Raw genomic sequence first — 70,209 nt, 5'->3', positions numbered from 1 at the left:
TCCCAGAGTTTTGCCCCAGACCCACGCTTCTAGCCCCGCTCCCCAGGCCCTCCCTCGGGGCCCACCACCTTTCCCCAGCCCGGCCTGTCCTTAAAGCTTTTCTTTCCACACACAGCCCTTTCCACTCACCTCTCTCCGGGGCCTCCTCTCTCACAGACACCTCACAGCCCTGCAAACCTCCCTCTCACGAAAACCCATTCCCCCCTCGCTCCCCCCTCACGCAACACCTCTTCCCCTCACACACTCGCTCCCACCCCCCCCACCATCCTCTCTTCCTCTCTCCTCCCCCTCCCCCCATCTTTCGCCCCCCCTTCCCCTCTCCTCCCATTCAAAATGGCCCTTCCCTCCCCCTCTCGCCTTTTCCTGCCTCAGCCCCCGCCCCCCGCTCAGGTGACACCGCACACAGCCGCCATGAGGCGCGGCGGGGAGGGCCGGGGCTGTGAGAGGCGATGGCGGTGAGGGAATTTTTTTTCCTCTTCTTTTCATCTCCTCAGGCTTCGGGCAGCCCCGCGTGGGCGGCTGGAGATCCCCCCCTCCCCTTCCAGGAGTGGCCCCGGCCCTGGGGCGGCCCCCGCCTCCCTCCTCCCCACAGGCTCTCCTCAGGGAGAGCCCTCAGATCTGTCCCCCGGGCGGCCCCACAGCCTCCTGTGTGTCCGGGAATGGGGTTTCCCTCAGGGAGAGCCCCCAAATCCATCTCTGTCATTGCCCTACAGCCTCCTGCATGGCTGGGAGCAGTGATTCCCTCAGGGATAGATCCCCCCTCATCCCCAAACCTATCCCCAGGGTGGTCCCACAGCCTCCTGCATGGCTGGGAGCAGTGTTTCCCTCAGGGAGAGCCCCCAAATCCATCCCCAGGGTGGTCCCACAGCCGCCTGTGTGGCCAGGAACGGCGTTTCCCCCATGGATGGAGCCCTCTCCTTCCCCCTACCCCACTCCTGGGCAGCCTTTTCCTCCCTCCCACCTTCTCCCCACAGCTCTTCCAGGGCTGGGAAAACACTCCTGCCCTTTCTCTTCCTGCGGGTTTTGAGTAGAGCCCCCTGTCTTCCCAGCCCACACGTGGGGTCTGGGCAGCTCCACGCCTTGTGTTTGAAGCGGGAATTGGGATATTTCAGTTTTCTTCTGCGATCAGGCATGGTTGTGAAAGGGCCAGTTGTAGTGGTTAGGCTTTGGTGGGTGAGTAACAACAAATCTTATTTAACTTTTCCTTTTTTTCAGATTTTGTGTAGGGGGCTCGTTGTCCTCACACCCTTGAGTTCTGCTCCAGGTCAAGCGAAGCCCCATGGAACTGGCCCTAAGGGCGGCGGCGGCCATGGACCAGCGCCCCTTTGGCGTCGAGAACGTGGTTTATTTTGAGGTGAATCTCCCTGTTTTTCTTGAAAAGCGGGGGGCTGGTTTGTAGTGAGGCTTAAAACCCCGGGTTGTGCCTAAGTGTGGGGCTGATTTCAACCTCAGGGGCTGCGACTCCGTCCTCAGGGGCTCCGACTCACAGCCCTGGCAGCACCGTCAGCGCGCTGGGCTCAGCGTTCTCTTGTATTTTGAAGGGTTTCTTACGGATCGGCAGCAGCCGGGGATATTTAGCAGCTGTGTATTGGTGGTGGAATCCGTGTGGTGAAAAGATCTTTGGGGTAAAGAGGTGAATAGGTGGTTTGTTTTTTTTTCACCTCGAGAATGTTTCTTGTTGCCTTGTACCTGTAAAAAGATGTTCAAATCGTTAAGGTGTTCAAATCGTTTCATAAAATTACCCCCTAGACAGGAATATGTTTTGTGGTTGGTTTGAGGTTTTTTTATGAGTCCTTTCAGCCTGCTCTCCAGGTGGAAATGGGCAATGCAAAGGCATTACAATGATAGATTTGCTAAATATGTTGCCAAGGTCTATATTAGTGGCTTTCCCTGAAGCGGGGAAAAGACGTCCTGTTTAATTCTTGTTTGCATTTCAAATTCTCTGTGAAATGGATTAAGCAGAGAGGGCTTCTTTTTGTGGGTCTGCCCTTGGGAGGAGAACGCCTTTAGGAAAAGGCTTTTCTGGAGGGGATGGAGAACTTAATTGCTGATGTCTCTAAAAGCGCGCCCTGTTTGGGTGCTTTGAATTTTCCAGTGTGGGAAAAGCCGCAGAAGTGTGTATTTCTGTCCAGCTGCAGAGAAATGGGTAATACTGAGCCCTACAATAGCTTGGTTGTTTTTTTTCCCCTGTGTGATGACTGGTGTGGAGGGAGTTTGTACCAAAGAGTCAACTTCTGATTGTGGGCAGCCCCTGTTTTAGGAACTGTTGCGCAGATTGCTTATCGATGCAACTGCTGCCGCGACTCCCGCACTCCCTGCTGCTGTCAAGCTTTTATTACTTGTTCTGAAAAGCTCTCGAAATACGTGCAGAGCTGCGCGGCTCCCCCGAGCCAGGTGTCCACGGCCACTGCCTCCTCGGCTCCTGTTGGCCATGGCTGACTATTTTCAGCAGGATTCGAATATGTCTGTGTGCTCCTCCTTCCTTTTTAGCCATCTGTTATTTGAGTTTGGGACTCGGAGGCCTTACTGTCTTCCTGCGCTCTGTTTTTTATCACTGTTGACAGTTCTGGATTCACCAATAACAGTGCTCAGCGCTTACATCTGGAACTCCCTGAAAACAATGAACTCATTGATCCAGGGCCAAAGGTTTAGAAATAAATGGAACAAGGTCAAGCCTTGGGATCTTTAGTAACGTGATTCGGAGCCTCTCACCTGGCTTCTTGGTGGAGCTGGCGCAGAGGTCGGTGATAATCCAAAACTGCAGAGCGAGCTGGGTGCCCGTGGAAGGGGAACCGCACTCTCAAGTGGAAATACTTGGGGTCTCGTTGCCTGTGGGAGGGAAAGGGACGTCAAGAGTCAACCTAAAGGAACTTCTCACCTTCAGAGGTCGCGCTCTGGAGGTGATGGTTAATTGAGGGGAGTCGTGGAAGTGTGCCTTACTGAGCAACATGCTGCTGCTGGCCCGAGACTAAATGTCTCCAAAGTTTGGGATTGGTTTAAGTGCTTTTTGGTTATTAGCTGGATGTCACTCTTAGAAGCACCTCTTGCCCTGTCTGGAGGGGTTTGCTGCTGCCTCCTGCATTGGGCCAAGGGGACCGGCAGCCCTCAGGACAGGGACTTTCTCAGGCGCAGAGGTTAAACCTGGTGCGTGCTGCTTAAAAACTGCTCTGGGTGTTAGTGCGGCGGTCACGGTGAGAAATGTGTTGGCTTAGGGGAGCCTGAGATTTGCATTCCTCTTAAGTGCGGGGGATTTTGGGGAGCCTGTGTGGTACAATCCCCTTCCTGCTCCCAGATTCCTGTCACTGACCCGTCAGCGGGGTGTTAGCAGAGCTGATGCCCGCAGCGGCTGAGGGTCGGCATGATCCCGGCATCGCCGGAGCTCTGGAGCCAAGGAATGGGAGCGTGGCCCATTTCCATCACAGCTTGTGAGGGAAATAGTGCGGTTTGATATAGCCGGGGTGCGTAAACGGGGATTCCTCTTTGCACATGTGCTTACAGGGTGCACGCATGTGTGTTACGTGGAGTGTTTCTTAATGCCTGCGAAGATTTACGAGATTGGTTAATGAGCGTTGCTTTGCTGTGCAAGTGCAAAGTGTTATTTTCATGGAGAAACCAGCTCGGATGTTCCGTTTAGGCATTCTGCCTTTAAAAAAAGAAAAATATTTTAAAGCTTTCCTTGCAGGCAGAATAACATCTGCTTTTGAGGATTGTTTCTTTCCCTGCAGGGTGGGAAAATCTACAGCCTCGCTAAGGCCGCAGAGGAAGAAAACTTGTCAGTTTCCTGGAGCAAACTGCAGTTTGGAGAGGGGGGTGTTTTGCCAGAGCGCCTTTTAGCCCCTCGTCGGGCACATTTCTTTTCCCTGGGGGCTGAGGTTTAACACGGCCTTTTCATTTGGCTGGGTTTTGGTTGTATGAATTAATGGGTGTTTCAATGGGAACCACAAGACCTAATTTCTCAGTCGCCATCTTAAAAATTGTGCAGGGACGGAAGTGGGACAGGGAGGTGACCGGAGTGAAACGCTGAAGGCTGTTAAGGCTGGAATAAGGAATGGCGGGGCTTGTTCTGGTCACACACTATGACAATAAAAGGCCACGAGTTCCTCGTGGAGGTAAAGAACCGACAATCTGGGAGGGCGTTCAGGGATTTGCCTCATCGAAGGGTTTCCAGGGGAATATGGGGGTCACTCTCCATCTCATTCCTGGTGAGCTGCCTGCCTGTTAAGACCATTATTACTTTATAATCACGGAGGGAGGCCCTGAATTCAGGTTTGGGAAGCCATTAGCTAATTTTGTGGTTAATGCTTTTTTTTTTTCAGAGTGAGTCTGTGAATCGGTTCTCTGTGCTGAAGGTGAGACACGTCCTTCCCTCTGCTTTGGCAATGGCCGCTTTCCTTGGGCACAGGGACCACACAGCCCTCTGCACGTTTCTCGGTAAGTAAATTGTGGCTGTGCCGCCTTCCTGCCCGGCCTGGGGAGCTTGTCCTTTACTGAGTGAGAAAGCAAGTTTTTCCCTGGAAGAAATAAAGAGATTTAAAAATCTCTATCCTTCTGTGCAGCAGTGCCGTCCCAATGCGGCCTCGGGAGAGGCACCTTTCCTCCAGCGCTGGAACCATGGCAGGGAAGGGACCTGCTATATCGTTAGGTGGACGAATTTCATCGTTCTTTGGCAACAAACGAATGTGGTGACAATGGTGACCTGGTCCAGCCAGCCTTGGTGATCAGTCCGCTCCTCCCTTTCCCTGTGGGAAGGCTCCGAGGATCTCCTGGGCTGTAGGAAAGGGGAGGCAGTAAGGATGCTGTGCTGGGGAGCTTTGACTGCCTTTGCTGTCTTCCAGATGGAGAGATGGATCCGCAGCACTTGGGAGCTCACCTTCCCCAAACGCTGAGTTTGCCATTTGTTATCCACAAACGACGTGTTTTTCCGTGCAGGAAATGGATTTTTCAGAAATTCCAGCGTGTTATGGAAAGAAAACGCTCCTGGAGTTTTTAATGCAGGTCATTCTTTTTTGGTGTAGCGGTTAAAACGTGATGTCTGTAACTTTGAAATGAATATTTGTATGCATCTGTCAACGGGTACAATTCACATAGCCGCTCACAGGAGAAGGGATCTTAACCGCATTTCTGATTTTAGGCTGTATCGTGATAATGCCGGGGATTGATGTCGCGCTGGAGATTTTTCTCCAGTTCCCACCTTTTGCCACTAAATGAGCGGCAGAGATTTCCCAGCTAGACAGGCAGTGAGCTCTACGCAGGAATGTGAGCGCGGATCCAACGTTGACGGTAATTAAATTACGTTGTTCAGAGGTTCCTCCTTTTAATGAAAGTCTGGAAAAGTGAAAAAGGAGGTGCCTTTCTCCTTTGGGATTGCTGTTGTGGCAGAGGGGATGGAAACAACCCACGGGGGTTTTGCTCCGCTCCTGGCTTTGGCTTGGAAAAAGCCCTGAACGGTTTGATCCCTGTGGGGCCAACTCTGAGCAGGGTGAGGGGCAGCTGTGCCAGGAGATCCAGAGGGTCCATCTCCACAGCTTCCGTGTCCAGTGAGCAGTTTCCCCGAAAGGAGGGAAATTCTGGGAGAATGGGGAGCGGTGTGTGATGATGAGGGCGGTGAGGAAGGCTAAAGGATGATCTCAACGATTTTAACTTGTGCTGTTTTTTCTATACATCTTTTGGGCAGAATGGATGGGGACTTTGGGTTTAGCCGAAGAAGGATAACCCTAAAATCAGCGTTGGGCCGTGAGTTCCGGCCCAGCGGTCAGAATAACCGCAAACCCTGGGGAAAGGGGGCTGAGGAGCGGGTGCACAGTTGGTTCGGCACCGGGGCTCTGCCAGTCCTTGCTGTTGCTGTTGACCTGCTCCCCATGGCTTGGCCAGTTCTCCCACTGCCCCGCAGCGCTGCAGAGGGTAACAGAGGGGTTATTTTGGCTGGAGTATACCCCCGTGCTTGCCAGAAATGGCCAGTGCTAGCCCAGGCTGGGCTTGCCACTCAGGCTGACCTCATGATGCCGGTTGCCGGCCTCCCGCCTTCTACACAACATTCCAACGGTGGTCTTGGCCCACCGTCGCAGCTCTTCTGCTGCTGGCTGTCGGTCTCAGAGTGAACCTCGCCAGTTTGCTCAGCGTTTGAGGAAGGAAGTGGCAATTTTCTTGCCCGATGGGGCGCAAAAGGGCTCACGTGGTGGAACGGTAATGCTGTTGGTGGCGAGAAGGGGCTGTGGGAGTTGTTAGAGGGCAGTTGGTGACGCTGTGCTGGGAAATAACTGCCGTACCTGACACGTCCCCTCCTTCGAAGCGGGTGCGTGCTAGCGTGCTGTTCCCAGCTCTCCTTCCTCACCTCCTCTGCCTTAACAATTTCAGACACGTCAACGTCGGCAGTGAATTTCAGGCCGAGATCCCAGACCTCCAGGACAGATCCCGGTTGGAGGAGGAGGAGGAGGGAGCGTCGCTAGTGTGGAAGCCCTGGGGAGACATCGCAACGAACCCGGAAACACAGGACAGAGGTTTCTCTTAACGCTTTTCTTCCCAGGTCCCCCCCGAGATACTAAGGGTCGAAAACTGCACGTTTTCACAGCAGCTGTTTGTCCGTTGGGACCCTCTCCCTCTTTTCCTTGACAGCATTCGTGGCTGGTAGCACCCGAGGGTGGCTCAGATCTGGTGGGACAGTGAACAGATAACAACCGGTGGTGCTCTGAGTCGCGTCCTCTGGGAGAGACGGTCAGGGGCGTTTGTAGCTGTCCCACGTCAGCTGCAGCGACCTCGGGAGAGGGGAGATCTGTCTCTGGAGCTACCGGTCCCAAAGCTGCTCTGAAGGGAGAGAGAGCGATACCGGATAACCTGCCTTTTTTTCGGTGCCTTTTCTGGGTCTCCAGTCTGTCTGCTCTGTTTGCCCTCTGCCTTGTATCGCACTTTTTCTCCTTTCTTGACGAAAGCTGACTTTCTGTTGGTTTTTGTTGCATTTCTAGTGACAAATCTGCTCAACTTCGCCTGCTCCAATGTCATGCCGGGGGGAAGAGCCAACCTGGAGCACGCCTTGCACCGCCTGCATGAAGCTCTGGTAAGAAGCAGCTCTTTTCGAATTCCTACTGGACTAGGAAATATTCTCATCAACTGCCGTGGGCGGAGGTGACCCCGACACGCTGTTGCTGAGCGTCGACTGAGTACCATCTTCCCACAGTGGGCTGAAGAGTTGATCTTTTGGCCCCTGCTGTGGGGGAATCTAAGTCTTGTTCTCTGAACTCCCGCAGGAGGGTCTGGAGATGTTGCAGTCTGGGGCACCCCAGCGACCTGAATCCCATCCCCTGGCTGATTATCATTACGCAGGTAAAGTGGAAGCAGAGCTTGTTGCTTCTCCGGGAATGCGAGCGGGTACTGCCGTTCCCTTTGTTCTGATTGAAAGAAGTGATTTTTAGAAACGTGCGAGCAGTGGCTCGTGTTCTTTGGGGCAGGGAAGTAGTCTTTTTAATCTGTTCTGGGGGCCTTTTGGCACGGGGAATGCCTCGTCCCTGTGTTCTAGCCTGCTGCTGTCCCTTGCGGTGACACCCCACGCCGCCCAACGCTCCTCCTTTCCCTCGCGCCCCGGCTTTACTGCGTGCAGGGCTTGCTCTGCTGGCAGCCATAACTGCTCGTGCTAACAAACTGCCTGCGGTGTTGGCTAATTGCTTTGCGAAGGAGGAGACATGTGGACGCGTGACAAATACATCGTGCGCGTTTCCGTGAGGTTGCAAGGGGTCTAATCGTTTGCACGTGGCTGTTTCTTCCCAGGCTCAGACACTTGGACGCCCCTGGAGGAGCAGTTGTTTAAAGAGGCTTTTTATGTGCATAAGAAGAATTTCCACCTGATCCAGAAGAAGGTAAAGCCGTTAGACCGAGGCGGGTCACGGGTTGGTAGCGTGGAGGGGAGTTTTAACCCAGAAAAGTCGTCTTTTGAATGGTGCATTGTAATCCTGTCCTTGGGATGCCGCTTCATTCCAAAAAGATACCGGTACAAGACATAATTGGCTCTAATGTCTACCGAATTTGCCCGAATATCAAGCGAATATTTAATCTCTCCAGTACAAAATACAGGAAATACTAGAAGAATACTGACACGTTCCGCTGACCATCGGCACGAAACGTACAGTTCTGCCCTCCCAAGGCTTCTTTACGGCCCTTTCAGAAGAAGGGGGCTCGTTTTCGGCCTGATCTCACCCGTGCGTTGCGCTGTGGGAACCGCAGACACAGGGGAGGACAAACAGCGCTGGATAGATCCGTCCTGGGTCTGTGCCTTCATTGTTTTCCTGTGGTATTTCCCTCATCGATCGCTTCTGGTTTTCTCCCGACAGATTCAGACGAAGACCGTGGCCCAGTGCGTGGAATATTACTACACCTGGAAAAAACACGTCAGGTTTGGCGCCACCCGACCAGGATGGACAGCCAAAAGGCTGCAGCGAGGCACGGATGAGGTGGAGGAGGCCGAAGAGAAGGTAGGAAAACTGCCGGGGGTGGGTGCGAGATGCCGCTCCTCCATGAACCCTTCGTCCCAGGCTCTGGGAAACGATCCACTTCGTGTTAAACCTGATGATGATGATTTTTGGGGATGTTTCGTAACGTCCCAGTGCTCCGTCAAAGGAACTGTTGGTGACCCACCTCTGCGCGGGTGTTGCCAAAACCTTCCTTGCTAGGAAATGGGACTTTGGCTCACAGAAACACATATTATTTAGGTTTTTTTTTGGTGGTAGACACCGGGTAACCATGTCCCTTCAGTGCTCAGTAATTCTACGTTTTAAACCCATTTTACAGACTTTTGTGGAGGAAAGTGCTGTTCCGCTGAGGACGGTAGAAATAATACGGTTTTTCTTTCACCATCTGTCTTCGCACCCCATCCTCCCCGCCGAGTTTCAGCATTGTTTGGGCTGTTTTAGTGTTCGGAGGAGCTCACCGGGGCAGGCTGGGGCTGATAGAACACGTTCCACCCGGCACACAAATAGACCCCTCACTGCCTGGGCCATTTGGGGATGTTTCCAGCCAGTTTTTCGCTTTAGCTGTCCCCCTTGCTGAGGAGAAGGAGAAATGAGCACAGGCTGTCTGCTTTGCAGGCTGGTTGCAGCCCGAAGAAGAGGCGCCGGCTCGGGCCCAATGAAAAGCTCACCAAGAAGCAGAAGAGCAGCGAAAAGACGCCCCGTGGCACAGGCAGTCCCTCCCGCCATTCCGGGGACGCTCCGTGCGGGGCTGGAGGCGCAGGCGATGTGGCTGGGTTTCCCTGCGGGCAGTGTGGAAGGTGAGCCGCTCGTTTTTTCTTCTCAAAACCCGCTGCTTTGGGCTCAAACCGATGGAGACTCGGCATTTCCATCCTCTTCCCATCTCCTCCGCACTCGGGGCTCCTCCGTCTCCCGCTGACTGCAGCCATGAGGGTCTCTCTCTCTCTCTCTCCCTTTGAAGGCCCTTTCCTCCCATTACAGGCCTGGGGCGGTTCATCTCCTCGGGCGAGAATCCCAGCGTTTCTCGGGTTTTTTTGGCTGAGAAAAAGGTTCCACTGAAGTTCCTTCTTGCGGTTTGCGGCCCGAGGGCTCCCGCGCTACGGTCGCTTGTGCCACGCAGAGCCACTTGAGTTTCAGTCTGACCCGATTTTAAGCCGTCTCGCCGTTACTTCTCTTATTTTAATCCCTAATGATCTGCCGTGTTTAACCACCGAGGTCCCACCCACCCGGGGGTACTGGCACAAGCTGTATGGCACCACGCAGCAAAACAGACCAGAAGCTCACAAAAGTAGAAATAATGAAATGTCATCTAATGATTATTTTTTTTTAAAAAAAAAAAAAAAGGAATTCAAAATCCCTGTTTGTTTTCTCCCTTCCAGGGTGTTTGGGACAGTCAACGGGAGGAATGCGCACGTGAAATACCATCGCCTGCAGGAGGATCGGAAGGCCCCAGAGGAGTCTTTAAAGGGCGGCGAAGCCGGCAGAAGCCCAGAGGGTGACCGCCTCTAGTTGGCAACTGGGCAACTGCCGGTTCAGCCCGGCAACCAGGTCCCTTTCATGCTCTGGGAAAACCCACCCACCATCTCTCGCCTCCGGCAGCACCTGAGCTCTGCGGAGGGTCCACCACCATGAGGTCGCCCCCACTCACGAAAGACCCACAAGATGAGAATGGCAGAGAAAGAGTTATCATATTTAATAGTGTTTCCCCCTTAGGTAATAGTCCCGTGTAGGTTTTAGGTCTTAGCTAGCCATCCTTTAGGTCTTAGTTTTAGGCTTTAGTGTTCTTCTGATAGGAGTGAGGTTTGTTGTTCTGGTACGAGTCAGGATGTTTATCTTGTTATAGGAGTAAGTGGGGGGGGTTATGTGGTGTTGTCCTTAATTTATTACATTGGGTTGTTGAACGTTCCAGTCCTGGGGCTGCTCTTGCTGGGTTTGTGCTGTAAATAACTGAAGCCGTCAAAACCCGTTCCACACGGTTGGTGGTGCAAAGTGAAGGAGAACCTGGGTCCGCGCCGCGTGGTGCTGTTCCCTGGTTGGTTTTCCCACTGGAAAGCACTGTGGCACCACCGTGGCAGAGCCAGCAGCAGGATTGGGGTGGGTGAAGGCGTTGGATGGCCGCGAAGCCTCTCGGTTATCCGCCAGAGTCGGCGTTGGCCTTTCGTGCTGCACTGTAGCGCCCATCGGTGTTTGATTGCACAAATAACGCGGCTTTCGGCAGTGAAAATGGCAGTTGGATTAGTCCAGGGAATGACATTGGAGTTTTCCCTGACCGGATGGCTGCAAAGGTTTTTGTCATCATAGTGAGTTTTGTTCGAATGTCTTAAGAGTCTCGCTATCAAGCAATTATCTCAATCTTATGTATTAGTGATACGGGATAGAAAATGAGGCTCATCCAAGTACAGAAAGACTTGGATAAGTCTCAAAGGGGGGAATTGTTGTAGTAAAATGGACATCAACTAGGAAAATTAAATGTCATTGAAGCAACAAAGGAAACCTGCTGCTGCTCAAGTCCTCTCTACTGCCCCAACGCTATTTCTTGACCTCATCTTCACATAGAGAAATAGTTACTGGACCCGATTTATCTATGGTTCAGTTAAGGAACTACCCAGCAGGCGATGGAGCACTGTTGAGAAGCAGGGGGTTCCTGTCGAGAGAGCCATGAACTGTAGGCCTGGTCAGCAAACCCCGAAAACCACTCGGAAGTGCCAAGATGAGAGGAAAAGCAGGTAAAAGGGAGTTCCGGCAGGGGGAGATGGTGACCACCCACTCATTGACCACCTCCCCAAACGGTACCACCTACTCAAAAGAAGGAAAAAAAAGACAGAGTCTGCGCACTCCTTTACGTGGGAAGCAAAGAAATCTCGACCAGTCATTAGAGGGAATGACAGGGAATATGTATTAATTGTTCGAATATGTAATAATCAATGAATGAAAGTGGAGATTTTTGGAACTAAGGTGTGAGCGCTCCTGTTTTGGGACAAGCAGCCCATTTCTGCGCATTAATGGCATAAACTTAGAAATACCTCTGCTCTGTGTATGTGACAAAACGGGAAAAAGGGCTTCACTGAGAGGTTCAAATTCACAATTTCTTTGGACTTCTCTCACAGGTCCAATACGTCACTATTGCAAGTTCTGTGTGTGCGATGGCGATTACACTATTGCGGTTTAGAAGCAACTAGCGGGATCCACTATTGCGAGCTACAAATGCCCCCGACAAGTAGCAACACAAACCACGAGGGCGCTAGATATTAATGCCTTAGAAGAGTGCACCAGTCACAAACTCAATCGCATGCCCTATACCGTACGGATGTTTCTTAGTCACTTACCCTCTCTCTCTCAGGTGAGGTCGCTCCATCCCGGGGAAGTTACCCTGTACAGCGTCCTGGATGGGGGGGACAGATCTCCTAGGGGCCAGCTGTATCCTTGGAGGATTCCCCATTTGTCTCCCCAGACCCTGCGGTTTATATTTCCTGACTCGGTGAGGGTGCAGGATTATGCCCGAGTGGATTACACTGTCTGGGATATTTCCCTCTGGTGGTGCCATAGCGAAGTCTCTGTTGCCAGTTTGTGATGTCCGGCGCTCAACGTCACGGGAAGAGTGGTGGGATGGGACTCGGGGCATTTTGATTGTTAAGGGCCATTTGGTTTTGGTTGTTCTGCGGCATCTTGAGATAAGCCCGGGCTGAGCTGTTTTGCAGCTCCCCCCAAGTTCTCTCTGCACAGCCAAGGCACGGCGGGGATGGAGCTGAGTGGGATGGCAGCTCCCTGCCTCTCACCTCTGGTGCTCTGAAACCGGCTTGGCTGGCTGCTCCCACACAGGGAGGCGTGTGCATCACGAAGCCCGCACTAAAGCGGGGTGGGGGCAGTTGGTTAGCAAAGCCAAAGTGGTTATTAATGGTGGTTAATGGCACACTAATTACGCCCCTGTAATGGGGAAGCTCAGATGCCCCCTAACCACCCCACCCCCCTGGTGCTTCTCTAGCCAGGCGAGCGCTGGGCGTCCCCCCCCGCAGGAGAGGAGCGCAGCTCCGGGGTGGGTGGAAGGGCGTCACCCTCTTGTGGTTCGCTCCAGGTAAACGAACTGCAAAACTTAACCAGCGCGGCAGTCATTGTGCCACGAGACCAAACCCCAGACGAGAACGAGGAGGTCATCGTTAAAATCATTGGGCATTTCTTTGCCAGTCAGGTACGGTTTGGCCGTGGTGTTACCCGATATTCCCTGGCCGCTTTCATCCACCGAGGAAAGGTGTGGGGCTTGCTGAGCCCAGCAGCACCCGAGCGACCTGCTGCTCTTCTTTTGGGTGGTCTCTGTGCCCCCAAGAGGCACTGAAGGTGTTTCGGTAGCTTCCCCCCAGCTGTGCAAGTGCTGAAATTGAAGATTGGCTCGATTGAGCTAAAAATGGGTGTTCTGGAGGCCGTGCAGAGCAGCGCCCAGGGTGTGAATGGACTCCTCTGTGCAGGCAAAGCCACCCGCATCCCACCTGGGTGCATCTTCCATAACTGCACAGCGCAAGATGAGGGAAATGCTCCAGCAGGTGAAGCAGCAGGAGCAGAAACACGCTCCGGGAGCCCCGGCCTCGCAGCACAGCAAGGGAGGCTCCCGCCGTGCCGCCCAGCACCGCCCGATGAATGTAACCCCGCCGCTGGACATCCCCCCCTCCCAAATCCTCCTCCCCCACCCCCAGCAGGTCAGGGGAGCAAACCAAAGACCCCCCCAAACACACAGCCCCCCATTCCCCGCGGCGCTGCGAGTATGCACAGCCGAGGGGTACAGGGAGGGCTCTCTCCATCCCACAGCCTCCCCCTTCCTCCTCCCTCGCCTCCCGACGCTCTCCCTTTAGTTGGACTAACGTGGGCAGGTTTGGGTACCTCAGCACCTCACGCTTGTGTCTCCCTTTTAGAGATTTTGTGTGCCTTGGAAACCTGAGAGTTGGAGGGTTTTTTTATTAATTTTCTAATAAAAAAAGAAACGAGTTGGACAAAACGATGGGGATAGGCAGCACTGTGGTCATTCTCTCCGGGGCGTTGTGGAGGAAGGCTGCCAGTCTTCCTCCCAGTGTACTTTTCCCCGTTGGCTCCAGACTGCTGCTGGGGCTGAGCTCTGAGCCGCCAGAGCGGTTCTCAGCAGACGCTCACTCGGCGCAGACAATGAGGCCCTGAATAGCCCTTCCTGTGCTCTTGATGGCTCCGGACGGCTCTGCTCCTCTGCTGCTTCTAAGGTGGGGCTGCCCCAGTGCCCTCACTCAGGAGCCTTTTGTCTGTGCAGGTCTCACTTGTGACAGGGGGTGGGGGTGTTGCCAAACTAACTGCTGTGTTGCGATGTGTGAGTGGGTGTTCCTGCCCGTGTCAGTGCCAGAGCTCTTCCGTAGGCTCCTTCTGCCAACGGAGAGCCAGGGGCCGCTCCTTCGGGAGAGAGCTTGTTTAAAGAGAGGAAAAAAAAAAAGGGGGGGGGGGGGGAAGTGGGAAAAGAAAAAGGGGGAAAAAAGTGAAAAAAGAGAAAAAGAAAACCCGGGGGGGGGGGGGGAAGGGGAGACAGAAAAAGGGGGAAAAAGAAAAAAAAGGGAAAAAGAAAAAAGGGTATAAAGAGAAAAAGGAGGAAAAAGTGAAAAAAGAGAAAAATAAAAACGGGGTAAAGGGGAAACAAAAAAGGGGGAAAAAACCAAAAAAAAAGGGGGGGCAAAAAAAAGGGAAAAAGAGAGAAAAGGGGAAAAAAGTGAAAAAAGAGGAAAAAAGGGGAAAAAGACAAAAAAGGATGGGGAAGGGAAAACAAAAGGGAGTAAGAAGAAAAAGGGGAAAAGAAAAAAACCTCACATATTAAAAAAGAAAGGTAGAAAGGAAAAAAAACAAACAAACAAACCAAGGAAGGAAAGTGGGAACAGCCGCCGGGCAGGAGGAGGGACAGGAGCCGGGGGAGGGGGGGGAGGTGGCGGTGCCAGCGGCGGCCCCGGGGGCTGCGACACCACGTTTTTGTCCTCTACTGCAAAGTGTTCTGTGAAAAACAACCAACCAAATCCCACCCACCGACAACATCAAAACCCAAAGAGAAATCTCTCCAGCTCACACGAGCCTGAGCTCGCTCTCCGTTGCGCTCTTTCCAGTGTCTCGGGGGGGTCACGGCCGAGCTGAGATTGGGGGGTGGTGGTGGTGGTGGGAGTTTGCCCCATGGCTGTGATGGGGGGAGAAGGGGTGGGTGGGGAGTGGGGGATGTGGTGTGGGGGTTTTTTGGGGGGTGGGGTTTTTTTGCCAGGCGCAGCTTTACCCAGTGGCTCGAGGAGGTGTTGGCATCAGGAAGCCTGTGCTAAAGCGGGGTGGGGGCCTCGCCGCAGTTGGTTAGCAGAGCCAAAGTGGTTACTAATGGTTATTAATGGTGCACTAATTACGCCCGTGTAACTGGGAAGCTCAGATGCCCCCTAAGCACCCCCCCGGTGCTTCTCTAGCCAGGCGAGCGCTGGGCGTTCCCCCCGCAGGAGAGGAGCGCACCTCCAGGATGGGTAGAAGGGCGTCACCCAACGGGGAGAGGACCAAGATGGGGCTTAGGTGTCCCTTGGGGTGGCCGGGTGGTGGGGTAGGGCTGCTGGGGGCTGCCACGATGAGGGACACCCCTACGCCTTTCTCCATGGCTCCCACAGCTCTGCTCCCTCCCTCCCTCCCTCCCTCCCACCCATCCAGTGCCACCGGAGATGTGGTGTCCCCCCTCCCGGGGCGGGCAGGGGCTGTGCCACCCCATCTAACACCTCAACGCACCAAAGCACCTCACTGGGGGAGGGACCCTGTGCCTGGTAGCCCCGTGCTCCCCAGCACTGTAAGGATGGGGCTGAGCCCCCATCACGGCCACCCTGTGCAAACCAAAGACCCCCACACAGACCCCCCCCACCCCCATTCCCCACAGCGCTGCGAGGATGCACAGCCGAGGGGTACGGGGAGGGCTCTCTCCATCCCACAGCCTCCCCCTTCCTCCTCCCTCGCCTCCCGACACTATCCCTTTAGTTGGACTAACAGAGGCAGAGAGAGAGAGAAAGAGAGGTTTTATTATTCTTTTTTATTTATTTATTTTTTATTTCCTAAAAGCCACCGGTTTTTCATCCCAGGCATGGCCAGAGGAGCTCGCCCAGCATTGAGGGGGGGAGGTTGGGCTGCGGCGCACAGCGCAGCGGCTCATCAGTTTTTAGAATTAATGTAACCCTAACGAAACTAACGGCGATTTTTAAGTTTTGTAAGGATTTTAATTCTTTATTTATTTATTTAATTTCAGAGGGGCCCGGGGCGGGAGGGGGACATTTGTTTTTTAGCAAAAGCCGGCTTTTCTAGAGGTTAAAGGAAAGGCTGTGCTCGGCTGTAAATGCTCCCCTCCAGCGTCCTGGATGGGGGGGACGGATCTCCTAGGGGCCAGCTGTATCCTTGGAGGATTCCCCATTTGTCTCCCCAGACCCTGCGGTTTATATTTCCTGACTCGGTGAGGGTGCAGGATTATGCCCGAGTGGATTACACTGTCTGGGATATTTCCCTCTGGTGGTGCCATAGCGAAGTCTCTGTCGCCAATTTGTGATGTCCGGCGCTCAACAACAAGGGAAGAGTGGTGGGATGGGACTCGGGGCATTTTGTTTGTTAAGGGCCATTTGGTTTTGGTTGTTCTGTGCCATCTGGAGATAAGCCCGGGCTGAGCTGTTTTGCAGCTCCCCCAAGTTCTCTCTGCACAGCCAAGGCACGGCGGGGATGGAGCTGAGTGGGATGGCAGCTCCCTGCCTCTCACCTCTTGTGCTCTGAAACCGGCTTGGCTGGCTGCTCCCACACAGTGTGTTACTGGCTTGCCCAGCAGGTAAAGAACCCAGATTTGGGACACCACTGGGGTGTCCGTAAGGGGTCCTGGGCGGCCCTTATGGGGTCCTGGGGGGGAGTCTTGCAGGCCAGAGGGAGTCTGGGGCAGCCCTTCAAGGATCTGGGGGTCCCCTCTGGTGCCTCTGGGGAGGCTTTTGTGGCTGGAGAGGGCCGAGCTGGTTTCAAGAGGTGCTTCCTCCCTTTCTCCAGCCCACCCAGCTCCCCCGACACCACCCCCCCCAGGTTGGTGGGTGCCAGCAGTGCCAGCCTGTCCCACTGGGTCGGGCACTGAGGGGGCACAGCCCCAGCCGCGGGATGGGAGGATGAACCACAGCACCAGGGATAGAGACCAACATTTTATTTCTTTAACATTTCCCACGGCGGGCACCACAGGGTTGCGCGGCTGCACCCTGCAGCCTGTGCTCGCTGGCCACCTCGGAGGACTGCAGCAGCCTGTTGAGGAGCAGCTCCTCTTCCCAGAGCTCCCTCTACCACTTCCTGGAGCCCTGGCCCAGTGCAGCAACAGAGCCAGTGGTGCTCACACACTCAGGACACCCCCGCTCTCCCATGGCTGCTGGTGGAGCAGTGGGGAAACCGGGGCCGGTCCTGGGCCAGGAGCCTCCACAGGAGCTGCCAGCAGGGACCGAGAAAGAGGGGGTTCCCAGGCAGGGGACGGGACTGAGTGTGGAAGCATACGCTGTGGGGCTCTGAGCTGCTGCGTGGTGCCAGGTCTATCCAACGTCAGGCAGTACGTTCACAGGAGACGTCACCGCTGACAACTCTTCCGAGGAAGTGGGGCCGTTTCTGTAGTCGTAGCCTGCCTGGAGAAAGAGCCCCACGGAGCCAATAGTCTGCTGAGCAGCAAGGGAGCAGAGTCGCTGACTCTCAACCCAGGACTGAAATACAGCAACACACTCTATTGCCTTCCCCCTTCGCCTGCTGCCTCCCACAGTTTGGAAGAAAAGAACCAGGGAGCTCCAAAGGAGGGGACCCCTCCCCCACTCCCCCAAATTTGCTCAACATCCCCAAACCTCCCTCACGACACGGGACTCCTCCCACACACCTCCACTCCCAACACCGCAACCCTCCCCCTCCCCCAACGCTCCAAAAAGCAGCAGTCCTTAGGGCAGACTCCTTAAGCTGACTCCACAGCTACGGCTCCCCGTCGGCTCCGGGGGAGACAAGGGGGCCCCGGGGCTCTCCGTGGGCTTTAAGGGGGTCCCAGGGCTGCCCACGGGCTCCCAGCAATGCCCGTGCCCACCACCCACCCCCGCTTCAGGGGGCCCAGCGCTGACACCCCCCGACCCATCTCGGGGGTACCTGGGGGGACTCGGCCGTGGGCTGGAGGCGGGCGAAGGGGGCACGGCCGGGCTGACCTGCCGGGGGGGGCTGAGAGCGGAGCCCAGAGCGGAGCCAAGCGCCCGGCCAGGCCGGCCCCGGGCACCCTGCGCTGCGGCCGGGGCTGCCGCCACCTGCGGGGAGCGAGCGGGGGGTGAAGGGGCGGCAGCGGGGGACGGGGGGGGACGGGGGGACGGACGACGGGGGTCTGAATCGGCCCTGTTCTCCCCGGGGACCCCCCACTCGGCTCTGCCCCCCCCAAAAAGGCCCAGACCGCCCCCCGAGGCCCCCAGCCCGGTCCCGCCACCCTACAAACCCCCCCAACTGGCCCCGGAGACCTCCGCGCCGCCGCCGCCGCCGCCGCCGCCGCCGCCGCCGCCGCCCCACCCCGCTCCCGCTCCCGCTCCCGCCCCCGCTCCCGCCCCCCTCGGCCCCGGTCCCCCCATCTCTCCCGGTACCGAACGCCGCAGCTCCCGACCACCGCCGCACACCGGAAACATTCTCCTTCGCGTCCGCCCACCCGCGCATGCGCCGAGGGGCAGATCCGGGCCACGCCCCCCAACGTCGCCGCGGCAACGGCAGACGAGAGGGGCGGGGCCGCGCCGAGGAGGACGAGGCCCCCTCAGCCCCGCACCACCGCTTCTTTCCGCCCCGGGCACTGCGAGGCCGAAACCAGCGCAGCCCTCCCCCAAATGCGCCGGGACCCCCATAAACCAGCCCAATCCTCCGCAAAATGAGCCGGGACTCCCTGAAATCAGCTCAGCCCTCCCCAAAATGAGCCCCACATCCGCCTGCAGAGCTCCGCCAGCCCCCCCGACGGACATCACGGGGGTGGGGGGAAAGAAAACAACCAGAAAGGTACTGAAAATAACGTGGAGACGGTGCTTAGAGATCCTTCTGAGAGGCAAAACCCGGGCTTTATCCTCATTTTTGAACACGGGGTTTCGCAGTGCTTCGCGGGCAGTGGTTATCCAGGGGCATCGGCTATCCCGGGAAGCGAACGTTCCCATCCCGTGTGGCAAAAATCCACTCGCATGAATAACTCAGACAAAACCAGCCCACAAAGGGACAAGAGGCACCTTTGGTCACCCTTTGCTTGAAGCTTCCCTAAAACTGTATACTCAGATTGGCCCTGTCCTGCAGTTTCTTTCCCAGAGTTTTGCCCCAAACCCACGCTTCTAGCCCCGGTCCCCAAGCCCTCCCTCAGGGCCCACCACCTTTCCCCAGCCCAGCCTGTCCTTAAAGCTTTTCTTTCCACACACAGCCCTTTCCACTCACCTCCCTCCGGGGCCTCCTCTCTCACAGGCACCTCACAGCCCTGCAAACCTCCTCTCCTTCGCCTCTCCCACTCACGAAAACCCATTCCCCCCTCACAAACACCCATTCCCCTCACTCCCCCCTCACACGCTCACTCCCACACCCCCAACCCTTCCCCCCACCATTCTCCCCTCCCCCCTCGACCCACCTCTTCTCTTCTCCTTTTTTCTTCTCCTACCCCTCTCTCTGCCTGTGGGCAGCCCTGGGACCCCTTTAAAGCCCACGGAGACCCCCAGGGCCCCCTTGTCTCCCCCAGAGCCCACGGGGAGCCGTAGCTGTGGAGTCAGCTTAAGGAGTCTGCCCTAAGGACTGCTGCTTTTTGGAGCGTTGGGGGAGGGGGAGGGTTGGCAGTGTGGGGAGTGGAGGTGTGTGGGTCCCTTCTGCCAAAGTGCAGTGAGAACCACGTTCACTGAACCCCCATTCTACATGGACAGGGTCAGTTGGATGTATAGGACCAAGTTGTTGGAATAACCTCAGCTCTTTTATTAGCAATTCCAAGGCATTGGTATGTTGGTCAGTCCATTCCCAGGATTTTCCCTTCCTGAGCAAATCATCAAGGGGCGAGCAATGATGGAAAAGCCAGGGGTGTGTTTACGCCAACAGCTTAAAGTTCCTAGAACTTGCTGTAACTCCTTCACACTGGGTGGATTCTGCCCCTGTTCTGGTTTTTTTAGAGTATCTTGAGGGATCGAAGCAGCTCCTTTAATCCACCAGAGCCCCGGGAATTGCACTTCCTGCGCTGGTCCTTGGCACTTGGTGGGGAACGGCCCCAGTTTCAGATCTGACCTTGGGGGATGAAACCAGGCTTGGGTCTAGTGGGAGGTGTCCCTGCCCATGGTGGGGGGGTGGAACTGGATGACCTTCAAGGTCCCTTCCAGCCCAAACCGTTCCGTGAGTCTATGATGGTGTCTGTCCAGCTGATGAGCTCCCACCCGAGTTTCACTCAGCGGAAAGCAGCAGCCGGTGCTTGGGTACCCAAAGGCTTCTTTTACATTTTTCCTCTTTTTTGTATCTTAACTTTTTCAACTCAAACCAAAGGTGTTGGAAAGGGCGGCCCCGTGGGCAGAGAAATCATTCCTCCCTGCGAGATGGGCTGTGGCACCACAGGGCCATCTCACCTGAAAGGAGGAAACCCACAGGTCACTCCTTTTGGTCCAAAGAGTGGAAAAAAATAGAAAAGAGAACCACCACCACCACCCACCCACCCCTCCCCCACCCCCCACACCCCACCCCACCCCTCCCAAACACCAAACCAGCCCCTCGCTGAAGGCGTAAGGTGGGAAATACTGCAACAACTGTATTTTTTGCAACAGCCCCACTTAAAAAATGCTGTAATGATTCATAACGACCCATCCGACTAAAACCAGGAGTAGCGGTGACCTACCCGTCAGCTTTTAGCATCCTGCTAACCAGCTTAAAGGCACCGGTGAGGAGAAGAGTTTAGCCACAACCAGCTCGAAGGAGGAAAAGAGGATCTTGCTTTTAGGGGAACGGCTGTCTTTGCAGAAGGTAAGTGCCCCCGCGGCTCGACCGCCCCTTCAAACCTCGATTTCTCTGGCTGTTTTCTCTGTAACTGCTCCCACAGCACCGCGGATCCTGCAGCTTTCCCTGAATCGTAATAAAACCTTCCCTAAATCCGGCAGCAGGTTTCTGACGTCTCCAACGCCTCCGAGCATCCCACAGGGATCCCGCACGCTGCTGGTCCCCCGGGATTTCCAGGCTCTGACCCCTGGCTTGGCTCAGGTGCCCTCTTTTTTCACTCAATTCCTCAAATTTTAGGTAAAAGGGCACTGGGGATGCGCCTGCCTGACCCCACAGACCTGTGACAGAGGGGGGTTTGAAAGAAATGAATAAAAAAAATACTATATGAAAGATAACTAGAATCTCTTTGGATTTAATGTAATGCTAATTAACTGTATTGCAGATGGGCAAAAATATACCCCCAAGAATGTAGGGAGGAAGAAATGCTCAATTTCTGTTGTGCGCCGACCCCTCCCTCCCCCCAGTCCCCTTTCTGAGCTCCCTGAGCACCCCACGGTCTGGCAGAGGGGACACGTGTGACACTGCTGTCCCCTCCCTCCTGCAGCACAGAGCTCATCGCAATTACTTGCACAGAAAAACAACCACAATTAAAAAAAAAATATAAAACCCCAAATTAAAGAAACCCACAAAATTTAAACCCCCCAAATTTAATAACCCAAATTAAAAAAAAACCCAACAAAATTTAAAAAACAAAACACAGTTAAGTCATTCAATTTTTCAAACCCCCAAACCCACTAATTTCAGCCCTTTCCCCAGTCAGCTGGTTCCCCACCCCCACGCAAATGGGCTTTCCCCCAAAAATCAGTGCTGCCCACTCCCCCATCCCCTCCAGCCCCCCCCAAAAAAGCTCCACACCCCCCTCTGCCTCCTCCCCGCCCTCCCAAAGACACGGCAGCAGCGCAGTGAGACAAACGAGAGGTTTATTCCATTCTTTTTCCCATTACGTTCAATGGGCAACAAGAGAAAAAGGGCCGACAGTCCCGGCTCCGGCGGGGGGAACCCCTCAGTCCACAGTGACGCTCCACCGACGGGACCCACGCGACGGCGACAGGGATTTGTGTCATTTGTGTTCCACAGAATGAACCCAAAATAAATTAAAAAACCCCAATGAAACAAAAAAACTAAAACCAAACACAAAACCACACAAAGATTCAAAGTTATAACTAACACAGATTTGCTTGGGGGATTCCCCCCCCCCCCCCCGTTTTATTTACAACACGGAGCGTTTCCAAACTAGATCATCTCTTACAATAAAATAAATATATTTCAGCATCTGCGCAAGAAAAAGAATTGCTGCATTTCTACATGTAGTGCACTGGGGGGGGGAGTAAAATAATAACCCCACCCTTTTATATTACCTTTTTACATTACACCCCCCACCCCCCGCTTAAGGATCTCTTTTATGCGTATCATTTTAGGAAACTTCTTTCGAGGGGCCCCCGGGGGGTGTGAGGAGCTGTTTGAAGGCACCGAAGCGCACAGCAGCCCCCGTCCCGCCTCGCTGGGAAGGGGCTTTGCTGCCAACTAAAGCATTGCGGGTCACTGCAGGGATATCTCTTTTGATTCCTAAAGCGACTCCAGCAGCAGCTTTGAGAGAGATTTTTCCTCCCGCCTCCTCCCCGTAAAATTCTCCTCTGCACAGGGAAATATTAAATCCTCCCAAAATACATAGCCGGCCGTGGGATCACGGGGCACGAATTGGGGGACAGGCGCAGCACTGTGTCCCACAGTCAGCCCGGGGGGTTACAGCCGCCTTTTAGGTGGCTCAGAGTCACGTTGTTAACCAAGACCTCAGCTTTCATTTAATTCAAAATAAATACATAAATATATAAATAAATAAAAAGTCTCACCTTGTAAGCAGCAAAAACCCCCGAGCTTTGAATGCAGAAGAGGGCCACGCCGGGGAAATCTGCTTTGCTTTTTAAGTAAGGACTTTTGGAGGCAGCCGCCAAGGTTTTGTGGCCCCTGGGGAGGGGGGAGATGCAGAGCCGGACTCAGCCCGCTCTGCCCCAAAACCGGCCGCGTTTTCCCTCCAGGGTGATTTTCTTCCTTTCTGTCTCTGCCGGAGTGATGCCCGGCACGTGCTGAAAACAATCCCAGGCTCTGGCCCCTGTCCCGGCCAGGAGGGAGTGAAGCTCAGCCCCACTCCCTCCTTTTCCAGGGATGAAAACAAAATGGAAAAAAAAAAAAACCAAATTGTCCTATATTAGAAGTGTATAATTCCATTTTAGAAGTGTATAATTCCATTTTAAGGGCAGGGCAGCAATAGGGCTGGTACCACAGCCCCACAGCCACTGTGGGTCACCAGCGTAACGATTAAGTTAAAGTTTCTTTTGGGAAGGGGGGAGAGACGGGGACTCTCCTGCTCTGGGACCTTTCCCCTCCGGGGAGGCAGAGCCGGAGCAGTGAGCAGCGAGCACGGTCCTGCCCGGAGGGCAGCGTGGAGGGGACGTGCATGGCCATCCCTGAGGAACAGCAGCAAGGAAACCCCGGTGCTGCACCTTTCCCTTCCTCCGAGCCTTTTTCTTTTCCTCTTTTTAAGGGCTCAACCAGTTTCTTCCCCTCCGACCGTCACCGTGGGGCACTGGCACCAGCCGCTTTGCAAAACCCCATCCCGTAAAAGCCGTCTGATTTTGGCCCTGTTTGGGGATGCGCCGCTTCCATCCTTACAGAGCAAACTGATAGATGATTTGTTTTTCTCCCCCCTCCCCATTTAGCAAGAAGCACCAACGTGCCGTTGTCGCTTTGGGTCGGTTTGCTGCAGAAAAAGGCTCCCACAGGGGACGGGATAAGCCAATGGCAGGAGGGTCCCTGCACCCATCCCACCGCTGCTGGTGGAGGGCGGCAAGGGGACCTTTTCTTCGGGGTTGTCCTCTCCTCCCGGGCTCCGCGGCCCCACGCCGCAGCCCAACGACCCCACCGAGATGGGAAGAGAGCACAAGAACCATTTCTGCTCAACAGCTTCTTCCTGCAAAGGGGCAGGAAAAAGGAGGAAAAGGCACCTTCCCACTTGCCTCCGGGCTCATCCCACCCTGCGAGAGGCTTTGTGAGGAGAGGGGAGGAGGAAAAAACACCACAGAGAGAGAGCCAGGGAGGGAAAAGGAAGGAAAGCGGAGGGACAGCGGAGGGGCAGCCCGGGGACACAGAGCCCCAGGTCTCGCCTGGCTGCTCCTGCCACCACCCGGCGGATTGGAGGGGTTTGATCTGAAGCGCTGACTTATATTAATTTAACAGCCGGGGGAGGAGAAGGCGCCGTTTCTGCCTTTTGCAGCTTCCAGGCTGACGGCAGAGCCGAAACAAGAAAAATAATTATCATAAAACAAACAAACAAACAAAAATTCCAAAAAAACTCCAGTGTAAAACTGGAGTGCAGGGAGCAAATGCTTTTCCTTCGCCTCGGCCCAACCGCTCGGGCGCTCCGCGCTGCCCCGCCACGGAGGGCATCCCTCTCCTGCCAGGGAGAGACAGAAGGGCGAACTGAAGGCAGGACCCCAAACCAGACCCGAGAACCTGGTCGCGATGAAGAAGAAAGTGGAGAATGCGTCACATACAACAGAAACATTCAGAGTTTATTTTGGGGGAACAAAAAAAAAAGAGAAACAGAAGAGGAGGAGTGAGATATTAAAAAAATAGCACTGAACGATGAAGCGGCAGCAGTCCCTCTACCGCTACAAAACGGCAACAACCCACACACGAACACACGGAGGCGGAACACCACCGAACTCCCACTGACTGTGATGTGCACCTCAGTTTGCTGCTCTGCAGAGAGGGAATGCCTGAAGCACACCAAGGACAGCTGAAACCATCGCCGTGGCTTAAAGGGGAATCCGCCAACTGGAAAACAAAATAAAAGCGGTTTCTGCCCATGTCTGCGTGGGCACATCCCCGAGTCACGTTCTCACGCCTCTCCTTCAAAGTCAAGATTCCTAAACATGAAAACTGGAGTTGGGGGGAAGGAGGAGAGAGAAAAGGAGGGAGAGCGTCATCAGTGGGGCTGCTGCCCCGCTCGTGGGACCGTGCCGGCAGAGAGGAGCTGTTTCACGTGCCGCAGCCCTCGCCGCTTGCTCGGCATTGCCGGCAAAAAAAAAAAAGCCGTAGGCACGTGCCACCGCTCGCAAAGGAGCACGGCCACGTTCCCATGCGATCCTTTACCTCTTTCCTCCCCAGATTCAGACTGTTTCCATGCTCATAGTGAGAGCCTTCCACACGGGTGTTTTAGATATCTCTTCCGAGATATTAATCTCCGAAGGATCAGTCCTGCAATAAATATTTGGGACAGCAATCTGTGACTGTGGGAACTGACGCCACCCAGCGCATCAGCACCAGCAAGAGGAACGGGGGGGAGGAGAACCAAAGCTGCGCATAAGCACAGCGGGTTGGGCGGGAGGAGGAGGTTTGGAAGGCGAGCCGGAGAGCCGCAGAGCTACAGCTCTGTGCGAAGGCTCTGCACAGAATCCCAGACTGGTCAGGGCTGGAAGGGCCCTCTGGAGCTCACCCAGTCCCACCCCCGCCAGAGCAGGGGCACCTACAGCAGTGGCACAGGACACCTCCAGGCGGGTTTGGAATGGCTCCCGAGTAGGAGACTCCCCCACCTCTCTGGGCAGCCTGTGCCAGCGCTCTGCCGCCCGCCCTGCCCATAAATTTGCTCTTCCCGCCAAGCTGAGTGCATGGCGCTGGGATGCTCAGCAAAGAAACATGGAGAAAATTCTGCCAACCCACTTCAGGCTAATCTTGCCGGGGGTCCTGCTGCTTGGTGGGGCTTTACCTGTCGCTGCTTGGCTTTGGGATACCCGCGCTGCTGGTCTTGCCCAGCTGCAGCCGAACGGAGTTTGCAGCAGCAGCTTCCATCATCTCCTGGGACTCCTGACATAAAAAGGGACAAATCAAAGTTCTCTGTCTATGATCGAAGTGGAGATAAACTAAACACCCAGCAAAACCCAGGTGCTGCCCTCTCCTTCTGACCTTCTGTTAGCGCAGCAGGGGAAAGACCTTTCACTCCAAACATTTTGGGAGGGGGTTAAAACCACCCTTATGAGCAAATCTTTCCATCATAATTATAATGTTTATTATAAATGGCACCTTTAAAAATTATACCGCTATTCAAGTGTTAAGCTCACTGCTAATTTAAAAACAAGGTTATGATGCGGGATCCAGGCTGTCAGGATCTATTTCTATTGAGTTCGGATCTTCCCCCAACATTTCAAGAGAAGCTGTGACGGAAAGAGGCAATCTCAGAGCCCGAGGGAGACATCCAGCCCCGAGCACCCAGCAAGCATCACCTCTTCTTCTTTGGCTTCATTTTTGGCATCGGCCAACTTCTTCCTGCTTTCTGGCATAAGGTCATCCAAAAAGCTGAGCTCCCGCTTTGAGAAGCAGAAGTCCATCACTTTCCGGACAAACACGAGAGCCAAAACCTTCACAAAATAAGAAGGAAGAGGGGGTGAGGTCTGAGATGATGTTACATCTCCGACGCTGCAAACGTCCCGCTGCTGAGTGGCACCGGCTCTTACCATCATGGGAAAGATGATGGCAGCACGGGACACCTTGATGGCCCAGAGCAGGACGAGGCAGATGAGCTGGATCATGGTGAAGAAATGCACCTTCCGCAAGGGAACGTGCCGCAGGTAGATGAAATCCGGCTGGTGTTTTGCCGGCATCCAAAAGAGCTTCAAGCGGTCGAAGAACTGCAAAATAAAAGCGGAAAAGTTACCCCTTGGGGCTGCGGAAAGTTTCTGGCCCTGTTGGGACGTGGAAGGAGTTTTCAGGATCTCGTGTGCAGTGAGAAATCCTGGATCCCACTTTGTTCCTCCCGGGAGCAGCACCCGTTTTCCCTTTGCTCCATCTATAAACCAGTGTGTCCATGAGAGCTGCCCACCAAATTGCAATTATTCCACATCCTTCTATTATAGAATCACAGAAAGGTTTAGGTTGGAAGGGACCTCGAACACCAGCCAGTCTCACCCCCTGCCCTGGGCAGGGACACCTCCCACCAGCCCAGGTTGCTCCAAGCCCTGTCCAACCTGGCCTTGAACACCTCCAGGGATGGGGCAGCCACAGATTCTCAGGGCAACCTGCACTGGTGCCTCGCCACCCTCACAGGAAAAATTTCTCCCTGATATCTCACCTCAATCTGCCCTCTGTCAGTGTCAAACCATCCCCCCTCGTCCCATCGCTCCCCTCCCTCATCCAGAGTCCCTCCCCAGCTCTCCTGGAGCCCCTTTAGGCACTGGAAGGGGCTCTGAGGGCTCCCCGGAGACTTCTCTTCTCCGGGCTGAACACCCCCAACTCTCCCAGCCTGTCCTCCCAGCAGAGGGGCTCCAGCCCGCCCAGCAGCTCCGGGGCCTCCTCTGGCCCCGCTCCACCAGGTCCATGGCTCTCCTGTGCTGCAGCCCCCGAGCTGGAGGCAGCACTGCAGGGGGTCTCCCCAGAGCAGAGCACAGCAGAGGGCACAATCCCCCCTCGCCCTGCCGGCCACACTGCTGATGCAGCCCAGGATGCGGTCGGCCTTCTGGGCTGCGATCGCGCATTGCCGGCTCACAGTGAGCTTCCCATCAGTCCGCACCCCCAGGTCCTCCTCAGACCATCTCACCCCCCCTCCCTGTTCTTCTATAAAAATATATTTTTAATATATTCTATTCTTCTGTTTGTTATTTGGCATTTCTCAGCCCACTGAATCCCCCAGCGAGGATTCCCACCGGCAGTAGAAATCGCCTTCGCTTTGCACTGAATTCTCCCATTTTCACCACACCAAACACTGCCCTGTCCCAAACCGTGACGCAGAGCGCGCTGAACTTGCCTGGTCCTCCCGCCCTACGTACCTCCTGTGCCCCCACCAATCTTCTCCTTATACAAAATACTTTCACTGCCTGCTTTTGAGGAGGTTTTCTCCCACACCACTGCTTTTTTCCTGCTTCTCTGGAGATGACACAGCAGGGAGCTGCACGCTGTAAGAGTCCATACCTGAATCCCTCTGAGCGACGACACACCCATGTAGAGAAAGACACCGTACAGCACAGGCATGGGTATAAACTGGGAAATTAAAAAAAATGAATGAAATAATTTATTTTTTTAATTGCTTTTTCAGTATTACTGCTCTCTTCTAGAGGCACTGCCTAAAATTGCCTAAAGCTTTCCAGTTTCCACAGGGTTAGAGATGTTTCAGCTCTCAACACGTAGAGGTTTTGTGCGTGCGAGTGAGTGAGTGAATGCTCTGCTTTAGGCTGAGCTTCTGAGTTACGTTTCATTAGAATAATCCTATTTTCCTGAAAGGTTGGAGGAAAATAGGTCATTTCACCAATGAAACTGTACACCACGTTCTGTGATGGGAGAAGAACATTTCTACACATTTTTGTGGCAACACGCAAAAGCGAAGTGCCTCCTTTTAGCCTAGAGCTGTGGTGACTTTGTGGGAGGAGCACACAAGGAAGCCCATGGGGATGATTTTGGTGTGTTTAGCTACTGGGAAAGGCTGTTGGGAGGCATTTGGGGGAGCCAATTGCATCCCATAAGGTGCTGCCTGCTTGAAAGAGAGCAGTGTACTGGTCTGAATCCGCTTCATCGTAACCCATAAACACAGGTGGGCCTGAGAGACACCTGGGAATTAAAGCAGTTGTCCTGCTCGCTTGCCTCGAGGACACCAAACTGGGGTGTGAAGGGCTGGAAAGGGTAACTGAGGCTGGTTCCCACTGTGGGCCAAGCCTCAAGGTTTGGGATCGCCTCCTCCTCTGCTCCACACCTACTCAGGCCTGGAGGGAGGGGATGGTTTTTGTCAAACCTCCAAAAAGCTCACGCTTGTTGGGCGTTTTGCATTTTCCTCTTACCTTTAACACCGAAGTGAAGAAGACAGAGCAGCCCATGAGCACAAAGATCATCAAGCCGGTGACTCTCTGCTCTCGTATCCCCAGAAACTTGGGTTGTTCTCCTGGAGCTGAGCAGCCAGACTCCACTTTGAGGCTATTCACGTGGGTGATGGACAGGACAGTCGCAGCCACAAACCAGGGCAGCCCCATCACGGAGCACACCCCGAGCATCACGGCCACCATGAAAAGGTCCAGGTGGTACCCGCATCCTTTCTGTGGGCAGCAAAACAAGGAACAGAGCATCCCACAGCACAAGAGTGAGGACAACGTCGCGGCTCAGACTCAAACCCTACTTGGGCGCAAGTCACCCTCTTGAAAATTTAAGAGAAGAATTGGCAAAAATAAGGATGGATCCAGTCTTTGCGCAAGCACCTTGCATGAAAATCTGGCAGGAGTTCAGACCAAGTGGATTTGGGAGGTTTGTGCAATAGCTACTTCTCAAACAAACACACAAACAAACAGACTATTTTCATTCATAAAGAAATTTCTACTGCTTGTAAGCAAGATGTGACCCTGAGTTATCCCTGGCAGTGCGTCAAAACAGTTCGTTCCCCCAGCTCCTGCTGGCGTTTTGAAACAAAAACACGCTTCTATAGTGCTCGAAAATTAATTTGTTCCTCCAAAAGATTGCTCATCTGAACTCCCCTCATTTGCTCCCTGTGACATCACTAATCCAGCAGAGCATCCTGCCACACAGCCTGACATTGTCCCAAACCAACGCCTTCACAAAGCACTTGGCATAGGAGCTTCTCCCCACACCTGCAGCCCAGAGTGGGGTGGGGATGGGGTCAGCTCTTGCAGCCCCTTACCTTCAGCTTGTGCTCCTTCCTGTTGACAATGACAGCCGTGATCTGCTGGTCCATGAATATCAAGATGGTGCAGAGCAGAGCTGGGATGGGCGCGGCCAACACCGTCCACCAAGGGTTGGGCCCTATGGGGTTGACCAACCACCCGCGGTCGTCTCTGGTAGGCTGCAACAAAGCCAAAACACACATCAGGATCAACTCCCAGCCCAGCCACTTCACTGGCTTTGATTTTCCTCTCCATCGCTGTGCCGCCTCATCTCCTGGCCCTGCCTTCATGTCACCCTCTCCTACGGGGTTCAGCAGTGCCAGCGTCCTCGTCGCAAGCACCTATAGATACTTCTGTAGGTATCAAGTTTTGGGGCTGGCGTCTTCTTTCCAGAAGGAAACGATGCATTCGGAGGTGGAAGAGGAGATGGTAACACCACCAGCATCCCCAGACTCAGCCCTGTCCTGTCCCAGCATCACCCTGTGGCATCCCCAAGGGCCGAAAGTGGCTCCACACCAAAACACCCCATTACCTTGAACATGTGGGGGACGTGGAGCTTCGGCGACGGGATCCCAACCAGGAAGTCAATGAGCACCATGACGACGATGGTGAGGAAGACACCAAAGTCACTTACTGCGGACCGTACCTGGGGCAAGAAAGCAGAGCTGAAAGGGACAGCACAAACGGGGCCATACCATGAGATGGAAAAGTTAAAGACATCAACAGCATTAAGGCTGGTTAACAAATTCCCACCACTCTGAGAAGATGCAGCCAAATCCCTCGTTTGGATAGTGTTGCTGTGTTTGTACCTGCAAGATCTGGTCAGGCAATAAAAAAAGTTTAATTAGGTGGAAAAGGGTGTTTTAAATTCAAACTTAAAAAAAAGCCAATAAATATTAAAAAATAACGAAACAGACGTCTGCCACTACAGCTGCACTCACAGCTACAATGGGAATAAGGCACTGAGGCATCATTTGCTCCTCAAAAGGAAGAAACAGTGTCTTTTGTGTCTTTTTCTATGGCAGTTCCTGATTTGAATCAACTTTCCCCTTGGGCACACAAGGTGAAAAAAACCACAAATGAAAATACAACAAACAACCAACTTTGGAAGACCGATTTCCCACTGCCTGGGGAAAAAACCACTCCGGGGCAGGTCGCGAGGCAGGTGGGAAACGCTACGATCGTTTTGCACTCCTGGAAATGAGTGAGAGACATCCAAGTTTGGCCTTCAAGGTCCAATATTTCCCAGTTTGACCAAGCGGTGGCAAACACTGCTTAGTGCTCCGGGAAAGCCATTTTGGGAAATGAGTGTGGAGACTGCTGCTGGCCACCGTCTTCTACCTACTCTGGTCGGGAAGTAGCGGCTGGTTTTAAACTTCTTCAATAAGCCCGACAGGACAAAGGTGGAGAAGAAGAGGATGCAGCACCAGAAGAGGACATCGGGCGTGTAGGGGCCATCGTGTCCACAGGCAGGTCCACGAAACTCTCCATGCAAATACTGACATTCCTGGGGAAACAGAGCATCAGGACACAAAGGTAGTGCACATGCGTCAAGGAAACCTCGGATAACTAGGGGGTTTGGAGGATCTTGCTCCAAGATCTGTGACCTCGGGACTGCTGCAGCTAGCGGAGATTTATATTTAACGATCAACAGCAGCTGAATAAGTGACACATGGAACTACACAGACAGCGGAGAGAGGAGATGTGATGGGACACTGTACCACAGACCTATGGCACATCCTCTGCTTGAACAGCAGGTAACCGTGGCTGAAGAAGACACCAGAGGGGAAGGAAACACTGGGAACTCTTGGGGAGAGTGAAAGAGGGAACGGGGAAGGAGGGCTAAGACAACAGTGACACGAAAGGAGAAGAGACAAATTGTCCCTTCCCAGGGGCGGGCTCACAGGACACGGCCAAGGGGGGTGAAGATGTCCATAAGAGCGTCCCACCCTGTGCCTGAGCTCTGCTTCCAGCAACAACGGCCCAAGGGGCTGCTCAGACATGCAAGTTTATGCACGTACCTTCAGACAGCGCTGAGTAAGAAAGCAAGGCCTGGAGTTACTAGGAACCAATTAAGGAAGCTAATTACAGCCTTCAAGCATGAACTGAAGTCCTCCAACTTCTCCAATAACCAAAGCACCCACTGAACCTTGCTCCCAGACAGAACCACTGTCCTGAGGATAACAGTTATTGCCCACCATGTCGGGGATGAGGTGGAGAGGTGGACTCTCCTTCCCAGGCCCAAGGAGGTTAAACACACTGAAGTAATGACTTTTCAGAGCAGCACTGGCACAAGTTGAAGCCCACCATCACCTGAAGGGCTCTGAGCTTTGCACCAGGCCAGTGCCCCTGGACCCCGCGGCCGCGGCACAAGGAAGCAGTGACTCGGGGCACTTACAGTCACCGTGAGGTTCTCCCAGGTGATGCCAGACACATTGATCTTGTTGCTCTCCCAGAACTGCAGGGTTTCGTTGCTGGGATGGGTCGGTGCCTCACACTTACAGCTGGGAGGAGAGAAGCCAAGACAGGGGTGAGGGGAAGGCGATGGAGGTGCAGCCCTGAGCTCCTGCCAAGGGGCAGCGGCACTTTAGGAGGAAGAAACCCACTAGGAGATGGTGAGGAAGTCCAGCTTGCTGTGCGTGTGCACAGGGTAGGTCTCTCGCAGGTGACTCAGCTTCTCCAGAGCCTCATAGATGAAGATGATGCAGATGAGGGAGGCGAAGGCTTCTTCGGTGAAGCGGGTGATGTAGCACACCAAAGAGCTAGCATCAGTGGCCACCAGCACTATGCAGAAGAAGGCGGTCCACAGACCAATGCATGCCCGGAGAGAGAGATAAGAGAGCGCGTAGTCCCTGGGAAAGCAAAAGAAAACGCAGGGTGGAGAGGGCAGCAAGAGGCTCCGAGCCGTGCCTTCCTTCGGGGAAAGTCGGCAGCAATTCAGGAGCGTGTCAAGGCTGTGGATGGTGAATGCAGTTTCCGGTCCTACGACAGACAGCCTCGGGGCTGCGGCGCAGGGTGTGGGCCCGCAGGAGGAGAGGCCAATTATTTAATTATCCTTATTTAACAATGACCTTGTGTTAATGCCTCGGAGGCTAATTGAGGTCAGGTCCCTGTTGTGGAAGGTGGTGTTCTCCCACATCACCCCGATGCCCTAACAGCGAAACCGGCTGGGTTTGCACCCAGTTACCTGCTGCCAGCAAGTTGGGGCTTCATAATAAATTTAATTGCAATAAGGGGGTTAATCTCCCATCACAGTTGCCACAACAAAAAGACTGTCATGGAAAATATCCATTTCGCGTGAAAAGCTCCTGCTTTCTCAAAAATCATCAAAACATTGGACCAGAAAACTCTTTGGATATGTGGGTAAAATATATTTCCACTTCCAGCAAAAATCATGCAAAAAAGTGCCCGAGTTTGTACTGAGAGGAAAGCAAATCTTCCCTCATTCCCAAACCAGAGTCATTTGTCTCATCTTCCCTTTGCAGCCAAGCTCGGGCATCCACATCCTTGTGGTTTCTCCTCCTCCTGCTCTTTCACTTTAACCCTAAAAACCCCGAACCACCCATCCATCCTTCAGAGACCAAGGGCTCCTGCACCGTCACATACTAAAGCAGCAGCGCGTGATGTCTGTGACACAGAAGACAACTTCAATCTACCAACTACCACTAAGAAAAACATCTTTTCTCCATCCCTGCCTTCTTCCAAAGGCGCTCGCAGCACCTGGCCGCAGCAGCCAGCCTTACTTGCAGAATTTGTAGAGGATCTTCTCGAACACGAGGACGGGGCCGGTGCTGCCGAGGATGGTGAGAGGTTGGCCAGCAAAGAGGGAATACACCACGCCGGTCATGGATGCGCCCAGCAGCGACTCCATGGCACTCTGTCCGGGGAAGAGAGGCAGCAGCGAGTAATTAAATCATTAGGGGGAAAAAAACAAGTGCAAATTCACTGCAGCAAGGACTTTTGCATGAGTTTTGTCCTCCCCCGTGCCACCCAACAGAGAGAGGTGCTCACTATGTGGCCGTTGGTCGCCTCCCCCAGCAGTCCCCCGAAGGTGATGATGGGGGACATGCAGGCACAGTAGAGGAAGAGGAAGGACGCCAGACACTGCAGACTCAGACCATCCCGAAAGTCACTCCAGAACCAGGGGGCTTTTCGCTTCACATCCCGGATCAAACCTCCAAAGAGCCTGGAGGAAGGAAAAAAAAAAACCAAACCATTTTCGTGGAAGACAGCGTTAAGTTTTCTTGGCTGAGGAAGGACAATCACAAGCACAGAGTAACTTCCATTGCTAAAAAGAAGTCTCCTTCTCCCATTTTAGCCCCAGTAGAAACTGAGGCATATGAAAAAACCCTCCAACAAAAAGAAAAGGAGACCAAACCTGAGAGCCCGTCCCCTCTTATTGCAACAGTCCCTCACTTTGAGAAGCAGCAGAGCTCTACCTGGAGGTACTTACACATCTGCTTCCACCCCAAAGCAAGAAAACCTGTGTGCAACCATGCTGCGGCTCAGCCCAGCTGCCCAAATCTCCCACCCGCCCAGCCCAGGGGACCAAGCTGGGAACCTGGAGCCCCTTCACTGACCCAGTTAACCCCAAAACTCTGCTAGAAGGGAGGTGTGCGCTCAGATTTTAGGGGCAAACAGAAAAACACCCCACCAAACTATTTCAGTTCACACCTTCCTGTCCGCTCCAGTTCAGGACCGCTGTGCTTCTCCGGCTTGCTGTGAGAAGCGCTGTCATCGAGAGCTTCTGGCACCTTCCTTTTTTCCTGTTAAAATGGAAATAAGATAAAGATATGTCTTTGCAGCCACTGGCTTGTTTTGCTTTTTGGGCTGGGTACGTGACCTATGAATTTGGGCCCCTGAGCAGCACCCCCAGCCGTGCTGCCCTCCTGCCCATCCCCCTCGTGCCTCCTTCTGCCGCAGCACCCACCTGCGAAGGGACGTTTTTCGGGGGCTCAATTCGTATGGAGGGATCCCACTCTCCTGGCGGCAAAACCATGACCTGATCCAGAAACTCATCGATGCCAGCCACCAGGTCAGCCCGGTTCTTGGCTTTATAGGCAACGTCGTGGAAAACCTGCCGTAGGAGACAACCTGGTGAGAGCATGACCCATCTCGGATGTCCTAACCAGTGCAATAAGCTCTTGGCTAAATGCAAGGTCATTTCCCCCAAATCGCCTGTTGGAAGTGGCAGGAAATATTCCCCCCAAAGCAAAAATCTGTGCATCACAGTATTTGTAACCATCTCCACCAGGCTCCCGTCCCCCATGGCACACCACAGCCTTCTGCTTCAAGAGAAGTTTCACTGGCCCTGGCAATGCCACCACTGGGGACAGCGTGCTGGGGACCCTGGGGAGAAGGATGAGGCGCGGGCTGCAGCCCAGGTGGGATTTTAGCCTCCTGCAGGCAGCTAAGAGAGACAACAAACCCTCTTCCTCACTACTACAGAGACAGGGAGAGGTGAAGAAAGCCCAAAAAAATGACCCGGAGATATCTCTTATCTTGTCACACCTCATCTGTCATGATAGTAGCCATGGACCTGCCGATCTCGTGGTACTGATGTGCTTTTCCTCCTGGTCCAAGCAAAACAAACAGGAACCTAGGCAAGAAAACCAAAATGAGAGAGAAGAACATGGCCTCACTCAAAGGGCGCCCAAGGAAATCCCTGGGAGCTCCCAGCCCAGAGCGTGGCTCCAGGGGGGACGTGTAGGCTCACTGACTCCGGTGATGAATTTGAAACGCATCAAAACCAAATGCAAATTTGAGTTTGGGGCCAACTTTCATTAAAATTGGCCAATGGGTTTAAAAGCTCCAGCAGGGAAGGGAGGAATGAAAGCACGGAGATGTGGGTGGGAGAAACGTGCTTGCTCCCACTGGCTGTGTTCTCGAGACACCCAACTGATACGTGCAATTTGGTGTTTTGTTGTGGTGGGTTTTTTTTAAATAAAAACTTTGCGCTTCTCATTCAGACCTCGTTGGGATGGGAACTTCCGTCATGCCCGAGAGGAGGACAGCCGGGGTCAGGCGGACAAATGCCACGATGGGCTGGCGAAGGAAATCCAGCTCTCCTACGAGCACGTTGCACGCTTCAGCCCCGGTGGGAATTTTCTTCATGAAGCGCAGCTCCGCCTGGGCACGACAAGGGATTTTCAGGCCATTACCCCAAAAGCAAAGCCCACAGCACTCTGCAGAACACTCTGCAGCCAAGTTTGCAAGAGCAAATCTGGCCTAAAAGCATAAGAAAGCTACGAGTGTCTCACCTTGCTTAGATCCATCGCATGGCTGTCACGGTTCACCCCATTTTTAGCTTCTGCAGTGGTGGGAGATGGATGAGGAATGAGTGTTTGGGTTGGGAGGAGAAAGAAAGACACTGAGAAAGACAGGCAAGGAGCAATCGGGACACTTCTCCTTTGCCGGGAGAAGTCTAATGGGGCCAAAGCCCTGCAGAAACCTTCACCTGGTGCCAAAGCCTGGCAGAAACCCTCACCGGGTACCAAACCCTGCAGGAACCCTCACCTGGCTTGTCGAGGGGAAGGACGTCTAACTGCTTCTTGCTCATGTCAGCAAATGAGCAGACGATGGGGAGAAGGTTGTTTCTTTTCTTCTCGTTCTGATGGTGATGCTTCTTCAAAAGCACTTCTCGAACTTTCACCCGCATGCGCTCATCAAACCCCGCGGACTGCTCTTGCTGGCCCAGGATCATATCTGGAGATGGCAACGGGAAACGAAGCCGTCAGAGCAGAAAGTCCCCAAGCCCCGACCCCTCAAGCCCCCGGCGAAGGCTGCGCCACGCAGGATACCCTAACGCGGGCTCAGCCTTGCTTAGCAAGACGTTTTAACGCAGTTCAGCCTTTGCAGCGAAAGGAAGAATTCTCTTTTGCTAAAAGCCATCATCAAAGTGCTTATTCATCACTCCGCTCAGATAATTATTCCCCATCCTAGATAATGACATTTTTTTGCCCAATCTGGCGTTTCTAGACAGACTCTCTAGACTCGACACATTTCAACAAATTATAAGCAATCTCTAGCACAGGCTTTCCCAGAGTTTCCTTTGCCCATCGACTGCAATTTGCCAAACACAGGGAGAAACGTGCTAAGAACGGCTCCGATTTCTCCAGCTCTTGCAAGGGCTGAATGGAGACCTGCCAGTCAAAGATAATTTCTCCAAAGCCGCTTTTTCAATTAACTTCAATTATCTTCCCCACAGAAATATGCTGCTTGGTCACCTGCCATATAAACTCTGCCTTTAAAGCTCTTAAATCCTGGATGTTAAGGCAATAGGAAAAAAACAAAACAAAGAACGGGAGGAAACAGCTTGTAGTAAGTAGCTTATTTAAGGAGGTTCAGCTCTTACGCAGACTCCATGTTTCTGAGAGCAGCCTGCCAAGCCCTGACACTCCTTTCTGGCCAGAGAATATTCTCTAATCGCCTCTCTGACCCCACAAATTGCTTTCAAAAGGCTCCCATACTGGGAGAAAAAGCTGATGTGACTGTTGTACACCCAGTCTACATCCAAAAAGCAACCCACGATTTAAAAACACCGCGCGACTTCTGGAAAAGGATGTGCCATTGGGGCAGGGTTTGATACGGGAGTGAAGGGCACCGCGGCAAATTGAGCTCAGCCGTTCCCGGCGGGACACAGCGTGCTCAGTACCTGCGATCTCTTCGATGCTGTTGGCACAAACGTCCAGCAGCACCATCCCGTTGCTGATGCAGCTCCGCAGCTCAAAGAGGCTGTGCAAGGACAGCGTGGCCACGTAGGGCTTGCTCCAGCGCTCGCCACCATCTTCCACGTCCTCCTCAAACTTCAGCCACCTGCGGACATTGGGCACGATCAGCCCCGTTGCAAGAAAACAGCCTCAGCTCTGCAACCCCTTCGGTGCAGCTACGGGGCGGCAAGAGGAGAAGGCTCCGCGCATCGGCACCTGCAGCTGCAAAAGCTTCGCGTTCCAGAGAGCGGAAGGCAGAGCCCACGGCCGCCACTGCAGCCGGCGGCAGGGATTTACCTTGCCGTTTCCTTCCACTCGGCATCTTCACCCGCCTTCAGGAAGATCTCATCCAGCTCGGTGAACAAGTGGTGGGGAACATGCTGCTCGTCCTCCTCGGTGCTGAGGATGAACTGCACCCGCTGGGATGGGGTGTCTGGGGGCAGAAGATAAATCCCGTTACCACACCTGCATTCGACCCGTCACGCTCACACGCAAAGTGGCCATCGATCGGCACCAGTTCAGCCCTAAATATTGGGCTAGCCCCTCTCCCCCAGGTCTGGCCAGGCTTGCACAGAGCCACGGAGAAGGAGAAGCATCTATTGCACCTCTGCATAAGGACGGGCCACTTTCCTTCCCCACGTTTCCATTTTTAAAGGCAGGATCCCTCTACGGAAGACCAGCCTCAATCCATTATGCCTTCAACTGCCTCCCAAATAATGCCACTTTCCCTCAGAAGAACAGCAAACCACACAAATCAGCCACACAGACCTGCTTGCAGAGGACCCCGGCACCCACGCAGCCCCGAGAAGGCTCGTGAACACTGCGGCGGGACTTACAGTGGTAGCCCTGCTCCATTGGGGCACAGTCCTTCTCCCGTTCCTTCTTCCGATGCTTCTGGCGGTGGGGTCGGTGGTGCCGGTGGCGCCGGTGGCTTTCCCTCACCAGCGGCATCCGCACGCCCACAGACAGGGTGCGGTGGCCTGCGAAAAAAGCAGTGTTTGCATCACTCTCGATATTGCGGAGACGGTTGACGCCGCTGCCACGATTAAACCAGCGCATCCATCCCAGGAGGAAACACCAACTTCTCTTCATTTTAGTTTCACTGCATCCCTGAATGTCAGAGACATCCTTTTTTCCAAGCCTGTTTTACTCTAACTTTGCAACAACAGAGCAACAACAAGCGATGGCTCCGGGTCACCTAAAAGTGCCCTGAAAATATCAACCCTTGTCTAAAATTCCAGCTTTGGCTGGACAACACTCAGACCTGCTCATTAAGCAGCGACAGAAGGTAATTATTTTTAAAATCTTTGTATGGCACAAGGCAACAAGAGGAGATCCAATCAGTCCTGTGATAATGAAGTCTGGAACAAAAAAAAAAGAAAATCACAGCCCTGTGTCTGCAGCCATCAAATTATTCTCCTGACCTCTCCAAGCCAAGAGCAGCCTCTGAGAAAACAAGCTGGGAACTACCAAGCTCTGTGGCCAACGCTCACACCGCAGATGCCATGGGGGCTTTTTCCCCTCTGTCTAAAAGCCATAATATTAAAACAATGTGAAAATAACTGTGCTTGTTTATTTAGAAGCACGCCACGTTTCGCTGCAGGTGATGCATACGCTGAGCACAGGACGCGGCAGGGACTTAGCGCGACGGAAAAACGCGTGGGGCTGGTGGCACCTCTCCCGACTCACCTTCCAGCTCCTCCTTCTCATAGTGAATAGTGACAGCGGTGCTCGTTCTTCCCTGGTCAATCACCGCCTCCTCGTCGTGTCTCTGTTTAGTGAGGAGAAGAAGATACAAGTTGGGACCAGGTGAGGAGAGCTCCCTTACGTCCTCCCAGTCATCACCCATCCCTGCGGCCACGTGAGCCCAAGAGCATCACACCTCTGCGTGTCTCCTCCTCCAGGCACAGCCCTAAAAACACGGACTTGGAGGTTTTTATTCCCATACCCAAATAAAACCACCTGTAATGTCACCTGTATTGTATACACCGTGAGTCTGGAAGGATTTACTAAAAGGGGAGAGAGTTGAGTGTTTCAAACCAAAACCAAACCTCCTGCTTCGTTCTTGTGGTTCCTTTCGAAAAATTAAAATTAAAAAAGGGATTTCCAAACTGGGGGTGGAGTGGGGTGGGGTGGGGGAACCCAACTCCACACTTTTGAGCACAGCCAGTTTCATTCTCCAAACGTGATACCTGCAGGACTCACTAGATGGCACTTGGCCACAAGACATGGCCACCATCAACCTCCAAAGGCCCTCAAGAATCTGCAAGGGTGAAGCTTCGACTTCAGCCCAACCAGGCTCGGGCTTCTCTTGCTGCAAGCCTGCTTTCCACACAAAACTGCGTTTTTCTCCTCAAAAGAAAAGCCAAAGACTAACAGCTAATGCCCTCCTTGCCTGAAATACCACTGCCAGCGCTGCACAAAGAGCATCTGTGCCTTAAAAGCTGAAGGAGAATTACAGGCGTTCTCTTCTCCCCTTGCCCCTGGGCTGGGGAAGGGCATCACCGGGATCACCACGCTCAAAGAAATAAAAACCCAACCACGTCTCACACTCGAGTCGCAACTGCAACTTTGAAAGGGCCTCCAGGAAACCCTTCTCTTTAGAGAAGAGCAAAACACCAGAAATCTGCTTTTTATCCCCCAAATCCCTGCTTCGACTGAATGGCATCATCTGCTGCCGCGCAGCAGCGACACTCGGGAAGCTCACACCTCCCGCTCACCAGTTAATTTAATGAGCAAAAGGAACAAACGTTCCCATCTGGGAATGAGTTTTTTCTGGCCCCCGAGTACTAATTTCAAAGCCGACTTGCTGCGACCTCCCCGCCACCTCCCGGCACTCGCCCGCGTCACCCGGCAGCCGGATTATGACGCGCCTGTGGCTTTCCCGTCCTCTCTCCCACGCCGATCTCCACCACCCTCCGTCCCTTCTTAGCAATGCGTCTACTCCCCTCCAGATTTACCGGAAAAAAAACTCAAAAACCCAAACCCCATCCTCAGAAAAGGCACGGGACAAAAGGGGCTTAATCAAATCGCTTTAAATGGCAATTTTAGTAAAATCATTACTTAAGTAAAACACCAATTTGAATTAAATCACAATTTAAGTAAAATCACCACCGAAATAAAACCCCAATTTGAATTAAATCACTGTTTAAATTAAATCGCAACTTAGATACAATCACAATTGAAATAAAATCGCAATTTAAATACAACGGCGAGCTTGAGTGTGTTACAGGGGTGTCAGAGTGGGAATAAACGGAGCGATTTGGGCATCACAGCTCCCCAAATCCCCCCCGAGCAACATGGGGAAAGTCTGCTTCTCTCTCAGAAACCATTTTGGCTCCGTGCTCCCACCCACGATGTTAAACCTGCCCCCGGCAGGGCACAAAGCATCGTCCCCCCGCATCCTTCCCTGCTCTGGCGACATGCCACTGGGATTTTGGGAAGTCTCCCCCCCTTTTTGGGGGATGCGCAGACCCTCGGCACAGCCCTCCCACCTGTAACTCTTCCAGAAGTGTCATTTTGGGACGCTCCTCCTGCTTCATCCTCAAGTCGGTCACCGGTTTTGGGGGATAACTGAGCCTCCAGATCAATCAGAGGACCAAACCCTCCGACTGCAGCCCAGTGACTCCCAGTCTGCACCATCTCCAGCACATAAACAGCGACCGTTGCTGGGATCGGAATGTTCAGGGTGACCCCGGCAGTTATTTAAAGCTATACACCCCAATACTGATCCCGCTTGGAAAACTTAGCGGATGGGGAGAAACCTGCTCTGTTTTGAGGAAAAACTCTCCAGAATAGAGAAAAGGGGTGGAAACGCTGCATCTCGGCAGGGCAAAAGGTGTTACACAGTGTTTGGGTGTATTTGAAAGCCCAAACTGCCAAAAGACCACGTGAGGCACAAACCGTTGGGGAAATGCCCGTTATGGGGCAGCCCTGATCTTCATCAACATTTCCTGCATCAAATCAGGGTGTTTCAGGGAGGTCTCCCTTCGGCACAGCCTCCGTCCCTTCGCGGCTTCCATAAACCCTCGTTAGCCAGACCAAGTCCTACGCCGTACGGAAATGTCCAGGGAAGCCCCATGTTTTACTCTCCTCGCTTCCGCCAGCTATCTCCAGCCCTACTTTATGTTCCGAGCGGAGCTAATCCCTCATTTCCAGCCTACAGATTCATTTGCTGTCATGAACTTCCTCCCCGGCGCTGCTCAGCACAAAGGTTGACAGCCCCGGCTCGCCCTGAAAGGTGACATGGGATGTAAAATAACACAGCGAAGGAGGGTGACAATGAGGTCTAATCCGTTAAAATCCCATCGGGATCCAAGCTCAGATCTCTGCTGCTTTTTTATTATTTAGTATTAAAGCTTCAGGCGCAAATACAGGAGAAAGAAGCCAAGCGGGTCCGTGGCAAGACACTCCGAGAATCCCATCGCCCTTCCCCAGTTGTTGCAGCAGAAATCGCGGCAAACCTCGCACAGAGATGCCACCGAAGGAAACGGTGCCACTCAAAACCCTCTTTTTCCCGATTAAGACACCCAAATGGACTCAGAAAGGTTATTTCATTGAGGAAATCGCTGGAGGATTTAAGGATTTAATAAGTCTATGGGATCTGTGGACGCGTGGGCTTGGGATGGGATGGAGCAGGATGGAGAGATGCCTCCAGAAAGCAAATTATCCCATCCCAGGATGGGTACCAGCACTTGCAGACACTTCGCCTTCCCTCTTTGTCCTTCTCCGCTGCTGCCAGGCGCCTGGAAAACATCAAATCATCGAAACTGGGCTGGGAAAGGGGATGGCAAGCTCACTTTTGACTTTCGGAGCAGAGAGTGTTGTTCCCTCTCAAGAAAACTTCTCCAAATTATTATTTTGCTGCAGGGTTTTTTTTGTCCCAGCAGGAGAGAGAGGGACTTTTGACTGTCCTGCCTCAGTTTACCTGTCTCAGTGCAACTCCTCCAGTTAGAAAGAAAAATCTTTCCCTGGGGAAGCTTTGGTGTAATTGAGGATGAGGAAAAGCACAAAGCAGAGGTTCAGGTCCGGCTTTGAGTCCTCCCGGTGCCGGGGGAGGCCAAAAGCATCGCACGAGCAGGCAAACTTCCCATCTCAGCCCCCTCATTCCGTCACTCGCAAGCTGGACTGGCCACCAGCAGCAGGAGGGAGGATTGATGTAATTAATCTCGCGCAAAGTGTAATTAATAACACTGATCCCAGTGTTATAAGGGGATGAGGGGCCAAACTGGGGGAGCTGCTCTAGTGGTGGAGCAGGAGACCCCCCTCCTCGCCCCTCTCCATCTCCATCCTACCCAGACGAAGCCACCGGTCCTGTGGCTCCCTCCTTTGCTATCGTGGGGGTCAGCACCATCCCCTGCAGGGACCCCTCCGGCTCCTGAGCCAGGATTTGGGCTGTGACGGGGACTGGACCCGGGAGAGGACACATCTCCAGAGCCCCAAAGTGGGGCTGTGAGGGGGGGACACACGCAGGTCACAGCTGAGCATCACCAGGACGTGACCGTCTTCCCTTGCTGGCGGAGACGCAAATTCCTCTCAGTCTTTCCCGTGAGCTGTAATTTCAGGGCAGATTAATTAATTCCCCACCTCTCGTTTGCCCCCGAGAGCACCTCCTGCAGCTGGGTCCCATGGGTGCAGCGGGGGGGCGGACAGGCCCTCCCCCGGGCCAAGGAGATGCAGAAAGAGGGGGGGACCACCCAGCCACCTCCTGCCTGCACCCCAACACCGGGCGCATCCGTGCAAGCGCCCGGTGGGACAATAGCTGAGGTGACCGGGTGGCATGGGGCTCTGTGGGGACAGTGGCCTTTGTCCCCCTGCTCTGAAGGGCCACAGCATCACCAGGGGGTCACATCGAGATGCGGAGGAGGGGGGGTCTGGTGGGGAGACCCCCAACAGGCATTGCCCAGGTGCCTTCCTCCCCTCCTCACATCCCTCCCGCACCCAACTTGGGTACCCCTCGCCTCCCCCTTTGAGCCCCCACCCCTCTGCCTTGCAGATGCCTTGCTGATGCCTTACACCCCCTTTCAGCGGCCTGCTGTCCCCCCTCCTTGCACACCCCCAGCACCCTATTTTAGACACCTACCACCCTCCTTACCCCCTCCAACCTTGCAGATGCCCTTCACTCCCCTTTCCATGGCCCTCACAGCCCCTTGCAGATGCTTTGCCTCCCCCATTCACCCCCACCCCCTGCTCCCAACGTGTTTCCCCAGAGCCATGAGAAATGCCGCAGTGAGCAGCCATGGAGCATTCTCCAGCCACACCGTCGGCATGGCCCGCCCGGGGGTACCAGGCATCGCCCTCCCTGCCCTGGTGCCGCTGCCCCCCACCTGACAGCTGAGGATCCCATCGGCCCGTTGCTGCTGGTGGGCATGGCGGGGCTGGGGGGGAGATAATTGCTTGATAATGATACTCTTAAGACATCCAAACAAAACACAAACAAAAATCACTACGATCACAAAAATGAGTAGGTTTCACAATAGGCTTTGCAGCTGTCAGCTCAGGGCAAACTCAAAGCCATGCAAGATTTTGTTCAACCATCCGACTTCTATTGCCTCTCGTAGATTTCTGCCATCCAAGTAGAAAACAAATTAATTTTTCTTATTTTCTCTTTTGGCTGATTCCCTGTCCAATCAATACACCAAGGAGGAGATCGCGTGTAATGCCATTCTCCGTGTTCTGCCGTCTTCCAAACTGAAGGGAACTGCATTCGAGAAAGTGCTCGAAAGCCCAGCAGTTATCGCCTCTGTTTTGGACCCGCGCTTCAAGGAGATGCAGTTTCTCAGCCCCAGCCTGAGAAGCGAGTTGCACCAGCCAGTGAGAACCACGCTGTTGTGGGTTTGCAACCACCAGTCCCCATCTGCCACCCAGTCTGGGGTGCCAAACTCAGATTCCAAAGCCACGGGCGCAGATGCCGGCAGCCAGCTGCCTGCTCGCAAGGACCCATGCGCCAGCGCCCCGTCTCAGAGTAGCTACGACATCCTTCTGGGGTAGGACCCGATGGAGAGCATGCCCGAGATCCACCAGCAACTGGAAAACTACATCCTGGAGCCCCTCTGCAAGCGCAGCACCAGCTGGTGGAAGAAGAACGAGCATCGCTTCCCGGCCGTGGGGCGGCTGAGCCGGCAGTACCTCGCCATCCCCGCCACCGCCCTCTTGCCAGACCAGGCCTTCGCTGCTGGGGAAAGCGCCCTGGAGCATCGGTGCACTGTCCTGGTGCCGGAGAATCTGGTCCAAATTCTGTTCTTGCATCCACATTCTGATTTTTTAGAATCAATGTGAAACAGCAACAAGACTTGGAACAGGAACTGGCACGTGGAGCCCTTCCCTGGGTCAGTGGGGGGTTAAATCGACCCGCGGGGTTTTGGACACCACAGTTAGATAGGGTGCCGGGTATTTTTCCCAAACTCCCGCCTTTTTGGCATCGCTTGGGCAGCACCGGCAGTGAGGAGCAGGCTTAGGGAAGAGGTGTGAACACGCCGATGCCTCTTCTGACTTTTAGGGTAGTTTTTTTATAAATACAAGTGATGGGAAACAAAAGGAGAATGTTCGTACCCGCTCTGCAAAGCGGGCGCTTCGGGGAAAGAAGTTTACCATGGCCCAGACCTGAAGATCAATACTTTAAAGACAAAACAGAACCAAAATACAGATTTGCTTCAACCGGGTGGGAATATTCAGCCACACAAAAAAAAAACCAAACCAAAACAAAACAAACAAAAAAAAACAAAAAACAAAAAACCAAAGCCATGAAAATCAGGTGGCCTGGCAACGAAAAGTAAACCTTTTCTCCCTCCCGGTACACCGCCAGCAGAGACCAGCCCCCTTCTTTAGATGTCATTCCCTGAACTAACCCAACCACCATTGTCACTGCCAAACGCTGCGTTATTTGTGCAAACAAACACCGATGGGCGCTACAGCGCAGCACGAAAGGCCAACGCCGACTCTGGCAAATAACCAAGAGGCCTCGCAGACATCCAATGCCTTCACCCGCCCCAATCCTGCTGCCGGCTTTGTCATGGCAGTGCCGCTGCGCTCTCCAGTGGGAAAACCAACCCGGGAACAGCACTGTGTGGCGCAGGCCCAGGTTCTCCTTTGCTTCGTACCACCAACCGCACAGAACGGGTTTTGACGGCTTCGATTATTTCTGGCTCAAACCCAGCAAGAGCAGCCCCAGGACTTGAACGTTCAACAGCTCAATTTAATAAATTGAGGAGAACACATAAAAAAAAAACCTTACTCCTCTCAGAAGAACAACAAACCTTACTCCTATCAGAACAACACTAAAGCCTAAAACTAAGAGCTAAAAGATGCCTAACTAAGACCGAAAATCTACACGTCACTATCACCTAAGGGGGAAACACTATTAAATACAATACCTTATTCTCTGCTGTTCTTATCTTCTGGGTCTTTCTGGAGCGGGGGTGACCTCGTGGTGGTGGACCCTCCGCAGAGCTCAGGCGCTGCTGGAGGCGAGAGATGGTGGGTGGGGTTTTCTTAGTGGTGGAAAGGGACCTGGTTGCTGGGCTGCACCGGCAGTTGCCCAGTTGCCAACGGGAGGAGGTCACCCTCTGGGCTTCTGCCGACTTCGCCGCCCTTTGAAGACGTCCCCAGGGCCTTCCGATCCTCCCGTGGGCGATGGTATTTCACATGCGCGTTCCTCCCGTTGACTGTCCCAAACACCCTGGAAGGGAAAAAACAAACGGGGATTTTTAACTCCTTTTCTAAGAAAAAAAAATTTGTTAGATGACGTTTCATTACTTCTAATTTTGTGAGTTTCTTGTGCGTTTTGCTGCGTGGTGCCACACAGTCTCTGCCGGTACCCCCGGCTGGGTGGGACCTCGTTGGTTAAACACGGCAGATCATTGGGGATTAAAATAGGAGAATTAACATCACGATGGATCAAAATCGGGTCGGACTGAAACTCGAGTGGCTCTGCGTGGCACGAGCAATGTCGCTTGGCACGAGCGACTGCAGCGCGGGAGACCTCGGGCCGCAAACCGCAAGAAGGAACTTCAGTGGAACCTTTTTCTCAGCCAAACAAAGGAGAAACGCTGGGATTCTCGCCCAAGGAGATGAACCGCCCCAGGCCTGTAATGGGAGGAAAGGGCCTTCAAAGAGAGAGAGAGAAACCGTTGTGGCTGCAGTCAGCGGGAGACGGAGGAGCCCCGAGTGCAGGGGAGACGGGAGGAGGATGGAACTGAGCAGGAACAATCCCGACAGGTTCGTTGCTCCAACAGGCGCAGAGGAAAAGCGGCTATTAAACAAATGGTGGTGACAACACGTGGCCATGTGCGGCATGGGACAGGTGCCCCAACACCTCAGGGAAGAGACCGTGAGGCCTTCAAAGGCACAGGAAAACACAGCGGTTTCAGCTAAAAGTCCAACAAAAGCAGCAGGTGGCGGCGGGACAGGGGGAATCCTCCAGCTGCCCTTAGTTCTGCTCCCCCCCAGCCATCTCGGAGAGTTTCCATCTGTTTGAGCCCAAAGCAGTGAGTTTCAAGAAGAAAAAGCGAGCAGCTCACCTTCCACACTGCCCGCAGGGAAACCCAGCTGCATCGCCTGCGCCCCCAGCCCCACGCGGAGCGTCCCCGGGATGGCGGGAGGGACTGCCTGTGCCACGGGGCGTCTTTTCGCTGCTCTTCTGCTTCTTGGTGGGCCCAAGCCGGCGCCTCTTCTTTGGGCTGCAACCAGCCTGTAAACCAGACAGCTTGTGCTCATTTCTCCTGCTCCTCAGCAAGGGGGACAGCTAAAGCGAAAAACTGGCTGGAAACATCCCCAAACGGCCCAGGCAGTGAGGGGTTTATTTGTGTGCTGGGTGGAATGCGTTCTATCAGCCCCAGCCTGCCCCGCTGAGCTCCTCCAAACGCTAAAACAGCCAAAACAATGCTGAAATTCGACGGGGAGGATGGGGTGCAAAGACAGATGGTGAAAGAAAAACCATATTATTTCTACTGTCCTCAGCAGAACAGTAGAATTACTGAGAACTGAAGTGACATGCTTACCCAGTGGCTGCCATCAAAAAAAACCCCTAAATAATATGTATTTCTGTGAGCCACATTTCTGCTTCCTGGCAAGGAACATTTTGGCAAGACCCACACAGAGGCGGATCACCGGCAGTTCCTGTGACGGAGCACTGGGACGTCATGAAACATCCCCGAAAATCATCAGAAGCAAGTTTAATGCGAAGGGGATCGTTTCCCAGAGCCCGAGACAATGCGTCCATGGGGCATCTCGCACCCACCCCCGGCAGTTCTCTTACCTTCTCTTCAGCCGCCTCCACCTCATCCGTGCCTCGCTGGAGCCTTTTGGCTGTCTGTCCTGGTCGGGTGGCGCCAAACCTGACGTGTTTTTTCCAGGTGTAGTAATATTCCACACACTGGGCCACGGTCTTCGTCTGAATCTGTCAGGAAAAAAACAGAAGCGATCGATGAGGGAAATACTGCAGGAAAACACTGAAGGCACAGACCCACAACAAATCTATCCAGTGCTCTTTGTCTGTCCCCCCCTCTGTCTGCAGTCCCCACAGCACAATGAACAGGTGAGATCAGGCCGAAAAGGAGCCCCCTTCTTCTGAAAGGGCCGTAAAGAAGCCTTGGGAGGGCAGAACTGTACGTTATACGCCGATGGTCAGTGGAATGTGTCATTATTCTTTTAATATTTCCCATATTTTGTACCGGAGAGATTCAATTTCTTTGGTAATTACACATTAGGAAAATTATGTTTCGTACCGGTGTCTTTTTAGCATGAAGCTGCATCCCAAGGACAGGATTCCGACACGCCGTTCAAAAGATGACTTTTCTGGGTTAAAACTCCCCTCCACACTAACAACCCGCAACCCGCCTTGGTCTAACGGCTTTACCTTCTTCTGGATCAGGTGGAAATCCTTCTTATGCACATAAAAAGCCTCTTTAAACAACTGCTCCTCCAGGGGCGTCCAAGTGTCTGAGCCTGGGAAGAAACAGCCACGTGCAAATGATTAGACCACTCGCAGCCTACCTGAAATCCGCACAAGTTATTCATCACACATCCACATCTCTCCTCCTGTGGAAAGTGATTAGCCAATGCCGCAGGGAGTTCGTTAGCACGAGCAGTTATGGCTGCCAGCAGAGCTGCCGTGAAGCCGGCATGCAAAAGGAGGAGCGTACAGCAGCGTGGGGCATCACTGTACAGGACAGCAATGGGCTGGAACACAGGGACAAGGCACTCCCCATGCCAAAAGACCCCCGGAACAGATTAAAACAACTATTTTCCCTGCCCCGAAGAACATGAACCGTTGCTCGCACGTTTTTAAAAATCACTTCTTTCAATCAGAACAAAGGGAACGGCAGTACCCGCTCGCATTCCTGGAGAAGCAACAAGCTCTGCTTCCACTTTACCTGCGTAATGATAATCAGCCAGGGGATGGGATTCAGGTCGCTGAGGTGCCCCAGACAGCAACATCTCCAGACCCTCCTGCAGGAGTTCAGAGAACAAGACTTAGATTCCCCCTCAGGAGGGACCTCAACTCTTCAGCCCACTGTAGGAAGACGGTGCTCAGTCGATGCTCAGCAACAGCGCGTCGGGGTCACCTCCGCCCACGGCAGTCGATGGGAATATTTCCTCAATCCACACTGATGTGTTTTAAGAAACCAGAACCTGCGCAGATCTCCGGGGACCAAGCTGTGGCACCCCAACAGCCACTGCTTGCTGCTGGAGTCCTTCTGGGCTCGTCCCTGCTGCAGGCAGAGCTGCCTGCAGGAGTAGGAGGACTTCTATTCTCCAAATTGTCAGAATTGACAAGAGACACAACAAGCTCTTATTGATACACAGGGTCTGTCATCCCACAAGACCTTAATGCAGAGGGCGGCCAACAGGCAGCACGCAAGAACTCTGCCCCTTTAGCAAAGGGACTGGAGCCTGCGGAACAGAAAACTCGGGAGCGACTCCCAGCTCACCCCAGTACCAAAGTCTGCCCTACTCCAGCAGGAATTCGACAATAGCTGCTTCTTACCAAAGCTTCATGCAGGCGGTGCAAGGCGTGCTCCAGGTTGGCTCTTCCCCCCGGCACCACATTGGAGCAGGCGAAATTGAGCAGATTTGTCACTAGAAATGCAACAAAAAACAACAGAAAGTCAGTTCCCGTCAAGAAAGAGGAAAAGGTACGATACAAGGCCGAGGGCAAACAGAGCACACAGACTGGAGACCCAGAAAAGCCACTGCAAAAAAGGCAGGTTATCCACTATCGCTCTCTCTCCCTTCAGAGCAGCTTTGGGACCAGAAGCTCCAGAGACAGATCTCCCCTCTCCCGAGGTCGCTGCAGTTGAGGTGGGACAGCTACAAACACCTCTGACCGTCTCTCCCAGAGGACGCGACTGAGAGTGCCACCAGTTATCTGTTCACTGTCCCATCAGATCTGAGCACCCTCGGGTGCTACCAGCCACGAAGGCAGTCAAGGAAAGGAGGGAGAGGGTCCCAACGGACAAACAGCTGCTGTGAAAACGTGCAGTTTTCGACCCTTAGTATCTCGGGGAGGAACTGACAAGAAAAGCGTTAAGAGAAACCTCTGTCCTTTGTTTCCAGGTTCGTTGCGATGTCTCCCCAGGGCTTCCACACTAGCGACGCTCCCTCCTCCTCCTCTTCCAACCGGGATCTGTCCTGCAGGTCTGGGATCTCGGCCTGAAAGTCGCTGCCAATGTTGACATGACTGAAATTGTTAAGGCAGAGGAGGTGAGAAAGCAGAGCTGGGAACAGCACGATAGCACGCACCCGCTTCGAAGGAGGGGACATGTCAGGTATGGCAGTTATTTCCCAGCACAGCATCACCAACTGCCCTCTGACAACTCCCACAGCCCCTTCTCGCCACCAACAGCATTACCGTTCCACCACGTGAGCCCTTTTGCGCCCCATCGGGCAAGAAAATTGCCGCTTCCTTCCTCAAAAGCCTGAGCAAACTCGCAAAGTTCACTCTGAGACCGACAGCCAGCAGCAGAAGAGCTGCAACGGTGGGCCAAGACCACCGTCGGAATGTTGTGTAGAAGGCGGGAGGCCGGCAACCGGCATCATGAGGTCAGCCTGAGTGGCAAGCCCAGCCTGGGCTAGCACTGGCCATTTCTGGCCAGCACAGGGGTATACTCCAGCCAAAAATAACCCTCCATGACCCTCCGCAGTGCTGTGGGGCAGTGGGAGAAGTGGCCGATCCACAGGGAGAAGGTCAACGGCAACAGCGACGGCTGGCAGAGCCCCGGCGCCGAACCAACCACGCACCCGCTCCTCAGCCCCCTTTCCCCAGGGTTTGCAGTTATTCTGACCGCTGGGCTGGAACTCATGGCCCAATGCGGATTTTAGAGTTGACCTTCATCGGCCTAAACACAAAGTCCCCGGCCATTCTGCCCAAAAGATATATGAAAAAACCCGCTCACGGTAAAAATCATCAAGACCATCCTTTAGCCTTCCTCGCCACCCTCATCATTGCACCACTCCCCATTCTCCCAGAACTTCCCTCTTTTCGGGGAAATCTCTCACTGGACACGGAAGGTGTGGAGATGGACCCTCCGGATCTCCTGGCACAGCTGCCCCTCACCTGGGTCACAGTCGGCCCCACAGGGATTGAGCCGTTTCGGGCTTTTTCCAAGCCAAAGACAGGAGCGGAGCAAAAGCCCGGTGGGCTGTTTCCATCCCCTCTGACACAAAAGCAATCCCAAAGGAGAAAGGCACATCCTTTTTCACTTTTCCAGACTTTCTTTGCAAGGCACGAGTCGTTTAACAATATAGTTTAATCACAGTCAACGTTAGATCTGCACTCGCATTCCCTCCGTAGAGCTCACTGCCTGTCTAGCTGGAAAATCTCTGCCGCTCAATTAGCCGCAAAAGATGGGAACTGGAGAAAAATCCCCAGCGGGACATCAATCCCTGGCGTTATCAGGATACAGCCTAAAATCAGAAATGCGGTTAAGATCCCTTCTCCTTCCAGCGACTACGTGAATTGCACCCATTGACAAATATGTACAAATATTTGTTTCAAAGTTACAGACGTCACTTTTTAATTGCGACACCAAAACGGAATGACCTGCATTAAAAGTTCCAGGAGCATTTTCTTCCCATACCGTGCTGGAATTTCTGAAAAATCCTGTTTCCTGCACAGAAAATCGCATCATTTGTGGATAACAAATGGCAAACTCAGCGTTTGGGGAAGGTGAGCTCCAAAGTGCTGAGGATCCATCTCTCCATTCACAGGAGAAAGATAGCAAAGGCAGTCAAAGCTTCCCAGCACAGCATCCTTACTGCCTGCCTGTTCCTATAGCCCAGGAGATCCTCGGAGCCTTCCCACAGGGAAAGGGAGGAGGGGGCTGACCACTAAGGCCGGCTGGACTGGGTAACGATTGTCACCATATTCATTTCTTGCCAAAGAACAATAAAATTCATCCATCTAACAATATAGCAGGTCCCTTCCCTGCCATGGTTCCAGCGCTGGAGGAAAGGTGCCTCTGCCGAGGCTACATTGGGATGGCAGTGCTGCACAGAAGGACAGAGATTTTTAAATCTCTTTTTTTCCTTCCAGGGAAAAACTTGCTTTCTCATTCAGTAAAGGACAAGCTCCCCAGGCCGGGCAGGAAGGCAGCACAGCCACAATTTACTTACAGAGAAAGGACCAGAGGGGTGTGCGGTCCCTGTGCCCAAGGAAAGCGGCCATTGCCAAAGCAGAGGGAAGGACGTGTCTCATCTTCAGCAGAGAGAACCAAGTCACAGACTCACTCTACAAGAAAAAAGCATTAACCACAAAATTAGCTAATGGCTTCCCAAACCTAAACTCAGGGCCTGTCTCTGTGGTTATAATGCAGTAACGGTCTTAACAGGCAGGCAGCTCACCAGGAATGAGATGGAGAGTGACCCCCGTATTCCCCTGGAAACCCTTCGATGAGGCAAATCCCTGAACGCCCTCCCAGATTGTCGGTTCTTTACCTCCACGAGGAACTTGTGGCCTTTTATTGTCATATTGGGTGACCAGAACAAGCCCTGCCATTCCTTATTCCAGCCTTAACAGCCTTCAGCGTTTCACTCCGGTCACCTCCCTGTCCCACTTCCGTCCCTGCACAGTTTTTAAGACGGCAACTGAGAAATTAGGTCTTGTGGTTCCCATTGAAACACCCATTAATTCATACAACCAAAAGCTAGGCAAATGAAAAGGCCATGTTAAACCTCAGCCCCCCCCAGGGAAAAGAAATGCGCCCGACGAGGTGCTAAAAGGCGCTCTGGCAAACCACCCCCCTCTCCAAACTGCAGTTTGCTCCAGGAAACTGACAAGTTTTCTTCCTCTGCGGCCTTAGCCAGGCTATAGAATTTTCCCACCCTGCAGGGAAAGAAACAATCCTCAAAAGCAGATGTCATTCTGCCTGCAAGGAAAGCTTTAAAATAGGCATTCTGCCTTTAAAAAAAGAAAAATAAAGGGAACATCTGAGCTGGTTTCTCCATGAAAATAACACTTTGCACTTGCGCAGCAAAGCAACGCTCATTAACCAATCTCGTAAAGCTTCACAGGCATTAAGAAACACTCCAAGTAACACACGTGTGCGCACCCTGTAAGCACACGTGCAAAGAGGAATCCCCGTTTACGCACCCCGGCTATATCAAACCGCACTATTTCCCTCACAAGCCGTGATGGAAATGGGCCACGCTCCCATTCCTCAGCTCCAGAGCTCTGTCGATGCCGGGATCATGCCGACCCTCAGCTGCTGCGGGCATCAGCTCTGCTAACACCCCGCTGACGGGTCAGCGACAGGAATCTGGGAGCAGGAAGGGGATTGTACCACCCAGGCTCCCCAAAATCCCCCGCACTTAAGAGGAATGCAAATCTCAGGCTCCCCTAAGCCAACACATTTCTCACCGTGACCGCCGCACTAACACCCAGAGCAGTTTTTAAGCAGCACACACTGGGTTTAACCTCTGCACTTGAGAAATACCCTGCCCTGAGGGCTGCCGGTCCCCTCGGCCCAATGCAGGAGGCAGCAGCAAACCCCTCCAGACAGGGCAAGAGGTGCTTCTAAGAGTGACATCCAGCTAATAACCAAAAAGCACTTAAACCAACCCCAGACTTTGGAGACATTTAGTCTCGGGCCGGCAGCAGCATGTTGCTCAGTAAGGCACGCTTCCACGACTCCCCTCAATTAACCGTCACCTCCAGAGTGCGACCTCTGAAGGTGAGAAGTTCCTTTAGGTTGACTCTTGACGTCCCTTTCCCTCCCACAGGCAACGAGACACCAAGTATTTCCACTTGAGAGTGCAGTTCCCCTTCCACGGGCACCCAGCTCGCTCTGCAGTTTTGGATTATCACCGACCTCTGTGCCAGCTCCACCAAGAAGCCAGGTGAGAGGCTCCGAATCACGTTACTAAAGATCCCAAGGCTTGACCTTGTTCCATTTATTTCTAAACCTTTGGCCCTGGATTAATGAGTTCATTGTTTTCAGGGCGTTCCAGATGTAAGTGCTGAGTACTGTTATTGGTGAATCCAGAACTGTCAACAGTGATAAAAAACAGAGTGCAGGAAGACAGTAAGGCCTCCGAGTCCCAAACTCAAATAACAGATGGCTAAAAGGGAAGGAGGAGCACACAGACATACTCGAATCCTGCTGAAAATAGTCAGCCATGGCCAACAGGAGCCGAGGAGGCAGTGGCCATGGCCACCTGGCTCGGGGGAGCCGCGCAGCTCAGCACGTATTTCGAGAGCTTTTCAGAACAAGTAATAAAAGCTTGACAGCAGCAGGGAGTGCGGGAGTCGCGGCAGCAGTTGCATCGATAAGCAATCTGTGCAACACTTCCTAAAACAGGGGCTGCCCACAATCAGAAGTTGACTCTTTGGTACAAACTCCCTCCACACCAGTCATCACACAGGGGAAAAAAAACCAACCAAGCTATTGTAGGGCTCAGTATTACCCATTTCTCTGCAGCTGGACAGAAATACACACTTCTGCGGCTTTTCCCACACTGGAAAATTCAAAGCACCCAAACAGGGCGCGCTTTTAGAGCCATCAGCAATTAAGTTCTCTGTCCCCTCCAGAAAAGCCTTTTCCTAAAGGCGCTCTCCTCCCAAGGGCAGACCCACAAAAAGAAGCCCTCTCTGCTTAATCCATTTCACAGAGAATTTCAAATGCAAACAAGAATTAAACAGGACGTCTTTTCCCCGCTTCAGGAAAAGCCACTAATATAGACCTCGGCAACATATTTAGCAAATCTATCATTGTAATGCCTTTGCATTGCCCATTTCCACCTGGAGAGCAGGCTGAAAGGACTCTTATAAAAAAACCCAAACCAACCACAAAACATATTCCTGTCTAGGGGGTAATTTTATGAAATGATTTGAACACCTTAACGATTTGAACATCTTTTTACAGGTACAAGGCAACAAGAAACATTCTCGAGGTGAAAAAAAAAACAAACCACCTATTCACCTCTTTACCCCAAAGATCTTTTCACCACACGGATTCCACCACCAATACACAGCTGCTAAATATCCCCGGCTGCTGCCGATCCGTAAGAAACCCTTCAAAATACAAGAGAATGCCAAGCCCGGCGCGCTGACGGTGCTGCCAGGGCTGTGAGTCGGAGCCCCTGAGGACGGAGTCGCAGCCCCTGAGGTTGAAATCAGCCCCACACTCAGGCACAACCCGGGGTTTTAAGCCTCGCTACAAACCAGCCCCCCGCTTTTCAAGAAAAACAGGGAGATTCACCTCAAAATAAACCACGTTCTCGACGCTGAAGGGGCGCTGGTCCATGGCCGCCGCCGCCCTTAGGGCCAGTTCCATGGGGCTTCGCTTGACCTGGAGCAGAACTCAAGGGCGTGAGGACAACGAGCCCCCTACACAAAATCTGAAAAAAAGGAAAAGTTAAATAAGATTTGCTGTTACTCACCCACCAAAGCCTAACCACTACAACTGGCCCTTTCACAACCATGCCTGATGGCAGAAGAAAACTGAAATATCCCAATTCCTGCTTCAAACACAAGGCGTGGAGCTGCCCAGACCCTACGTGTGGGCTGGGAAGACAGGGGGCTCTACTCAAATCCCGCAGGAAGAGAAAGGGCAGGAGTGTTTTCCCAGCCCTGGAAGAGCTGTGGGGAGAAGGTGGGAGGGAGGAAAAGGCTGCCCAGGAGTGGGGTAGGGGGAAGGAGAGGGCTCCATCCATGGGGGAAACGCCGTTCCTGGCCACACAGGCGGCTGTGGGACCACCCTGGGGATGGATTTGGGGGCTCTCCCTGAGGGAAACACTGCTCCCAGCCATGCAGAAGGCTGTGGGACCACCCTGGGGATAGGTTTGGGGATGAGGGGGGATCTATCCCTGAGGGAATCACTGCTCCCAGCCATGCAGGAGGCTGTAGGGCAATGACAGAGATGGATTTGGGGGCTCTCCCTGAGGGAAACCCCATTCCCGGACACACAGGAGGCTGTGGGGCCGCCCGGGGGACAGATTTGGGGGCTCTCCCTGAGGAGAGCCTGTGGGGAGGAGGGAGGCGGGGGCCGCCCCAGGGCCGGGGCCACTCCTGGAAGGGGAGGGGGGGATCTCCAGCCGCCCACGCGGGGCTGCCCGAAGCCTGAGGAGATGAAAAGAAGAGGAAAAAAAATTCCCTCACCGCCATCGCCTCTCACAGCCCCGGCCCTCCCCGCCGCGCCTCATGGCGGCCGTGTGCGGTGTCACCTGAGCGGGGGGCGGGGGCTGAGGCAGGAAAAGGCGAGAGGGGGAGGGAAGGGCCATTTTGAATGGGAGGAGAGGGGAAGGGGGGGCGAAAGATGGGGGGAGGGGGAGGGGAGGAGAGAGGATGGTGGGGGGGGTGGGAGCGAGTGTGTGAGGGGAATAGGTGTTGCGTGAGGGGGGAGTGAGGGGGGAATGGGTTTTCGTGAGAGGGAGGTTTGCAGGGCTGTGAGGTGCCTGTGAGAGAGGAGGCCCCGGAGGGAGGTGAGTGGAAAGGGCTGTGTGTGGAAAGAAAAGCTTTAAGGACAGGCTGGGCTGGGGAAAGGTGGTGGGCCCTGAGGGAGGGCTTGGGGACCGGGGCTAGAAGCGTGGGTTTGGGGCAAAACTCTGGGAAAGAAGTGCCCGCGAAGCACTGTGAAACCCCGTGTTCAAAAATGAGAACAAAGGCCGGGTTTTGCCTCTCAGAAGGATCTCTAAGCACCGTCTCCACGTTCTTTTCAGTACCTTTCTGGTTGTTTTCTTTCCCCCCATCCCGGTAATGTCCGTCGGGGGGGCTGGCGGAACTCTGCAGGCGGATGTCCGGTTCATTTTGGGGAGGGCTAGGATGGTTTCGGGGGGTCCCGGCTGATTTTGGGGAGTGCAGGGATGGTGTCGGCTTCGCATTGCCCGACGCGGAGAGAAGCTGTGATGTGGGGCTCGTTCTCCTCGGCGCGGCCTCGCCCCCTCGCTCGCGTTTGCCGCGGCGACGCAGGGGGGCGTGGCCCGGGTTTTCGCCTCGGCACATGCGCGAGTGGGCGGACACGAAGGGGACCACTTCCGGTATGCGTCGGCGGTCGGGAGCTGCGACGGTTGGTACCGGGGGAGAGGGGGGAACCGGGGCCGTGGAAGGCGGGAGCGGGAGCGGGCGCGGGCGGGCGGCGGCGGCGGCGGCGGCGGCGGCGGCGGCGGCGGCGGCGGCGGCGGCGGCGGCGGCGGCGGCAGGAGCGGTGGTGCGGAGGTGTCCGGGGCCAGTTTGGGGGGTTTGTGGGGTGCCGGGACCGGGCTGGGGGGCGCGGGGGGCGGTCTGGGCCTGTTTGGGGGGGGCAGAGCCGAGTGGGGGGTCCCCGGGGGGAACAGGGCCGATTCAGGCCCCCCCCCCCTCCCCCGCTGCCGCCCCTTCACCCCCCGCTCGCTCCCCGCATGTGGCGGCAGCCCCGGCCGCAGCGCAGGGTGCCCGGGGCCGGCCTGGCCGGGCGCTTGGCTCCGCTCTGGGCTCCGCTCTCAGCACCCCCCCGGCAGGTCAGCCCGGCCGTGCCCCCTTGGCCCGCCTCCAGCCCACGGCCGAGCCCCCCCAGGTACCCCCGAGATGGGTCGGGGGATGTCAGCGCTGGGCCCCCTGAAGCGGGGGTGGGTGGTGGGCACGGGCATTGCTGGGAGCCCGTGGGCAGCCCTGGGACCCCCTTAAAGCCCACGGAGAGCCCCGGGGCCCCCTTGTCTCCCCCAGAGCCGACGGGGAGCCGTAGCTGTGGAGTCAGCTTAAGGAGTCTGCCCTAAGGACTGTTGCTTTTTGGAGCGTTGGGGGAGGGGGAGGGCTGGCGGTGTGGGGAGTGGAGATGTGTGGGAGGAGTCCCGTGTCTTGAGGGAGGTTTGGGGATGTTGGACAGATTTGGGGGAGTGGGGGAGGGGTGCCCTCACTTGGAGCTCCCTGGTTCTTTTCTTCCAAACTGTGGGAGGCAGTGGGCGAAGGGGGAAGGCAATAGAGTGAGTTGCTGTACTTCAATCCTTGGTTGAGAGTCAGCGACTCTGCTCCCTTGCTGCTCAGCAGACTGTTAGCTCCGTGGGTTGTTTCTCCAGGCAGGCTACGACTACAGAAACGGCCCCACTTCCTCGGAAGAGTTGTTATCAGTGACATCTCCTGGGAACGTACTGCCTGACGTTGGATAGACCTGGCACCACGCAGCAGCTCAGAGCCCCGCAGCGTATGCTGCCGCTCTCAGTTGGCTCCATCAAATCCTCCGACCTGAGAATGCCAAAGGTACGGAGTTGAAACGGGCCCTTCCTCACCCGCTGAGTCAGATGAACCTTTTTGCGCCCAAGTCGGCTGGGGACTGCTCCTGCCTCGCCGCCTTCAGGCGGAGCATGGCTGTGAGCAGGGGAGCTCAACACACAGTGCTTGCTGATTGCACGTGCTCCCTCGGGGGAGCACCCGCAGCCGTGGGATGGGAGGAGGGAGGACTGCACGAGGGCTAGAGACAAACATTTTATCTTTAATGTTTCACATAGGGGGTACCCCAGAGGGGTTCCCGACCCCACACGCCACAGCTGCTCAGTATTCGGGGCACTGTTGGTCTTCTGGGCCTGGCGCTGTCACCACTTGCAGGGCTGGCGGAAGCAGACACATCTAGTGGCATCTCCACCAGCCCTTCAGGTAGCCCCACAGCTGGGCGCAGCCCTGCCGCGGGCACCTTCCTGTCCTGCACAGCCCTGGGTCTGCCTGGCCACACTCCCTGCCGATGGTCTTGCAGGACTCCTCCGTCTTTGCGTTCAAGGCCTGGAAAGCATACGTGATCTCCCGCACCCGCTCCACCTTGTCCATGTCCATGGCTGGGGGCCTTCCGGGGGACAGGTGCTCGTCCGTGGGCCTCTGTGCCCTGTCCATCCCCTGCCGGGGAACCCACTCTTTCTTGGTCCCTGCTGGCAGCTCCTGTGGAGGCTCCTGGCCGAGGACCAGCCCCAGTTTCCCTACTGCCCCACCAGCAGCCATGGGAGAGCGGGGTTGTCCTGAGTGTGTGAGCACCACTGGCTCTGTTGCTGCACTGGGCCAGGGCTCCAGGAAGTGGTAGAGGGAGCTCTGGGAAGAGGAGCTGCTCCTCAACAGGCTGCTGCAGTCCTCCCAGTTGGCCAGCGAGCACAGGCTGCAGGGGCTCTTGCGGTGGCCCTCGGGGGGCCAGGGAGCCCAGGGGGTGCCTGGACCAGAAGGAGCTGTCCCCACTGATAGGACCTATAGGCGGCAGAGGAGGGCAGGGGGACCTGGGGGCTTGGGGGGGGGGGGGGGGGTAGAGAGAGGCATCACTACTCAGATGGTATATGGTTGGCAGGGAGCCCAGTGGGTCCTGTGGGGCCCGGTGCTTCCTCCTCGCTGCCTCTTCGGTTGCCCTGCAGAGGAGGAGAGAGAAGAGACCCGCTGCACCCCGTCTCCTCCGTCGGAGCCCGCGGGCAGCACCCCCTCCTCAGCAGGCGGGGAGGGCTGCCCAGCGCAGGCAGGGCACGGGCTGAGGGTCTGGGGCAGGATCTGGGGGTCTCCCCCACACTGCTTCTCCTGCATCGACTTGAGCTCCCATCCTTCATCCGCTAGCCGAGAAGCTGCTGAGGGAGGGGACGGAGTGAGCAGCCGGCAGCCCCCGGCACAGCTCCGGCTGTTCGCATGGTGCTCGGTGCCAGGCCACTCACCACTCTGCTCCTCTGGGTGGGCTCTTGCGTCCATCGTCCCTTGCTTTGGCTTCTTCCAGTCCCTCTGCAGGACCCCAGGAGCTGGGTGAGACAGGAGCAGCTCCCAGCCCCGCGCCGCAGCCCCCCACCCCACCCCACGCTGCGGCACAGTGCGGTGCAGCAGTCGCCTACCTGGAGCCGCTTGGTCCGTAGCACAGAAGAGACCGCGCTGAGCCCCATCAAAAGCATCACGAGCGGAGCCAGGTGAGCCGTGGGGGGGACGTTGGAGTCCCTCCTGGCACCAGCTGCGGTGCAGCCGCGCAACCCTGGGGTCCCCCCCATGGGAAATGTTAAAGAAATAAAATGTTGGTCTCTATCCCTGGTGCTGTGGTTCATCCTCCCATCCCGCGGCTGGGGCTGTGCCCCCCTCAGTGCCCGACCCAGTGGGACAGGCTGGCACTGCTGGCACCCACCAACCTGGGGGGGTGGTGGTGTCGGAGGAACTGGGTGGGCTGGAAAAAGGGAGGAAGCACCTCTTGCAACCAGCTCGGCCCTCTCCAGACACAAAAGCCTCCCCAGAGGCAACCCCCAGATCCTTGAAGGGCTGCCCCAGACACCCTCTGGCCTGCAAGAGTCCCCCCCAGGACCCCATAAGGGTCCTGCACCCTCACCGAGTCAGGAAATATAAACCGCCGGGTCTGGGGAGACAAATGGGGAATCCTCCAAGGATACAGCTGGCCCCTAGGAGATCTGTCCCCCCCTGATCCAGGACGCTGTACAGGGTAACTTCCCAGGGATGGAGCGACCTCACCTGAGAGAGAGAGGGTAAATGACTAAGAAACATCCGTATGGTATAGGGCATGCGATTGAGTTTGTGACTGGTGCACTCTTCTAAGGCATTAATATCTAGCGCCCTTGTGGTTTGTGTTGGTACTTGTCGGGGGCATTTGTAGCTCGCAATAGTGGATCCCGCTAATTTCTTTCAAACTGCAATAGTGTAATCGCCATCGCACACACAGAACTTGCGATAGTGATGTATTGGACCCGTGAGCGAAGTCCAAAGAAATTGTTAATTTGAACCTCTCAGTGAAGCCCTTTTTCCTATTTCGTCACACTCCCCGAGCCACTGGGTAAAGCAACACCTGGCAAAAAAAACACCACCACCCCCAAAAAAACCCCACACCACATCCCCCACTCCCCACCCACCCCTTCTCCCCCCATCACAGCCATGGGGCAAACTCCCACCACCACCACCCCCAATCTCAGCGCGGCCGTGACCCCCCCGAGACACTGGAAAGAAAGCAACGGAGAGCGAGCTCAGGCTCTTGTGAGCTGGAGAGATTTCTCTTTGGGTTTTGATGTTGTCGTTGGGTGGGTTTGGTTGGTTTTTTCACAGAACACTTTGCAGTGTGGTGTCACAGCCCCCGGGGCCGGCGCTGGCACCGCCAGCTCACCCCTGGCTCTCGACTCTCCTCTTGCCCGATGGCTTTCACCACTTGCCTTGCTTGGTTTGGTTTCTTTTTTTCCTTTCTACCTTTCTTTTTTTATATTTGGGGGTTTTGTTTCCTTTTCCTTTTTGTTTCTCTCCCCCCCCCCCTTTTTCCTTTTCCCTTTTTTTCTTTTTCCCCCTTTTTTCTTCCTCCCCTTTTATCTCTTTTTCTCTTTGTTCTTCTTTCCCCTCTTTTTTTTTCTCCCCCCCTTTTATTCTTTTGGTTTTTGTTTTTTTTTCTTTTTCTCTTTTTAAACATCTCTCAAGCTTTGTCCGAAGGAACGGCCCCTGGCTCTCAGCCAGCTGAAGGAGACTATGAAAGAGCTCTGGCACCCGTGGGATTGCTTTCCTTCTCCCGCCTCGCACTCAGTAGAGAGCGTGTTTTCCAACTCTTTATTTTTTTTTTTATTAAGAAAATAAACAAAAATAATGCTCCAGCTATCAGTTTTACAAGGCACACAAAATCTCTAAAAGGGAAACACAAGCACAATGTGCTGAGGTATGAAAACCTGAGGTAGTTTTTGTGTGTGGATGTGTGTGTGTCATTTGGGGTTGGGGGTTGTGTGTGTTTTATTTTTGAAATAAAAAAAAAATAATTTTGCTAGTGGATTTTTTTTTCCCCCACCCCTGGGCTGACAACCGCTTGGAAATCTGTTTTTCCCCCTCTGCCCCTCTTTCCCCCCTTCTCTCCTTGCAACCGGGATCTTTCCGCAAAGCGTTTACAGCCAAGCACGGCCTTTCCTTTAACCTCTAGGAAAGCCGGCTTGTGCTAAAAACCAAACACCCCTCCCCTACCCCCTCTGAAATGAAATAAATAAATAAATAAAAATTTAAAATCCTTACAAAACTTAAAAATCGCCATTAGTTTCGTTATCGTTATGTTAATTCTGCAAACTGATGAAAACTCCCCCCCTCAACGCTGGGCGAGCTCCTCTGGCCATGCCTGGGATGAAAAATGGGTGGCTTTTAGGAAATAAAAAATAAAAATAAAAAAGAAAAGAATAAAACCTCTCTTTCTCTCTCTCTCTGCCTATGTTAGTCCAACGAAAGGGATAGCGTCGGGAGGCGAGGGAGGAGGAAGGGGGAGGCTGTGGGATGGAGAGAGCCCTCCCCGTCCCCCTCGGCTGTGCATCCTCGCAGTGCCACGGGGAATGGGGGTGGGGGGGTCTGTGTGGGGGTCTTTGGTTTGCTCCCCTGACCTGCTGGGGGTGGGGGAGGGGGTGTGTGGGGCTACATTCATCGGACGGTGCTGGGCGGCACGGCAGGAGCCTCCCTTGCTGTGCTGCGAGGCCGGGGCTCCCGGACCGTGTTTCTGCTCCTGCTGCTTCACCTGCTGGAGCAATTCCCTCATCTTGCGCTGTGCAGTCCTGGGGAGGAGAGGGGAAAAGCAAGAGGTGGGGGTCAGGGCACCGCTTCTCCCCCCACCACCCACCCCCGAGCGGCCACCGAGCATCTTAATGCTCCCAACTTCTCACTCCAGACAAGCTGTAACTAATTTCAAGGTTTTTTGTTTTGTTTTGTTTTGTTTTTTAACTTGTGCTTCCTCCATCGCTCCTGAGGAGCACCTGAATTTTTTGGGGGGGCTGCCATCCCTCTTGAGTGGACAGGAGACAAGGTTATGGAAGATGCACCCAGGTGGGATGCAGGTGGCTTTGCCAGCACCGAGGAGTCCATTCACACCCTGGGTGCCGCTCTGCACATCATCCAAAACACCCATTTTTAGCTCAATCGAGCCAATCTTCAATTTCAGCGCTCGCACAGCCAGGGGGAGCTACCGAAACACCTTCAGTGCCTCTTGGGGGCACAGGGACCACCCAAAAGAAGAGCGGCAGGACACTCGGGTGGTGCTGGGCTCAGCCACCCTGTGCCTTTCCTCAGTGGACGAAAGCGGCCGGGGAAGATCGGGTAAAGCCACGGCCAAACCGTACCTGACTGGCAAAGAAATGCCCAATGATTTTAACGATGACCTCCTCGTTCTCGTCCGGGGTTTGGTCTCGTGGCACAAGGACTTCCGCGCTGGTTAAGTTTTGCAGTTCGTTCACCTGGAGCGAACCACAGGAGGCTTCTGTTGTGGAAGAGCCAAAATCCTCTGCTGCCGGTGTCACCACGGCACCAGGCACCCTGTGTGTCTCCCCCTTCCTTGGGACCAACGAGAACCACCACCAGGACATGGGGGCTGAGGGTCAAGACGTCGCTGAAACCACTGTGCACCCGGGATTTGTCCCCCTGGGGTGGGCGGGGGTGATGGGTGATGCCCAACTCTGCGTCCCCGGGGCACCACCACCTACCATTTTGCCACCTTTGCCTATCACACGGCCAGCAGCGAAGGAAGGCACCTTGATGTGGGCTTCAAGCTTCACTACTTCTTTTGGGTTAAAGAAGTTTTCCTCTTTCAGCTTCCCAAATATTCACCCCTGGGCCTGGGTAGCAGATGGACAGGAAGGAAAACCATCAGGCAGCGCCCGCTGTGCCTCTCCATCCCCAAAGGGGACGATGTCCCCACGTCCAGCAGCATCAAAACCACTGTACCCAGCAAAGAGCTCCCCTTGCGCTGAGGGAGGCCAAGCCAGGCTGGCAGCACAGTGGTGACCACAGGGACGCCCTCGACCTGTCCCTTACTGTCCCCCCCACCCAGTGCACCTTGAGCTGAGCCTCGGGCAGCCCCGTGATGACCATCCACTCGCTGGCCTCGGGACCTTTTGCGGGGCGATCTGGGGAGGGATGGGGGAGAGGGAGCATGAGTGTGGCCCCCACTTCGGCAAGACCTTCCCTCGGTGGGATGTACCCCCCCAACGCAGGGCAACCCCCCCATGCAGGAGCATCCCCTCCCACCCAAGCCGGGCTGATAACCAGGGTGCTGCAAGCCTGGCCTTCTACTAATGACAGGCTGGAGAGGTGGGCACATGCCAACCTCATGAAGGTCAATGAGGCCCAGTGCAAGGTCCTGCACGTGGGTCGGGGCAATCCAAGCCCAAATCCAGGCTGGGTGGAGAATGGACGGAGCGCAGCCCTGAGGAGAAGGACCTGGGGGTGCTGATTGATGAGAAGCTCAACATGAGCCGACAACACATGATCGCAGCCCAGAAAGCCATCCATATCCCAGCCTGCATCAGAAGAAGTGGGCCAGCAGGGCAAGGGATGTGGTTCTGCCCCTCTGCTGCGTTCTGGTGAGACCCCACCTGGAGTACTGCGTCCAGCTCTGGAGCCCCCAACATAGGAAAGACATGGACCTGCTGGAGCGGGGCCAGAGGAGGCCACAGAGATGCTGAGAGGGTTGGAGCCCCTCTGCTGGGAGGACAGGCTGAGCGTTGGGGTTGTTCAGCCTGGAGCAGGCGCCGGCCAGGGGGGCTCCGTACAGACCCGAGAGGTACGCCCAGGAGCTCTATGGTGGGAGAGAAAACAAGGGTCAGTGACGGCCACAGCGTGCCAGACCTTTCCCAGCCACCCCCAGCCCGACGCAGAGCAGCGTGCCACCACCGTGATCCTGGCAGGGACACAGGGACAACCCTTCAGGCCCTGAAACCCCCCCTCACAGAACACGGGGGCACCCGAGGGTGCATTGTGGTGAGCTGCGGCCCCAACTCAGCACGACGGGGCTGGGATGCGGACGGGGGCACCCAGGTACCCCCAGTTCCTCCCCACTGCCATCTTTCTGCCTATGTCCTGCCTTTGTAGGGGAAAACCGGCCCCAACGGCCTTTCAGAGCAGCCAAAACCCCGCAAAGCTGAAACCGTGCTGTGACCACCATCAGTCCCCTGCGCAGAAAGTAGGGGATTGGCGAGAACCGAGCACCATGTCTGGTTTGGCTCTGATTTCCATCACCGTTTAACTTTTCCAGGTCCAAGAGAAGAGAAAGCCAAGGCTGAGGAAGATGTTCCCCCAAGACCTGGGCTGGGGACAGGGGAGAAAGCAGCAAGGTGTGCGTGCCAGCACTCCAACCCAAGTCAACCCAACCCAAAGCCTCGTCAACTCTTCCATGTCTCAAATCCATCAGAAACTTCCCCTGGCAGTAGACACAACTCTCTCCTGCTCTGCGTTCCAGCAAGTGCAACCAGATGCTACCTGCAAACCACCATTTCCCATGTGGAATAGGAGCACACCCAGCTCCCCTGCCCATGCTGTACGCCGCTCTCGCTCCCAGCCCTCTAGTTAAACCCGCTGCGCCGAGGTTGTGCTCCCTCTCACATTGAGCCCACGCTCCCCGTGTCCACCCTCTGCTTCTGGCCACGGGCTGCTCCATGGCTCCTACACCAACATGTCCTCTCCTGCCCAGCCAGTCCTCAAGGCCAGCGTGGACACCGCACCTCCTCATTTCCCTCCCTTCACCAGGAGCCTCATTCCTTCTCCTCCATCCTTGCCAGGTCTCTACAGCTCCACAGTTGAAGCTACTGCCACCGGCCCCAGGTCCTGCTGAGGATGCAGTCAGAAATGACCACTCCATGGTGTGAAACGTACTTGGGTGGAAGGAGCAGAGGCCTCACCAGGGTGGCTTCAAAAAGGTCCCACAAAGCTTTGGGCTGAAGGGGGTCCCACCAAACGCTGCCCTTTGGGACACCTGCCCAGCTCTTCTCCAGCACACCAACACTCAACCAGACGCTTCCCCAAGGCCGCGCTTGCTCGGGTGGTCGCCGCGGGCAGAGCATCCTCCCGCACAGCCGGACCAACTGACCCTTCTCAGTGCCCTCCGGGGCCACCGTGCACATCACACTCACACGCCCCTCCGCACCACCAGCCTGGCACTCACCCTTCTCCTCCGACCGCTCTGCTGCTGGCGTTGCCAGGAGAAGAAAACAGCACACGTAAACTTCAGACAACAGCACAAGTGAACTTCAGAACTCAGCTTGGCCACTGCAGTTAAAGACAATAAGAAGAGATTCTTTCAGTATATCAATAGAAGAAGGAAGACTAGGGAAAATGTAGGCCCACTGGCGAATGAGACAGGTGCCCTAGTGGTGGAAGACACAGAGAAGGCAGAGTTCCTGAATGCCGCCTTTTCTTCGGTCTTCACTGCTAAAGCTGTCCCTCACGAATCCCATACTCTGAAGGCAAAGGGGAAGGTCTGGAGAGAGGAAGATTTTCCCTCTGTTGAGGAGGACTGGGTCAGAGACCACTTGGCCAAGCTGGACATTCATAAGTGCATGGGCCCTGACGAGATGCACCCGCGAGTGCTGAGAGAGCTGGCAGATGTTATTGCTAGACCACTCTCCATCGTCTTTGAAAGGTCATGGAGAACAGGAGAGGTGCCTGAGGACTGGAGGAAGGCTGACATCACTCCGATCTTCAAAAAAGGCAAGAAGGAGGACCCAGGGAACTACAGACCAGTTAGTCTCACCTCTGTCCCTGGGAAAGTAATGGAGCGACTCATTCTGGATGTCATCTCCAAACACGTTGAGGAACGGCAAGTTATTGGAAGTGGTCAACATGGATTTACCAAGGGCAAATCATGCTTGACCAATCTGATAGCTTTCTATGTTGTTATAACTGGCTGGCTGGATGAGGGGAGAGTCGTAGATGTCATCTACCTTGACTTTTGCAAGGCTTTTCACACTGTCTCCCATAACATCCTCATTAGGAAGCTGAGGAAGTATGGGCTAGATGAGGTGACAGCGAGGTGGATTGAGAGTTGGCTGCGGGACAGAACTCAGAGGGTTGTGATCAGCGGCACAGAGTCTAGTTGGAGGCCTGTAACCAGTGGTGTCCCCCAGGGGTCAAGACTTGGTCCAATTTTGTTTAATATATTCATTAATGACCTGGATGAGGGGACAGAGTGTATCCTCAGCAAGTTTGCTGATGATACCAAAGTGGGTGGAGTGGCTGACACCCCAGAGGGCCGTGCTGCCATCCAGCGTGACATGGACAGGCTGGAGAGCTGGGCAGAGAAGAACCTAATGAGGTTCAACAAAAGCAAGTACAAGGTCCTGCACCTGGGGAGGAAGAATGTAAAGCACCAGTATAGGTTAGGGGTGGACCTGCGGGGAAGTAGCTCTGAGGAGAAGGATCTGGGGGTCCTGGTAGACAGTAAATTATCCATGACCCAGCAATGTGCCCTTGTTGCCAAAAAGGCCAATGGAATCCTGGGCTGCATAGGGAAGAGTGTGGCCAGTAGGTCAAAGGAGGTCATTCTCCCCCTCTACTCTGCACTGGTGAGGCCACAACTGGAATACTGTGTCCAGTTTTGGGCTCCCCAGTTCAAGAGGGACAGGGAACTGCTGGAGCGAGTCCAGCGAAGGGCAACTAAGATGATTAAGGGCTTGGAGCATCTCCCTTATGAGGAAAGGCTGAGAGAGCTGGGACTCTTTAGCCTGGAGAAGAGAAGGCTGAGGGGAGACCTTATTATGGCGTACAAGTATCTAAAGGGTGGGTTGAAGGAGGATGGAGCCAGGCTCTTTTCAATGGTTCACAGTGACAGGACGAGGGGTAATGGGCACAATTTAGAACACAGGAAGTTCCGTTCAAATACAGGGAAACAGTTCTTTACGGTGAGGGTGTCAGAGCACTGGCACAGGCTGCCCAGGGAGGTTGTGGAGACCCCTTCTCTGGAGCTTTTCAAGACCCGCCTGGATGCAGTCCTGAGTCATGTGCTCTGGGCAATCCTGCTTTAGCAGGGGAGTTGGACTAGATGATCTCTAGAGGTCCCTTCCAACTCTGAAAACTCTGTGATTCCAATACAGAATTGCGCAGGCATGAAAAATACCCCGTGATTCAACTTGTTTCACTCGTTTAAGACAAGGCTTGTAGCTACAAGACAGTTGAGACAATTTAAAACCAGAACTAACCTGCACTCCCCCTTTGACTGTCAGAACTGTCTTTCTCAGTTCTTTGTATTTCTTTCTTCCCTCCGGAGTACATCTCAAGATTTTCCTGACTCAAAGAAACAAGAAAGGTCAGTCACAAACACACAGAAAAGCAGACACCCACCAACTTGGGGACTGCACAGTAGCACTCTCATGGTCCTGCCTATATGCACAAAATTACATTAAGGCACCATTCGCCTACGCAGCAAGCAATTCCAGCTCAAAGTCCAGCAGCACTCACAGCCACATATCCCACACACCCCTCCCTCCCCTCAGGCCCTCCCCTCCTCAGGCCCCTCGGCCCCGCCCCCGGATGGCTGTGACTGACAGCCCAACACCGGCTCCGCTGATTGGCTCAGCCCTGGCCAATGGCACGGCGAGGGAAGACCCCGTGGTGAACCAGTGGAGGAGGGCTCCCTCACAGCCTGCCCGGGCCTCAGGTACCCGTCGGCGGCCTGAGCCTCTCTTCCCCCCAGAAGGGCGCTCCTGGGTAAGATTCGAACACTTCCCCGGGACACTTAGAGATCTCCACAGAGTGGTTTTATAGCTTAGCGCATTTGTAACCGAGCTGCATTACTGACGTCTGTAGTATTCGCACGGGCTTTGCAGACAGTCACTTATTTATTTATTTATTTATTTATTTATATTTTATTTATTTAAGTAAATCTTATTTAACTTTTCCTTTTTTTAGGTTTTGTTTAGGGAAGTCATTGTCCTCACGCCCGCGAGTTCTGCTCCAGGTCAAGCAAAGCCCCATGGAACTGGCCCTAAGGGCGGCGGCAGCCATGGACCAGCGCCCCTTCGGCGTCGAGAACGTGGTTCATTTCGAGGTGAATCTCCCTGTTTTTTTCAAAAGCGGGGGTCTGGTTTGTAGTGAGGCTTAAAACCCCGGGTTGTGCCTAAACGTGGGGCTGATTTCAACCTCAGGGGCTGCGACTCCTTCCAGCTCCAACTCACAGCCCTGGCAGCACCATCAGCATGCCGGGCTCAGCGTTCTCTTGTATTTTGGAGGTTTTTTTACAGATTGGCAGCAGCCGGGGATATTTAGCAGCTGTGTATTGTTGGCAGAATCCGTGTCATGAAAATATCTCTGGGGTACAGAGGTGAATAAGTGGGTTTATTTTGTACCTCAAAAATGTTTCTTGTTTCTTTGTACCTGTAAAAAGATGTTCAAATCGATAAGGCTGAAGAAGACGGTAAGAATCATAACACCTCTGTTTTGCAGGAACTTCACTATCATAAAATTACACCCTAGACAGGAATGTGTTCTGTTGGTTTGGTTTTTGTTATAAGTCCTTGCAACCTGCTCTCCAGCTGGAAGTGGGAAATGCAAAGGCATTAAAATGATAGATTTGCTAAATATGTTGCAAAGGTCTGTATTACTGGCTTTCCCTGCAGCGGGGAAAATACATCCTGTTTAATTGTTGTTTGCATTTGAAATTCTCTGTGAAATGGATTAAGCAGTGTGGGCTTCTTTTTGTGGGTCTGCCCTTGGAAGGAGAGCGCCTTTAGGAAAAGGCTTTTCTGGAGGGGACAGAGAATTTAATTGCTGATGGCTATAAAAGCGCGCCCTGTTTGGGTGGCCTGAAAACAAAACCCGTGAAAATCCATGACTGAAAAATGAGACTTTCTCCTAATGATCAGGGCTGGTGTGTCTACTGATTCGCCCGTGAATAACAGCTCGTTCCTTACTGGTGGCTGAGGAACCTTGAATTGTTTCCCAAAGCCTAAGTCAGCGGGAAGGGCTGGGGTTGTCAGATCACTGCAAATCAAATAAAAGAGAGCGGTTTGGAGTTGTCTCGTTCCCTCTGTCTTTTCCCAAGAAAGAGGGGTGGAAGAATGGTAGAATTTGTTACATTGAAGGTCGGTGGTAATCCAGAGCTGCAGAGTGAGCTCGGTGCCCGTGGAAGGGGAACTGCGCTCTCAAGTGGAAATGCTTGGTGTCTCGTTGCCTGTGGGACAGAAAGGGACATCAAGAGTCAACCAAATGACTTTCTCGCCTTCAGAGATGAGGCTCTGGAGGTCACAGATAATTAAGGGTAGTTGTGGAAGTGTGCCTTACTGAGCAACATGCTGCGGCTGGCTCGGGGCCTAAATATCTCCAAAGTTTGGGGTTGGTTTAAGTGCTTTTTGGTTATTAGCTGGATGTCACTCTTCCAAGCGCCTCTTGCGCTCTCCACAGGGGTTTGCTGCTGCCTCCTGTGTTGGGCCGAGGGGACCGGCAGCCCTCAGGACAGGGACTTTCTCAAGTGCAGAGGTTAAACCCTGTCGGTGCTGCTTAAAAACTGCTCTGGTGTTACTGTGGCGGTCACGATGTGAAATCTGGTGGCTTAGGGGAGCCTAAGATTTGCATTCCTCGTAACTGCGGGGGATTTTGGGGAGCCTGGGTGGTACAATCCCCTTCCTGCTCCCAGATTCCTGTCACTGACCCTGCAGCGGGTGGTTGGAAGAACTGATGCCCGCAACGGCTGAGGGTCAGCATGATCCCGTCATTGCCGGAGCTCGTGAGTCGAGGAATGGGAGCGTGGCCCGTTTCCATCGTGGCTTGTGAGAGAAATAATGTGGTTTGATATAGTTGCGGTGTGGAAATGGCGATTCCTCTTTACACGTGTGCTTACAGGGTGCACGCAGGTGTTTCTTAATGCCTGCGAAGCTTTATGAGATTGGTTAATGAGCGTTGCTTTGCTGTGCAAGTGCAAAGTGTTATTTTCATGGAGAAACCAACTCAGATGTTCCCTTTATTTTTCTTTTCTTAAAGGCAGAATGACTATTTTAAAGCTTTCCTTGCAGGCAGAATAACATCTGCTTTTGAGGATTGTTTCTTTCCCTGCAGGGTGGAAAAATCTACAGCCTCGCTAAGGCCGCAGAGGAAGAAAACTCATCAGTTTTCAAGAGCAAACTGCAGTTTGGAGGGGGGTGGAGGTCTGCCATAGCGCCTTTTAGCCCCTCGTCGGGCACATTTCTTTTCCCTCGGGGCTGAGATTTAACATAGCCTTTTCATTTGGCTGGGTTTTGGTTGTATGAATTAATGGGTGTTTC

General features: G+C 54.2%; 1 protein-coding gene across 1 annotated transcript; it reads right to left on the bottom strand.

The window, feature by feature from the left end:
* Positions 1-21,814: 21,814 nt before the first annotated feature.
* On the bottom strand, positions 21,815-64,493 carry LOC309685378 (electroneutral sodium bicarbonate exchanger 1-like; the record flags this gene model as incomplete). The annotated part of the gene is made up of 19 exons (XM_082501150.1): positions 21,815-21,823; positions 25,745-25,879; positions 25,976-26,149; positions 27,426-27,494; positions 28,286-28,537; positions 29,134-29,295; positions 29,649-29,762; positions 30,462-30,623; positions 31,515-31,620; positions 31,723-31,968; positions 32,860-32,993; positions 33,128-33,295; positions 34,053-34,193; positions 34,628-34,715; positions 35,088-35,239; positions 35,682-35,821; positions 36,771-36,931; positions 37,123-37,258; positions 64,439-64,493. The coding sequence occupies 19 exons, from the start codon at positions 64,491-64,493 to the stop codon at positions 21,815-21,817; spliced, it is 2,604 nt and encodes an 867-aa protein (XP_082357276.1).
* Between the last annotated feature and the right edge of the window lie 5,716 nt (positions 64,494-70,209).

The sequence above is a fragment of the Vanellus vanellus genome (assembly GCF_965231255.1).
Source record: "Vanellus vanellus genome assembly, contig: HAP1_SCAFFOLD_29, whole genome shotgun sequence".
Classification (NCBI taxonomy): domain Eukaryota; kingdom Metazoa; phylum Chordata; class Aves; order Charadriiformes; family Charadriidae; genus Vanellus; species Vanellus vanellus.
The sequence above is the reverse complement of the archived record's forward strand: the minus strand, read 5'-3'. Positions and strand labels throughout refer to the sequence as shown.